Source organism: Mixophyes fleayi, chromosome 1 (genome assembly GCF_038048845.1).
Source record: "Mixophyes fleayi isolate aMixFle1 chromosome 1, aMixFle1.hap1, whole genome shotgun sequence".
Lineage (NCBI taxonomy): Eukaryota > Metazoa > Chordata > Amphibia > Anura > Limnodynastidae > Mixophyes > Mixophyes fleayi.
In genome coordinates this window covers 147,439,396-147,511,484 of record NC_134402.1, presented here as the reverse complement: position 1 = coordinate 147,511,484, position 72,089 = coordinate 147,439,396, and the positions used below count along the sequence as shown (strand labels likewise).

The 72,089-nt window shown below is 37.8% G+C and overlaps 1 protein-coding gene across 1 annotated transcript; it reads left to right on the top strand.

The window, feature by feature from the left end:
* Positions 1-27,623: 27,623 nt before the first annotated feature.
* Positions 27,624-65,618, top strand: LOC142139298 (uromodulin-like). Its single transcript, XM_075196819.1, has 11 exons — positions 27,624-27,764; positions 31,510-31,629; positions 37,421-37,595; positions 38,712-38,849; positions 45,980-46,795; positions 48,410-48,514; positions 49,684-49,892; positions 54,285-54,391; positions 55,564-55,809; positions 56,064-56,226; positions 65,568-65,618. The coding sequence occupies exons 1-11, from the start codon at positions 27,624-27,626 to the stop codon at positions 65,616-65,618; spliced, it is 2,271 nt and encodes a 756-aa protein (XP_075052920.1).
* The last annotated feature ends 6,471 nt before the right edge of the window (positions 65,619-72,089 follow it).

Below are 72,089 nucleotides of genomic sequence, written 5' to 3'. Positions count from 1 at the left end.
CAAAGTTCATAAAACACTCGCCAATGTGCAGGCGGCTGCCAATTTCCAATGCCAGATGGTAATTCTGGAATAATTCTGAAAATAAAAAGGAATAGGGCGCCAAAATAGTGTAATATTGTTAAGGTAATAACAAATTTATATAAATTTATGTGTGCCACAAATGGATCAAAGGCTCAAGGCCATAGTCCATACAGATCTCAATCTCATAGCACCTTAGGAGATAGGATAGAAAATGTGCAAAACAAGGAAAGGAGTTAAAACGGAGACCTTTGCTCTTACACCATGCACCGATCCCATATGTGAATAAGCGTACCAGAAATAAAATCTTTAGAGCTTATCTGAAGTAGTTCTGCAGTCCTCATATATTCAGTGTCACTTGTAGACATGGAACATCAGAAAAAAGGACCATATAGTGTAGTATTTTAAGTGCACAATTTATTGCACACAACAACAATATGTATTGCACTCACTTGGTGTAAAAAGGGATAGGCTTATCTGTATTGCTGCATATGGAGTCCTGGCCAAAGTGGATCCCAGATGAAAATGCACCAGTCAATTCACAATATATTGGAAATGCTCCAAATAAGAAATCCCAAATGTAAAGCACATCAGCTCGTTTCATCTGTCAAAAACCCAGACTTCATCAGGAGAACATGAATACAAGGCTTCTCAATGATCGCATCTTTATATAGAGCGCCCGCCATTTTGCGCATGCGCATTACCGATCTTTCACACATGCGCATAGAGACCAAATTCTACATGTGTGGGAGAGTGATTATATAAAATTCAACTATACATAATCCACATAAAACATATATAAAAAACAGCTATACATAATTCACATAAAACATATATCGCCTGAAAACCTATAAAGTACATATCATAATTCAATAATGGCTAATCATAAAATAACATAACGAATAAATATAATAAAACTATATCAAAATTATATAAAACTAATGCATGCAAAATGTTATAAAAAAGGAGCTATTTCATATCCTTCATTCAAACCTGGAGTTAAGGTGGCCAACTCATATATCCAGAACATCTTGTGCTGTGATAGCCTTTTTTAAAAATCCCCTCCTCTTGGGCCTAATTCTACATGTAACGCCCCCTAGTGGCGTGTTAGTAAAACCCTGCAGCTCAGTGAATACAGGAGGGGTCACTTAGAGGGCAAGCTAGAAGTTTATGAAAAGTTACATAAACTGGTTACCATGGGGATAACCCAGCCCAGTCTGTGAGACTAGGGGAGAAGAAGGAGGGGCTGTCAGAGAGGGGGAAAAGAGAGACACAGGAGAGAGAGAGAGGAGACAGGAGGGAAGAGATGTAGCTGGGGACCTGGTAGAGTGGGGTGGAAGCTCCAGGATCCCCCAGCATTGCCTGGAAGTCTGAGCATGGTGACTGTGCCAGGGCAAGGAATGTGTGCCCTGGATGAAGGGGAGAACTCAATGTCACTATAGAGAACCCAAGAGAGAGGGGGACACTTTGCATGGAAGAGACCCTGGAATGAGGGTTGCTACAAGAGGCATGGTAGCTGTATTGTCACACCCTGAGGCTGAGAGAACACAGAGTGAAGTGTCAGAACCCACAGGAGACATCATCCCGCAGAGGAGGAGTGAGCTGCAGTTGAGAGGTACACAGAGTGTGTCAGAGCTGCATGGAAAAGAAGCTGCCTGCCTGTTAGCATCCATGTGAGTGCCCTGCAGAGGAAGGTGATCTGCAGTGACGTATGGAGTGTAAGAGACATATGAGTTATGTTATATAACATCTGGATAACATTAAGAATTGTGCAGGAGGAGTAATAAGATATTTGCAACCATATTCGTATTGCTCATTAAGAACTGTGCTGGAGAGTGAGGAGCTGTATATATATTTCTTTATTGCTGCAACCATTATGATTATCGTGCTGGAGGAAGAGGAGTGTAAATAAAGAGTTCAGTTTGTGATAGAGATGGTCTGGTGCCCAAATTATTGTGACTTTTATTACACTGCATTACAAAGTGACATCACCTGTGTTCCACTAACTACAGAGAAACACCTGCATGTGCAGGGACCCCCTGATCATTTACACCCATGCCCATCAGCTTGCCAGGGCTTGAGAAGGAGGTGCACTGTGTACCCATTGCACACCACACTACACACAGTGACAGGGGGTTACATACATGCCCTTTAGCCAAAAATTTCAAGAATTGGGGATCAGCTTGATGTTTTTCCATAAAGTGTCAAGAAACTGAGTGGCTCATCACTTTATGTTTGACATTCCTTATATGTTCTTGAAAGCGTATTTTTAGTGGTCTTTTTGTGTTCCCCACATATTTTACGCCACATGTGCATTCCAAAAGGTATATTACAGAAGTTGACATACAATTCATAAGGCCTTTAATAGAGGACATCCTACTGTTATTAGAATTTTGGAATGTCTTATTTATAGGTGCAGTGTGTTTACATGCATTACAAGGATTACATCTTACACTACCCTTTATATCAAGGAAAGTAGAACATTTGACCTTAACTGTCTTAAACATACTAGGAGCCGGAATATCCTTTAAAATATGACACTTTTTAAAAATAAAACTTGGTTTTTCTGGGAGAATGCCATTCAAAACAGGGTCCCTTCTCAGAATTCCCCAATGTTTTTGAAATGACCGATCTGATATTATTCTCTCCACTATTATATGTAGTGATAAACGAAATATCACTACTCTTAGACTCATTTTTTGTATTAGTTAAAAGGTCTTGTCTGATTAGTTTATCTGTTTTTTTCCATGGCCTCTGTAAGTAAATCCTGAGGATATCCCCTTTTTCGAAATCTCTCTGCATAGATGGTCAACTGTTCTTTACAGTGTCAACCTCGCTGCAATTTCTCATAATATGATGGAATTGAGAGAAAGAAATATTGGTCTTCCATTTGTTCACATGTGAACTTTTATAATGTAAATAACTATTAGTGTCCACAGTCTTAATAAAATTCTGAGATACTACTCTATCCTCTTTACCTATAAAAATCAGGTCCAAATACTCCACTTGCACTGGATCATGTTTCATTGTAAACTTTAGATTATACTCATTTGTGTCAATGCAGACCATGAATTGCATGATAGATTCAGTATTACTTTTCCATATTTAAATAATGTCATCTATATATCTTTTAAATAACATTATATTATCTGAAAATGGTCTTGGGTTATATATATATATATATATATATATACATAAATATATATATATATACATATATATATATATATATATATATATATATATATATATATCTTCCCATGAAAATATTTGCGAAACTGGGCGCAAAAACTGCCCATCGCAGATCCACATAATTGAGGGTAAAACCTCTCTAAAAATTTGAAATAATTGTGGGTTAGGATGAACCTAATCAGATCACATATGAAGTCTTTATGTGTACAAGACAAAGTATCATCAGACTCCAAGAAATATCGCACTGCCTCAATGCCATTTTCAAGTTCAATGCATGCATAAAGTGATTGTACATCCATTGTTACCCATATGAAATCATTACTCCATCGAAAGTTGTTAAAAATGTTGTAATACTTTTGTCGTATCCTTTATATATGATCTCAGACTAACAACATATTTTCTTAAAAAAACATCTATATATTCCGAAATATGGGAAGTTAGTGAATCAATACCTGCTATGATTGGTTTTCCCGGCAGATTATTCAAGCTTTTATGAATTTTTGGAAGGAAATACAATATTGGTATTATTGGGTTATTAACTATCAAAAATTGAAATTCATCTTTTATAATTAAACCCTCATGGAGGACTCAAATTAGAATTTCCCTCAATGAATGTACAAATTGGCCAGTGGGATCTCCACTCAGAAGGGTATATGATATTGTATCACTTAATACTCTCTCAGCTTCCTTGATATAATCCCCTCTATTCTGTACTACAATTCCCCCACCCTTGTCCGCCTGTTTGATCACTATTTCTGTATTGGCTTAAAGATCTTTAAGAGCTCTTTTTTCTTTCGCATTCAAATTACTGGATGTGTGAATATTTAATTTGTGCTCACAAAAGTCATCGGTAACTAACTCCTGGAATATTTCAATATATCTACTTTTCGATTCCAATGGATAATATCGCAAAATGCCTTTTCAATGTCAGCTTTCTTACAAATTTATTGAAAACTATGTGTAGTTGAAATTTGTTGGGTCTTTGAGTAAGAGCAAATGAAAGCCCTTTGCTTAATATCGATATTTCTGGCTCTGTTAGTACATATTTAGATGGGTTAAAAATACCTTCTTGTTTAGGTGTGTCAATATTATTTACATCATTTACAGATGTCTTCTCTTTAGGACCCTTGAGGCCTCACCGTTTACCTCTTCGTCTGCATGTCTGCGCTTGAGGGAAGAAGGTAGCCTTATATTCTCTTGAAAGGGATGTTTTATTCTTTCCTTGAATGTCAAATCTTGAGATAAAAAATCCTGACTTCCACTGTCTACTCCCTCTAACACTGAAAATCTATTTCTATTCAATATTGTCCCAAAATGCAAGCATTTCTTATCCCCACTCCTGGGGGTTTGTGATTGCTTAGGTTTTTTATATGGAATGGTATGCCAGGATTCATTTGTTCTTACAGACTTATCTGAGTTTTGGTATTTTTTAGATATATATTTATGGATCCTCTTCCAATTTTTAATGTTATTTATTTCATAGTCATATTTATCTCGAATAAATGTTCTTTCTTTAATCTTGATGACCTCTGACTCTACTCGGTCACATTTTTTTTTTTATACCAATTCATTCCCTATAAAGTTTTTCTTTATCTTTAAAGGGCTCTAAGGCCTTCTCTTTCTCTTGGATTTCATTCTCTACATTGTTGAAAATTTTCTTTTTTTCTCGAATGATAAGTTTAATAAGGCTTTTAGAGTATTCATAAAAAATATTATCCCATTCTTTAATAAAATTAGGATCATTAGTACCAAAAGATGGAGACTTATTTATTCATAGACCTCTTGGTACCCGATTCACTTTTATGTAACTTTCTAAGCTCCTAATGTCCCACCATATTTTTGTCTCTTTAATGAGAACTTTTTCCAAATCCCAGAATCATCCAGCTATCATCATTTTCAAAAATCCTATGGCAGAATTCCGATCTCTGATTCACTCTATTACCTGATTTCCACATTTCAAATATATTATTACAGTAAAATAGAGTATGCAGGCTATAACTCTAGACACCAAAAAACAAATGTACATATAGAAATCAAGATATAAGTTGGCACGTAACTCTATATTGATGAATGTCCAAATAGTCCAAAGTGTATAAAACACTTGCCAATGTGCAGGCGGCTGCCAATTTCCAATGGCAGATGGTAATTCTGGAATTATTCTGAAAAGAAATAAAAAGGATTAGGGCACCAAAATAGTGTAATATTGTGAAGGTAATAACAATATCAATTTACATGTGCCACAAATGGATCAAAGGCTCGAGCGCCATAGTCCATACAGATCCCAATCTCATAGCACCTTAGGAGATAGGATAGAAAATGTGCAAAACAAGGAAAAGAGTTAAAACGGAGACCTTTGTGCTAACACCATGCACCAATCCCATATGTGAATAAGCGTACCAGAAGTAAATGCCTACAAGTGACACTGAACATACGATAACTGAAGAACTACTTCAAATAAGCTATAAAGATTTTATTTCTGGTACGCTTATTCACATATGGGATTGGTGCATGGTGTTAGCACACAGGTCTCCATTTTAACTCCTTTCCTTGCTTTGCACATTTTTTTATCCTATCTCTTAACGTGCTATGTGATTGGGATCTGTATGGACTATGGCGCTTGAGCCTTTGAATCATTTGTGGCACATATAAATTGATATAACAAGATCAATATCAACAATATGTATAAACTACCTACCAAATGTGGCTCAAGGAAAGACAAACAGTAAACCAAAGACAGGGTCATGGATGTCCAAGGCTCATCGAAGCTTATGGGGAGTGAAGGTTAGCCCATCTGATTCAAATTGTAGCACAAATTGCTGAAAAAGTTAATGCTGGCTACGATAGAAAAATGTCGGAACACAAAGTGCATTGCAGCTTTCTGTGTATGGGGCTGTATAGCAGTAGACCTGTCAGAGTGTTCATGCTGACTCTATCCACTGCAGAAAGTGCCTGCAATGGGTACGCGAGTGCCACAACTGGACCATGGAGCAAGCAATGGAAGAAAGTGGCCTGGTCTAACGAATAATATTTTCTTTAATGTAATGTGAACTGCCTGGGGAAGAGATGTCACCAGGATGCACTATGGGAAGAAGGCAAGCTGTCAGAGGCAGTGTGATGCTCTGGGCAAGGCTCTGCAGGGAAACCTTGGGTATTGGAATTGATGTGGATATTACTTTGACAATTACCCCCTACCTAAAAATTGTTGCAACCCAAGTACACTTCTTCATGGTAATGGTATTCCCTGATAGCTGGGGCCTCTTTCAGCAGAATAATGTAGTTTGAGGAACATGAAAAGAGTTTAAGGTGTTGACTTGCCCTCTAAATTCCCAAGATCTCAATCCGATCAAGCATCTTTGGAAGGTACTAGAAAAATAAGTCAGAGCCATGGAGGCCCCACCTCACAACTTACAGGACTTAAAGGATCTGCTGCTAATGTCTTAGTGTCAGATACCAGAGGACACATTCAGAGGTTATGTGGAGTCCATCCTTCGATGGGTCAGAGCTGTTTTGGCAGCATGAGAGGGACCTACACTATATTAGATTGTGTATACAGTCATGACCAAAAAAGTATTGGTTTTCACAAAGTTTGCTGCTTCAGTGTTTTTATAACTTTTTGTTGCTATGGTATACTGAAGTAAAACTAACAGCATTCCATAAGTGTCAAAGGCTTGTATTTACAATTACATAAAATTTATGCAAAGAGTCAATATTTGCAGTGTCGACCCTACTTTTTGAAGACCTCTGCAATTCTCCCTGGCATGCTGTCAATCAACTTCTGGTCCACATACTGACTGATGGCCTCCCATTGTGGCCTAATCAATGTTTGGAGTTTGTCAGAATTTGTGAGTTTTTGTTTGTCCACCCGCCTCTTGAGGATTGAAAACAAGTTCTCAATGGGATTGAGGTCTGGGAAGTTTCCTTTCCATGGACCTAAAATTTCGATGTTTTGATCTCCAAGCCACTTAGTTATCACATTTGCCTTATGGCAGGGTGCTCCATCATACTGGAAAAGGCATTGTTCGTCATCAAACGTCTCTTGGATGGTTGAGAGAAGTTGCCCTTGGAGCAAGTTTTGGTACCATTCTTTATTCATGGCTGTGTTCCTAGGCAAAATTGTGAGTGAGCCCACACACTTGGCTGAGAAGTAACCCCACGGATGAATGGTCTCAGGATGTTTTACTGTTGGCATGACACAGGACTGATAGTAGCACTCACATTTCCTTCTCAAGATAGGCGTTTTTCCACTTGCTCCAAACAATCTGCAAGAGAATTTATCAGAGAAAATGATTTTACCTTATTCCTTAGCAGTCCAATCCCTGTACCTTTTGCAGAATATCAGTCGGTCCCTGATGTTTTTCCTGGAGATGTTTGTCCTCATCAACACTCTCACCTGTGTTAACGATAGAATCACTGACCTGAAGGCAGCTCGTCCTTTTGTGGCAAGGCTGAAATGCAGTGGAAATGTTGTGTTTGGGATAAAGTTCATTGTCATGGCAAAGAGGGACTTTAAAAAAGGGACTCTGAAATTAATTGCAATTCATCTGATGGCTCTTCATGACATTCTCGAGTATATGCAAATTGTCATCATAAAAACCATGGCACAATTAATATTTGTGTCATTCTCAAAACTCTTGGTCATGACTGTATATACATACAGTAATATTATTATCATAATTATTATTAACCTTTATTTATAGATCGCAACATGATGTCTGCAGTGCTGTACAGAGGACAAACAACAAGACAGTACATGGCATAACAATACAAGACAGTAAACAAGTAACAATTCAACTCTCACCACAGCTACTGGAGTGCAAGTGTATAAGAGCAGGCGTGAGTGCAACTAGCAGGTTTAGAGCCACTGAAAGAGGTGCATATACATATATATACATTAAAACACACATACACACACATCTTACTGAAGAACAAAAGAAAACACTTACTGACGCTTAACAGGCTATGGTTCAAAAAATCACCAATTCCTAGGGGTCTGCATTTCCCCTTAAAAACAAGCATCAATGTAAAAAATAAAGTACAACAGTGATTTAAGGACCACCAAACAGAAAAGTGAACTGCGGATAAATCAAACTATTTGTTAGCACAAGTACATATAAAACATCAGCTTTTTATCTAATAAAAACAGATTCTATTCAACATAAGATATATACACCTGGATGCATAAATAGATATCACTTCCTAGTCAAGATAATGGTGTGTTGTTATATATCTGTCAACTATATATAAACAATAGTATAGCTAAATATAAACTAGCTGATTTAGAGCCACTTAAAGAGGTGTGTATACATATATGTACATAAAAACACACATACATACACATATCTCACTGAAAAAGCATGTGTAGTGCTATACATTTTAAACAATAACGTGTTAAATGATGAATAAAATCACTAATTACGATTGTGTCCTACTTCCTGATAATCTGAACTGAGCACAAAGGCCCTAATTAATGGTCAGACATAAGTCTGTTTACATAGTGTATTTTGCTTGAAATAGACTTGAGAGGCAGTACTTAGGCTATGTTCAGTAAGTGTGTTTCACTGCAGATGCAAGCTATTCAAGGCTTGTGTTTTTCGTAGGTATGCTCATTTTCAGTCGTATCACTTGCACCCATTACAGAGCTGGTGTAAATGCAGAGTGATAGTGATGACTGACATGGCATAATCTTTGACATACATGCCAACTCTCCCGGAAAGTCCGGGAGTCTCCCGAAATTCGGGTCAGTCTCGGGCGAGATGGCATTTCTCCCGCATCCCGATCTCAAACGACGCGATTCTCGGTGAATCACGCCATTTTGGAGGGCGGGAGGGGGTGGGGCGAGGCCAATAGCGTCATTTTGGCCCCGCCCCCACCCCCCACGACGGAAATTTCGTTTTCGGGATGGAGGGGCAAAATGATGCGATTGGCCTCGTCCCGCCCCCTCCCGCCCTCCAGTCACGCCCCCTCGGAGTTGGCAGGTATGATCTTTGATTTAAAAGCTACACGTATATGTGCCACTAGCTAGCACAGAATAACTGTATGCAGCTAAGATAGATTATAAAACTGCACAGTATGCATTAAAGGCATATTTATTTATATAATCAATATAAAAAGAATATATATATATATATATATATATATATATATATATACATATATATATTCTGAAGTAAAAAAATTATATTTATATAAATAATTACATTGATACAGTTGTTTTTTATGGTGAAAAAATGTATGCGTTTTGATGTGGCCTTTAATTGTTCATACACTTATGCATATATTGCAGTCTGTTCTGTGTCTACATACGGCAAGTACCGTGTCGGCAGACTACTCATTTTAAAAATGCAAAGGCATTAATCAATCTGTGTAATACTGACTACCGTGACCTTATTCTGAATCATACAACAAATTTTTTGGTCAATGGCGTTTTAAGTACTCCAGCTGAAGAGGGTGACCACATGAAAATGCAATGGCACTATCCGCAATAAATAAACAGGGGAAGACTTTAATAGAAATAATAATGTTTATTGCATACCTTTTAAAGAGTGAATAACCACTTTCAGTGTTCTGCTATCTTCCACACTACAGTGCTACAATACAGTCATTCACGTTTTAAAGTATACAGTACACATTCACCCTATTGAAAGTCGCTTTTACTTTGTATCTTGTCTTTTGTTAATGTTGATCCTGGCCTCAAGGAGTTCCTGGTGGGTTCTCTCTTAAATTTTGCAACAAATCAATTATTTCCCTTTCCATTGCAGATTGCTATTTCATCAGCCACAGAAGCATTTATGTGTCTTGCAGTGGTGCCGGAAAAGGTACAAGTTAAAATATCACTTTATATTTCTAAACATTTGAACAGACAGAGCAAAATATTTTTGGTTATACTACTATTATACTACTATTATTCCTTTAAAGTGCAACAGTCAGCTCACAGTGGAGGCCAATTACGAATCATAAAATTGCCAAGGTGTAGAGTAAAAATTCCTTTTGTGGTGCCCTTATTTGCACATGTGCTTCTAGATGCTTGATAGTACATGGGTTTGCAGAGCAGGATAGCAGCATTCGAGGAGGAGCAGACCTTTGAACAATGTGATAGGAAGTAGGGCATATTGAGTGCATTACCTTTTAAGTATGGAGTAAGCCTAAGATTATTAATGGAAATAGAGGGCTTATTTTTCAGTGTTCCATGTTGTGCAGAAGGACACATAGCCAGTTTGATACTGTAAAAGAACTTGGACTTGACACCACCTCAGAACTGGTGAAGATTGGGTTCTTTCCTATACTTTATATTGAACGTATTTGCAATTGGAGCACTGTGGTAGAGAAGCACATTTATAAGCGCACTTTGCTTAATGTAAAAAAAAAGTCTTCAAAACACACACATATTTCCCATGTAATAAAGGTAGTCCTAGAATCCCCTCACTCTTATGACCTATTTAAGCCATAAGTGAGGATAAAATGAAAAGTGTTTTACAAGTAAAACAGAAAAGATTTATTTAATGATAGGATGGTTCTAAAGGAGTAGCAGGTTTCATTTTGATGTTACTCTTGCACAGTGCACCCTTTGAGATTGTTCAACCTCCCCACAAATCTAAGCTCACTACTAATCAGTGAAGGTGTTTTTTACGAGAGCAGAAAGTAGACTTGCATTTGAAATGTGGTTGTTGCACCTTTTTACACTGATGAAAAAAACAGGTGTTATGCAGTGCAAAGATGTTACTCCGTGAACAAAATAATAAAAATACTTTATTTTATTCCATGAGATCACTAAAGAGTGTGGATTATCATAAGTAGTATAAATACCGTTACTAGTAATGGGAATGACAGGCAAATATAACGTCTATGTTGTTATTATTATAGTTATTTTTTATTATCTTAATTAAAAAGACTAGTTTGCAATGGATGTGCTGATCTGTATCAACAAAGCTCTTTGATATTTAAATGATGTTTTACTACTATTTGTCATAGCTAGCAGTTTAATGTAATTTGCTTTGTTCAAATAACTCAAAATTATCCTATATCCCTAGTGCTCCCGTCATTGACCTACGTTGTAGACACAACAGCTTCTATGTCTCTATCAATACTGCAAGAGGCCACCAGGATGCTTATCAACCGTCTTACTACTTCATCTGACAACGTAACACGACAGTATACGTTGATGGAATTTAATGATCCAAGTATGGAATTTTTAAATTGATTAAAATACCTTATGATATGGACCTTTGTAGAATTAATCCAAAAACGAAGTCTCTTCAGAATATGTTCTTTATTTATGTATGCGCAATACAGACCATTCAATTCAAATAGAATAATGGTAATTTCACAATACCTTTGCAAGCCTTTTATTTCTTAAAACCACAAACTAATACGTAGATAAAAAGCATCATATAAGACCTTTGACCAATAATATCTCTCCACACATCAGGAACCATCAATATCTTCCCCTCGCCCCCACCCCCCCCAGATATAGGCATTAATCCAAGTTAATCTTGCCACATCTTATCATGCGCTAACTTCAATGTCTCATTATACCACAACTTCCCTATTTCCTATTAATGGAGGGCACATTTCCTTTAGATATGTTATTTCAGCAATATTTTGTAGACATACCCTGAGCAATATGTCTATACAAGAATAAAACAGCTTAATTTGCAATATATGTTATGCACGTAGTTTTCTTAACTCTTAACTTAAGTTAATTTTATAAATAGCTCTTTATTCAACTTCCATTTTGTGTCAATTGACTATCCATATCATTCCTCTCTCTGTTGCTAATAGCAACACACTATGACAATTTACACAAATCATATGATCCTCTCTATGATGCTAAGGGAGGATATTGGAATCAAATAACAAAGGAAAAGGTAAATGAAGTTGTGACAGGTTAATCGCCAATACTTGCCGTATCGGATATAGGGAAACCTACCTAGGATCAAAGGTGTCTTACAATTTTGACTATATCATTCATATGATATCCAATTTTCTTACTATTCCCTTCTACATGGTTTAACGAACATCAATACTATTATATAGTAAATCATGTTCTCCCCTTATAGTAATTATTCGTCCATAATCATTTCTCTCCTCTACTATCTGCATCCTTAAATATTCTCCTCCTCCACTTTCAACAGATTCCTCCTTAACCTGCACCACTTTCCTTATTCCTGAACAGCATACAGGAAAACACTTAATACAAACATATACTACCGCAATAACCAACAATCCTATCACCACATACTGTAAGATTCCACTTATCATTGCATAAAATCCTTTACCAAACCAACAAAAGGGACTCCATCCTTCTTGTACAAACTCTTTCAGACTGCTCTGTAATTTCTGAATTTTAATCAAATGATTGTGTACCTCGGCCTTATTGTCTTTTATGTATGTGCAACAATCTTGTCTTACTATGTCACCCGTAATTATACCTTGTAGGCAGAGCCGGATTTAGACCACATGGGGCCCTAGGCAAGATACTGGTTTGGGGCCCCCTTCCTGAAAAAATCCATAGCACGATAGTTTTTAGCATAACATATACCCCTATTCAGGGGCTGGCTGTAAGACTTTAGCCCGGGCTGGCAAGCACATAGCACTGGCCCATAAGTAGCGGCGTATTTTTAAAGGGTGGTCTCACCTCCAGCCCTGGGAGGGCCCTCTTGGGACTGCTGGGCCCTAGGCAATTGCCTAGGTTGCCTAATGGTAAATCCGGCCCTGCTTGTAGGGAATTTAGTCACAAATTTTGATCGAGAACACTTAGTATTCCCCACTTCCTGACCTGCTATCGGGATGTCTGTTACTGCCTCTGCTGTATATTTGTCCTTTATCCTACAGCCTATTACTTCTGATCCCTTCTGCTCCATAAATTGCACAATTCCAATCCATTTTATCTATGTCTTGTTCTGTGAGAAAATTAGCTACTAAAGGTATACCTGATGTAGCACTTACTGGCAAATGTGTACATACCCAACAATCACTTTCACTTAATCTCAATGCTATCTTGCTATGCATTTTCAACACTGAATTTGACATTTCTACCTCTTCAATTCTTATATGCATTTCTCTTTTCTTTACCCCATGACCATTGTTTTCTTTACGCCATTTGACACATCTTTCCTCCTGGGCTGGTATGCAGTACTTACAAATACACATCTCAATTGGGGACAGATCATAACAATCTTTTCTTTTATACCTTCCCATCAATGATTGTTCTGGAACTTCCTCCCCTCCCTCAATGGTTGTATTATCTGCCTGTCGGTTACGTGCTTATAGCAATTACAGCCCAAACACATATGGCTATCAACATCTTCTTCTCTGTGTTTTTCCTCCCAGCCAGGTTGTTAGATGGCTGTTTTCACAATTTTTATCTTCGCAAAGCTCGTCCTTAGGTTGTTCCAACCAATTTATCAGAGTCTCTGCTGTTGGTGAGTGCTACGATTTTATTATGATCGTAGTAAAATATATCAATATCACTCACTTGTAGATAGAATTACTTGCTGGCTGCTCCTTCGTCGTGCAAGATGCACAAGTCTTCCAACAGATATTCTGTAGCCTTAGTACTTTTAGAAGAATTTACCTTCTTACAATGAGAGGCGTGAATCCATGCAGACTTCTCCTTTACTTTGAAAACAAATAAGGTCCTTCCCATCGGTCAGTCAACGAGCCAGATCTTAGGAAGCTTCTGTCATTACTTCTTCACCAGGTCGAAGGTCATGACAAGCCTTGTCCGTTGGTATTGGCTGTGTGCCTGTCACAGAAGCTTGAATCTCTTTTATCTGTTTGCTAAGTGAAATCAAATAGTTCATAGTTAAGTCATTTGCAACACTTAGTTCATGTGTGGGAGAAACAACAACATTGGGCAATCTTCCAAATAAGATCTCATATGGGGAAATGTTCAAATGTCCTCTGGGTGTTACTCTAATGGAATGTAGCACTATGGACAGATCCTCAGGTTGTTATCAATTCTTTTACTGCTTCTGCATGAGCAATGGGTGAACCCGTTGCAGTTAAAAAATCTCTTTGTTTCCAAATTTCCCAAAAGCATGACAAACGCCAAATGCATATAGTCTGTATATACATTAACACTTTTTTTTTCTGCAATGTTGATATGCTTAAATTAATGCTTTTAGTTCAGCCAGCTGCGCAGAGTGAGGTTTTGGAAGTGGTGCTAAGAATATAGTTTGTACATCATCAACTACTGCATAACCTGACTGGACTGTGCCTGTCTCAGTCTGTTTGTGACAACTGCCATCCACATACAAGGTTAAATCAGGATTATGAAGAGGAACTTCACTTAAATCAAGTCTTGGCAGTGTCTGCTCATCAACATGTCTCAAACAATCATGATCATTAGTGCTGACATTATTTTCCCACTCCTCTCTCTGAAACTCTCCAGTTTCATTTATGGGCATTAAAGAAGCAGAATTTAACACCTTACATCTTATCAGTTCTATATTTGAGGCAATATTAAGGCCAACTCCCACTTTGTGAGTCGAGCACAGGTTACATGTCTGGTTTTCTCACAGTTTAATAGCATAGCTACTGCATGAGGGACATAAACCTTCAGGGGACACCCCAAAACAATGTCTGCTGATTTTTCCACCATAACTGCTGCAGCTGCAATAGCTTTTAAAAAAGTAAGCTATGGTCTGGGATCTACATTGTATAAGCGGCATTTGTGACACAGGTGTGGCTTTTAGTAGTCATTGTGTCCCCTCTTCCTCAGTTAACTCATCCTGACGAGACTTACTCTGAGGATATATTTTCCTTTCTAGTGTTTACTTATGTTTGTTTTGGCTTTGGACTCACACAACCCAAAACATAGCATTCCTCTACTCATTGAGAGTTGGATATATATTAAATCTGGATTACCTAAAGGGTCTCTCTCTGTAGCTGGCGAATTTCTGTAAATAACAAACTTTTTGCAGAGATTAACATTTGTTCATTAGGGATTACAATAACTGTCATTAATTTACATTTTTCTCTCTGTAGCTTAACTATGTGTTCCATATCATAAAAAAAATGCTTTCCTCAAAGAGCAGTGGCTAATCTTACAAACAGGGGATGTCAGGGTGACGTGACCTGGGTGCATGCTCAAAGCCACTCCTATCTCATCATCACTTAGCACCGCCCCCTTGAATGACTCCGATATCACTTCCTGAATCATTCCATAATACACTCACAAAAGGTTCCAGACAGTCAGCCATTTTTAAAGCAAAATTGTCTCTCTCACAAATCAGAGTATTCTCATTAGACACCTCACATTCTGTCTGCAAATCACTCAGCATTTTCGCAACAGAATATCCCAATCACCAAACATTCACACATATTTTCAGAATCTGTGATTTCCCTAACAAGCCTCGCTCACAAACGGGAATTTATCTTGCAACATTTCTTTATGGGCATGCTAAACCCCTCCAATTTCTGAGAAACATTCATCAGCGTCATTTTCACATAGACTAAACTGCTTATAATATCTGCATGTAAAAACTCACTTCCACCTTACTCTATTTCACAGAGATAATTATTTTTCTCTACTTCAAAAACAGGAAATGTTTTCTCCTGACACTTATTAAACATTCTTCCTCCCTCACTTATAGAGGAAGAAAAATTAAATGCTATCTTCTAGCCTACAGTTGTGGAACTACAAGTCCCAGCAGTAAACAAATAATATGCTTCATTGTCTTGTTACAACTCCGGAAACATTTAAATTACTCTTGAAATATTAACACAAACTGAAGAACCTTTTTATCAGTTTTACATACATCGTCAGATAACCAAAACCACAATCCCTCTTTCTTTCTTCACACACTGAAGTCTTTTACACAGAATAAGGGGGTAGTGGTTGTGGTCTTGGTTATCTGACGATGTATGTAAAACTGATAAAAAGGTTCTTCAGTTTGTGTCAATATTTCCTATTAATGGAGGGCACATTTCCTTTAGATATGTTATTTCAGCAATATTTTGTAGACATACCCTGAGCAATATGTCTAAACAAGAATAAAACAGCTTAATTTGCAATATTTGTTATGCACGTAGTTTTCTTAACTCTTAACTTAACTTAATTTTATAAACAGCTCTTTATTCAACTTCCATTTTGTGTCATTTGATTATCCATATCACCTTACATGTGCAGATTTTCTTTTAAGGTTAGTTAATTAAGTTAATTAATTGATCTAAGTCAAAGAGAATGTTTTACCAAAATTGCTGAAAGGTTCAAATTTGCACAACAACTATAACAACCAGACAGCAATTAGCTCCTGTGAACAACTGATAATATTCTGACTAGGGATGAGCGGGCTCGGATTGTGCTAATCCGAGCCCACCCGAACATTGCGGATCCGAACGGGATCCGAGTACTGTTCGGATATTTCCGGCGGGCAAAAAAATGAAAACGAGGTTCTGATGTCCACGTCTCGCGCCGGATCTCGCAAGACTCGGATTGCATAAATTCCCCGCTTGCGGCCGCCATCTTCATTCGGGCTGAGATCAGGGAAGAGGGAGGTTGTAGATAGTGTAGTGGTGCTCCTGTGTCCAGTGGTTAGTTAGTTAGTTAGTTAGTTTCTCCTGTGCTCTGTCCTGTTGAGTGGTGCTTTTGTCCTGTGCTCTGTGCTGATGAGTCCAGTGGTGCTTTGGCCAGTGCTCTGTCCTGCTGGGTCCAGTGGTGCTTTTGTCCTGTGCTCTGTCCTGCTGAGTCCAGTGGTGCTTTGGCCATTGCTCTGTCCTGCTGAGTCCAGTGGTGCTTTTGTCCTGTGCTTTGTTCTGCTAAGTCCATAGTTATTTTAAAAATATTAAAAAATCATAAAAAAAATTACAAAAAAAAAAAATAAATTATACAAAAATATATATAAAAAAATTATTTAAAAAGTATTAAAAAAATTCTAGAGCAATATATTGTTGCAGTCCAGAAATATTAGTACTGCAATACCTACGTTCACTGTTGTTGCAGTCCAGAAATATTAGTACTGCTAAATTAAAATACGTTCATTGTTGTTGCAGTCCAGAAATATTAGTACTGCTACATTTACCTACGTTCACTGTTGTTGCAGTCCAGAAATATTAGTACTGCTCAATTTACCTATGTTCACTGTTGTTGCAGTCCAGAAATATTAGTACTGCTCAATTAAAATACGTTCACTCTTCTTGCAGTCCAGAAATATTAGTATCAGATATAAAACTACGTTCAATGTTACTGCCAAATAAAAAAAGAATGAAAATGCCCTGTCATCAACAAAAACAAGAGGTAGTGACGCGCTAGAACTCCACCCTCTATATGCTGCAGAGGATGGAGGAGCAGCAAAAGGCCATTCAAGCCTGCAGTGCACTGCAGTGCCACTACTAGATGGCCCACGTGTTTGTGCCGCCCACTTGTGTCGCTTAGCTTAGACATCCAGCTACCTCGGTGCAACCATTTGGCCTAAAATCAATATTGTGAGGTGTGAGGTGTTCAGAATAGACTGGAAATTAGTGGAAATGATTGTTATTGAATGTTATTGAGGTTAATAATAGCGTAGGAGTGAAAAACAAACAAAAAAATCAGAACCAAAACCTTTCGTCAGGTGTTTTGGCAAAACATATCAGAACCCCAAAAATCAAGCTAATCAGAACCCAAAACCCAAAACCCAAAACCCCAAAAGTGGCCGGTGCACACCCCTAATTCTGACTAAATAGAGCTGTCAGACATTCAAGGAAATATTGCACAATTCTTTATATTCTAGAACTTAAATATTCATATGTGATGGCCCAGGGTTGATGGTATGGACACAAGTGTTTAGGATAAGGTGGTTGGTATCTTTGGGTAGTGTGGACCTACGGGCTCTTCTTTCTCTGATTCTCATCGTTTGCACTTACTTTGTATCTGAACTAGATTCTATCACAGAACCTTGCTCTTCCTCTTGTGATTTGGATAGCAATAGCTTGATATTTCAACCAGACCTTTAACTGCCTTGAGACTTTGGATTTAACTTGTTGGATACTTGAGATTTATATATATATATATATATATATATATATATATATATATATATATATATATAAATATCAAAATAAAACCTGTTCACAACAGAACTACCTGGCTTTTGGGTTCTGTTTGTGATCCAATAGGACCCACACTACTGCAGAGAGGCAAGATTTTCCTGAGCAGTACACAGACAAGGGGACAACTGAGTGTCACCATAAATGGCATTCAAATATACAATTCACAGCACTAAACTACATGCAGTTATAAACAAAGTGAAGTAGGTACAATAGGCATTCACAATAACATCAGCAATGCAAATATACAGAAATGTATATACGTACAAAGGCACTCACGGATATCCACAAACAGGATGTTAATATTTTTCTTGCAAATTATGCATGTACATATACAATAGAACAACTAATATGGTGTAGTATGTTTATATAAAATTGATGTCCTCCACCATAATCAATAGGCATTAAAGTTCCCAAGAGAACAGTGAGGACATTTTTCAACTTATGTGCTTACAGGATAAATTCTTGATTACTTGCATTGTATATTGGCACAAGACTCGTACTCTGCTCCAATATGATCATCAATGGAAACTCTACTCTCACCATAATATATGGAAAAAGGATATAGAACTTTCTAGTTCATTACCACTTAAATGGAAAAAATGTATTTATGTGTATATATATAAATAAATATATATATATATATATATATATATATATATATATATATATATATATTAATAAAACATGAATAAAAACATAAATAAAATCCCTTAATGTAGAGGGAATACCCGTACCAAAAGTCCAGGGGGTAAATGTATTAACATGCGGGTTCTTCAACACCCGCGAGTTCAGCGTCTTCGGCGATTAAATTTAAAGCAGCGCTGCATTGTAAAGGGAAACTTTTTCCTTTACAATGCAGCGGCGCTTTAAATGTAATCGCTGAAGACGCTGAACTCGCGGGTGTTGAAGAACCCGCATGTTAATACATTTACCCCCAGGTCTCACTAGCATGTAAGGAATACAATAAAGATGTTACAGCGACTCCTCCTCCCACTTGTGAAACTGGCTGGAGAACGAGTCCCAATGAATATGCCGACACGTTTCTACTCCTTACTAGAGTCCTTTTCAAGACAAAGATAACTCCATACACACAAGTGCTGTTTTTATATCCAGATAATCCAATTGATACAGTACTACACATGCCTCTGTCGAAACCAGAAATACGTATACCGGGAGTCCGTATGTCAAAGCTTCCGGTATATGTATTTACGGTTTCGACAGAGTCATGTGTAGTACTGTAAGCAAGGAGAATCTTGGAACAGGTTAGAGGTCGGTGCAGGCAGCAAACAGAGGAATCCAGGAAACAGGCAAAGGTCAAAGAGGAATAAACGTAGTAGCAGAGTCCAATAATCAAGCAAAGGGTCACAACGGGGTAACAATCTAAGGACAGAGAAAATATCAAACAGCAGGTCAGCAATCTGCATAGCACACTAACGCTATTCTTTGATGGGTCAATTAGAAAAGAGAAAGCACAGGCTGTCAATCAGCCTCAGAAGGTTGTTAATTGATTAATAAAAAGGACTGACATTGGTCAACTAAATTTTACCCTGGAACATGTATACATTGAAGTAGGAAATGATTTATATTAACTACACACGAACCTGGATGCTTAGTCACGCCGGGATGCGACGCTTTCTGCAGAGAGCATCCCGACCATTGTCCTGGCAACGGTCAGGATGGAAGAGGAGATGAAGCTGGAGCAGAGAGTCATGGGGGGTGAGGCACCGCCGGGGCCCTTGACAGTACCCCCCCTTGAGGAGTGGTCAAGGAACCCTGACACCCTGGTTTCCCGGAGAAGCATCTGAAAAACTGCCTGATAATTCAGTTAGCATGTAGATGTCTTTGGGAAACCCTTCCAATGCACAAGAAAGTGGGTTTGTCCTTGGACTTTTTTGTAATCCAGAATCCTCTCCACAAGGAACTCTTAATGACCATCTATGTCGAGAGGGCGAGGAAACAGCTGAATTAAGAAGGGAGCAATGGAAGGTGTTAGCAATTCTTAAAGAACAAGGGAGTCTTAGCCTGAAGGCAATAGGATTAACCTTTTTAATAATGGTAAAAGGTCCAATGAACCTAGATCTGAATTTCTAATAGGGATACCTTAGCTTGAGGATCCAGGTGGAAAGCCAAACTTCATCCCCAACTTTAAAGGAGCAAGGTCTACGATGCCAATCCGACAGAAACTTGGATCGGAATCAAGCCTGGAGCAAGACAGAGTGGACCTTCTTCCAGATGGCTCTAAATCATGAGGCCATAGAACGGATTCCAGGCAGACCAGTAGGATTAATGGAGCAGAGAGTTAGCTTTAGGATGGAAACCGAAATTGCAGAAGAATGGAGACAGACGAGTTGAAGAATGACAGGAATTGTTATAGGTAAACTCATGCCACGTGTTATGAACTTGATTCCTATGAACTTGCCCTTAGAATTGCACTCATTCAAGATTGCCTGGATTGTCTCATGAAGATTCCATCTTGCATCTCTGTTATAAACTTGCCCTTACAATAGCCATTATCCAAGATGACCGGGACTGTCCCATAAAGACTCCATCTTGGATCTCATTTCCTGTTCGGGCCTAGAAAAGGCACTTTCCATTTTGAAGCCTTTTGCTTGAGTATTGTGTTTGTATCTGCACTAGATGCTTCCACAGAACCTTGCTCCCTCTTGTGATTTGGATTGCAATAGCTTGTTACTTCAACCAGACCTTTATCTGCCTTGAGACTTTGGATTTCACTTTTTGGATACCTGAGATTTATATATATATATATATATATATATATATATATATATCAAAATAAATTCTGTTTGCTACAGAACTACCTGGCTCTTAGGTTTTGTTTGTGATACCAGAAGTGTGACACCACGGAAGTAAAGATGATCAATTATCATGGAATTTGGATATATACAAACAAAGGATTTGTTCCAGTGACTGGTTTACCCTTTTCTTCTGTCCATTGGATCGTGGATGGTAAGCAGATGACAAAGTAACCCTAATCTCCAACAAGTTACACAAGGATCTCCAAAAGTGGGCAATGAATTGAGAACCACGGTCAGGGACGATATCTTCAGGAAGGAAGTGGAGACGAAAAACATGTTGGACGAATAGTGAAGCCAGTGTTTGGTCATTAGGTTGCTTATTGCTTAGAGATCCCTTGATGTCTGGCAAGTCTGTTTTCATGGCATTCATACAAACAATCTATTCAGAAGAAGCAATTCTTTGAAATTTGCAGCGTGTGACCCCAAGGTCATGAGTCATTCTGATGTGAATTGATGAAGAAGGAATAATGGGCAGAGGATCAGCAGGCGGAGCGTGGCAGGAAACAAAGCTTTGAGAGAGAGCTTCGGCTTTAATGTTCTTAGAACCAGGTTTGTAGGAGATAATGAATCTGAAATGAGTGAAATACAATGCACAGCGTGCCTGCCTGGAAATCATACTCTTAGCAGACTCAATGAATAACAAATTCTTGTGATCTGTAATGACAAAATAGTATACACTGCCCCTTCCAACCAGTGTCGCTATTCTTTGAATGCCCATTTTCCAGAAGTTCACAGTTACCCAAATCATATTTAACTTCGGCAGAAGAGAATTTCCGAGAGAAATAGACACATGGATGCATTTGGCGATCCCGATGATCCTTTTGAGACAGAACAGTGCCCGCACCCACATCGGAGGCATCCACTTCAACCACGAAAGGCAACTTAGGGTTAGGGTGTCTCAGGATGGAAGCGCAGACAAAAGCTGACTTCAGGGCCTCAAAAGAAACTATCGCACTAGGAGTCCAGTTGGCCGTATCTGCTCCTTTGCAAGTTAGAGCATGACCAGAGCTACTAAGTTTGAGAAGGTATGGATAAATCTACGGTAGTAGTTCGTTAAGCCCAGAAATCTTTGGATGGCCTTCAGATTGGTTGGGCACACTCAATCTAAGATTGCTTGAACTTTGCTAGGATCCATTGAGAGAGATGATATACCCTCAAATTCGCACATCTCTAATTTAGCGAAAAGTTGATGTTTTCGGAGCTTCAAAAGGACTTGTTTAACATGGAGGCGGTTGAGATCCAAAGATGGTGAATAGATTAGGATGTCATCCAGATATGCCACTACAAAGCAACCTAAGAATTCTCAAAGGACATCATTGACTAGGTCCTGGAAGACCGCGGGAGCGTTGCATAAACCAAAGGGTATGACTAAATACTCATAATGGCCTGAGTGAGTATTGAAAGCAGTATTCCATTCATCACTATCTCTAATAAGTACGAAGTTATGTGCTCCATGTAAGTCTATCTTGATAAACACAGAGGCACCCCTGAGTTGGTCATAAAGAACTGATATGAGTGGAAGTGGGTAAGTGTTTTTATAGTAATTTTACTTAACCCACAGAAATGCAGGGTCGAAGAGTTCCATCCTTCTTGGAAACAAAGAAGAATCCGACTCCTACAGGAGATTTAGAGGGCAGCACGGTGGCTAAGTGGTTCGCACTTCTGTCTCATAGTGCTGGGGTCATGAGTTCAATTCCTGACCATGGCCTTATCTGTGTGGAGTTTGTATGTTCTCCCCGTGTTTGCTTGGGTTTCCTCCGGGTGCTCCAGTTTCCTACCACACTCCAAAAAAATACTAGTAGGTTAATTGGCTGCTATCAAAGTTGACCCTAGTCTCTCTCTCCCTCTCTCTCTGTCTGTCTGTCTGTCTGTGTGTGTGTATGTATGTTAGGGAATTTAGACTGTAAGTTCCAATGGGGCAGGGACTGATATTAATTCAGTGCTGCGGAATCAGTGGCACTATATAAATAAATGGTGATTATGATGATGATGAGGGCCTTATAAAGCCCTTTTGAAGATTCTCTTTAATATATTCCTCCATGGCTTCAGTCTCTGGTATCGAGAGAGAATATAATCTTCCCTTGGGCAATTTGGAACCAAGAATTAAATATTTAGCGCAATAATCATTTTGATGAGGTGCTAAATTGTCAGCTATTTTTTTTTTTTTTAAATACATCCCGGAAGTCTTGGTATACAATGGTAGTTGATCCGGTAGAGACTCAATCATCTGGATCGGTAGAGACAAGCAAGATACATTGAAGTAATTAACTGCGCACGCGCCCAGCTGCTACGTCACGCCGGGACTCAGCGCTATCTGCAGAGAGCGTCCCAACCGTTGTCCTGGCAACGGTCGGGACGGAAGAAGAAATGACGTCCTGGTTGTCATGGTGATGACAAGGTTGCAGCTGAAGATGGAGCAGAGTCGCTGCAGGTGAGGACACTGCCGCTGCTCGTGATATCAGTGTAATATATATATATATATATATATATATATATATATTAATATTAAACTCTGTCTATCAATAAAGGTCGCGCCTTACCAACCAATCTAATAGTACTATTCAGCATTGAAAAGTTGGGGTCCCTTTATGCACAAATGGAGGGTGATCTATATAAATGATGCCGTTTCTTTCTGTCAAAGTTGCTTGTGTTACAGTAACATTAACATGCAATCAACCAGGTGGACACATGGACCAAGTACTGAGCTGGTTAAGCAGGGGTTAATACGTTTTGTCTTTAGATTACTTCATACTTGCCTACTTAAAATCTGTACTTCGGGAGATCCCGGAATAAAGGTCATGTGACAGAGGGTAGGAAGGGACGTGACGATAGATATATGAATAGCGGGAATTTCTGCATTTTATAGGAACCGGGAGGTTTGCCTACCGTTCCCAGAGTCCAGAAGGACTCCCCGAAATTCATGAACCTCCCAGGATTTCCAGGAGAGTAGGAAAGTATGGATTACTTTAAAGCATTGAGTGTGTAGTGTGGACTTTTGCTAGGCAATAACTCATTTGGTCTTGCACTGTGAGTCCATTTGTTTCCATACAGCTTATATTATTCCCAGTCTCTGTTCCTCAGGCTGCCATTTCTCTCTCTCTTGTTTACCATGTCATAAATCTTAGCCAGCTGTCCCAGCTCTATAGTTTCTCTTATCTTATTTTCTCCATTTTCTCTGTCACTTTCTCTACTTTCCCAAGGTAAAAATACTAACTCCTCCTACTTGTAGTTCTTGTCTTTCCTTCCAAAATCCTCACGCAAGCTGGGTACTGTAGTTTTTCACTCCAAATGCCATATTCATGGCTGCCAGCAATCTCCGAACATCTTTAAAGGATATCCCACTTTAATGGGGTGTCACAGATTCACATATGTGTGAACAAACAGTATTATTAGTTAAATTAAAGGGACAATTAGAGGTAGAATTGTCAAGCAATGAGTTGATGATCAGGTGTATGTTTGGGTGGCCCTTTTCTATTTAATAAACATAAACCTGAGTCTTTACCACACAGGTTTGTAAATACACGGCCTGCCTCGACCAAAGGAGATTTTTGAGAACCTCAGAAAGAGTTGTTGTTGCTTATCAGGCTGGAAAATATTACAAATGGTTTAGAATGACTTTGGTCTTCCCCAATCCCCTGTTAAGCAGATAGTGTACAAATGGAGAATATTCAACACCATTGTTACTCTCCTCAAGAGAGGCCGTAAAACAAAACTCATCACAATAGCAAGGTATATAATATTCTGGGAGATCACAAAGAACCCCAGGGAGAGTAACAATTGCTAACAAAGGGTTCACAAACTTCTAGCACCACTGCAGATCTGCAGCCTTATTTTTTGAGTTCGCTTTTATATCCTTTAATTCCTTTAATTTATTCAATGTCACAAATTATGAGCAAAGGTTTGCATGTAAAATATATAAAAGCTTGCTATTAAGGGGCAGTTAATTATGACATAATTTAATTTGAAGAATACTGTTAAATCTGTGACTATTGTTTCAGTAAATTTCTTCAGTAACCATGGCACAGTGGTTTATACATGCTTCTTTACTTGAGAACTGCAGGAAACACTCTACACAGAATGATAGATTTATACACCAACAATATGCAGCACTAAATAGAATGCAGTTTATCCCTTCGTAAGATACTTACACAGCAAACAGGATCTACATACACCACAAATATTATCACCCAAAAGTATATTTTTAATTAACATCACCCTTTCCCTCAAATAGCAAAACTGTGGATGTCCCATGCCAGAAACCCACAAGGGTTGGGTGAACTTCAATGCTTCACTGGGTCTTTTCTTGCCATTGACAACCTGGAACATTTCAAATCCAAGTTCTGTTCTCTTTCTAACAGAGGAGCTGCTAGGACAAAGCTGTGACATGAAAACAGAGCTTTTTTTTACGTCAACACAGAGAGAGGTATCACAAAGAGAGGTACCAGAGTAGCTGCAGAGAGTGAATTCTCCCAAACTGTAAGAGTCTCTTGCATTAGACCCCTACTGTTCTAATAGTTGGCAGAGGGAGGTTGATGACTAAATATGTCGTTTTGTAAAGGAACATCTTTTAAGGATTTGTTAATGCTTGGAAAAAAGTTGCAGTTGGCATAAGTTGAAAATAACACATAAAAAACCCAAAGGTTACATATGTAGACTAGGGGAGTCATTAAGTATGCTTATTTGGACCGTTTTGAAATTCCAGTGAATTTCACTGTTTCGAGGACCTTGAACTTGTTTGCGGTACCAGTTCTATTTAGGTTCTATTTAGATTTAACTACCGGGATTGAATTTGCAGCTACATGTTCACACTTGCAATTAAAACAAAATATACTAAAATAAATTTATAAAGTGTTACATTTCAAGCTTAACTGGCTACATTTTATATTATTATTATTTTTTTTATTCAAATCATTATGGAGTTAGACTTTAAAGGCTGAGCTTCAAAGAGCCAAAAATCAGAGAATGGTCATCACAGATCTTCTTTTAATTTATTAAGTGGTTAAGTCAGGACAAATCAAAGATTTAGCATTGGTCATTGCAGTCCCCATAGACTTCTATGGGGAATGTGATGCAACACAATTTAACAAGCTGTTGAAACCGCCTTTTCAAAAACTAATGCCATCTCCAAATGTCGCTAGCTTACATTTTTAAAGGAGTTCTCAAGACTCCATTAAAATGGAGTACATAGGACTCCATCCCCTCCAGAGGAAGCACTCCTCATCTATCACTGGGTGCCGACTGAATGCACATGCGCAACCTTAACTGCATATGCGCAATAGTCACACAAATGCCAGAGCATCTAATCGCTGGCAGCGTTAGGATGCTGGTGAAGGAGTTTTTAGTTAGTTTAGGAGGGGAGTTCTCCAGGGCGCGCCAATGAGCCCAGGCTTGATAAATTCCAGTGGCAGTACATTTTGTATCGCTGTGGTATGCAACGATACAAAATTATTCTTACTGCCACCCACTAGCCAGCATTGATAAATAGACCCTTAAATATGTAAAAGTGCTGCTACACAATGTTGCCATTAAAGCTTAAATATGTTCAAACCTACTTACATTGCTCACATATTTTAGTCTACCTGAAGTTCAAGTTTTCATCAGAGTTTTCGGAATCTACTCAACAAACTGGTTTTCGTGAACCACCTAGAAAATATTGTTTATATATCCCAAACAGAATGCTTCTATGAATGCTTTGAACAGCATTAGCCAACTACCAGCAAAACATGCAACTGTTTTTGTATATATGAACAAAATTAGCTGTTTAGTATTTTATAAGTGACCACATTATGCTTTTGAGTGGTTAGCTGAATTTATAACATTTTCTTGCAGATAATTCAATCCTTTAATACATTAGGTACAGGTAATTTACAGTAATGAAATGAGAAAACTATTAATCTATTAATTAAGTGCAAGACAATCTGTCCAAACCAGCAGATGAATCAAGGAGACTGATGCTTGATGGTGATAAACTTAAAGTATAAAAATAAACTACTAGATTGTTTACATAAAAGAGCTACTGACAACATTCACAAATATCTTTGTGAAGCTGGTCACGTGCATTTTGATTTTCTTGGGCAATTTTACCAGTTTCAACCAATCTTGCGTAAATTGCCACATATGGGAATATATTTTCAATGGGTTGCTGTGGGGGAGATGATCTCCTTAAAGACAACAGACTTCCTGTCAGTAATTGCACTAAAGGACAGCAGTCAGCCTTTTAAAGTCTCAGTTTACAGAAAAACGGAAAATGACAGCAAAGAATAGAAAAATAGCTTGTACTCAATTGCACAACAAATGTAAATACAACTCAACTTCTATCCAGGTTTGGAAACTTTTACATATATACTTGTGAAAGGTCAACATTTGGAGTTCCACTTTAAAAATCATAGTTAAATATAATCTATTTTACTTGGCAATTATATAAACTTCCAGTGATGATCACAATTATAATTTCTGTTTATGTTAGGTATTGGACCCCTCCGAGCCACTTGCTCCCCTGCAGAATTTGTCAATTACATTAATTACTTTTATCCTAGTGGTGGTGGTGACTGTCCTGAATATTCAATGGCTGGATTGCTAAAAGCACTGGAGAATTCTCCATATGGTACATTCATTGTACTAGCAACTGATGCCTCAGCAAAGGATAGTAATGACACTGACACAGTCAATCGCATATTTTCTCTTATAGATTCTATGCAAGCAAAGGTGAGATATGTACAAGTTCATATATTTATCTGAGAATAAGTATGTGAAAATCTAATTTCTGTTATTTTAGTTACTAGCAAAACTGACCCAGTCAATGTCTAGTTTGAAATTGAACTGGGCATATTCCTACGTATGATATGTAGGTATGTGTTTTACATATATTGTGTGTGTACATGCGTGCTATTGTTTGTTAATATATCCTGTTTCTTTATATGTGTATAATGGTTAGTATATGCAATGCATGTTAGCTTATTTGTACATTGTGTAAATCAGTGCTGCAATGACAGTTCCCACAAAGACTTCAACTGAATTTAACTGCTATTGCTATACATGTTTTCATAGGTTCCAAATATAACACTACAATGCTCACAATCAATACCCCATAGAATCCAAATGGTGATTCCTAGAACTATTTTAACATTAAGCCCTCGCTATACATTCAACAGCTAGTCCAGCACCAATCACTCCACCCACATCAATGATATAGTCTTTTATACTCCTTGACTCCACCCAACTACCTCATGGGTAATAGCTCTTACATTGCAGCTCTTCTAGATTACTACCAAACCTATATTGTCTGAGATTAGCTTACCCAGACACATCTAGTTGCAGACCTCTGCTTGCAACCTGCAACACATTTTTATATATTACTGGGTTTGCTTGCAATTATGTGCATATTTATATATTCATGTTGGAGCTGTAAAGTATGTTTACAATATGTAAATTTCAAGTTTAAAAAATTGATGATTTTTTTATTCATGATACCTTTATACATGTGTGTATTTATGTACATGTACAGTATACAAGTATACTGTATACATACTTATAGTATACATATATACTTGTATATATGTGTTTGTATGCAACTATGGTGTATGTGTACTAAACTGCGGGTTCGAAAAGTGGAGATTCTAGTTATTACTTATTTAGTACATTCTACAAATGACAGCTAAAATCTGATTGGTTGCTATAGCCAACATCTCCACTTTTTCAAATCAGCAGTTTAGTAAACATACCCTTATGTCTCAGTACTGTTGTGTATACACAGATCTGCCACAACATTAAAACCACTGACAATTGAAGTGAATACCATTATCTTGTTACAATGGCACCTGTCAAGGGCTGAGATATATTAGACAGCAAGTGAATAGTCAGTTCTTGAAGTTGATGTGTTGAAAACAGGAAAAATGTCTGAGTACATGCAGCAGACACGAGGATCACAAAGTTACTGCATATATAGACAGAAATGGAAGCCAAATAGACATGGAGGTCATATGTCACAGGCAAAGAGGTAACAGAACAGACAGACACAGGGGTCACTGTACATACAGTCATACAAGGTCACAGAGTAAACAGAAAAACATGGAGTACAAGTGAACAGACAGTCATGGGATGCACAGCAAATAGGCAGACAGGGGATTTACATACAAACAGTAATGAGGTGAATAGCAAGTAAAAAAATAATAAGCCCGCACACGTATTCACATTTGTAAATCTCACAGCCTGCAATTTTTATTTTTAAGAATATAAATTTTCTCATTCATCTTCTTCACCACAAAAAGAAAGATAATAGTTAAAAAAGTAATACAATTTTAAAAACTTAAAATATTGTCATTAATAAGTAGTCACTCCCTTGGCCAATATTTAGTTAAATCACCTATGACAGTTATTACCCCCAGTAGACTTTGCAGATAAGATGTTTACCTATTTCTCCTTGCCTACTTGGTCAAGCTTAGTTGAGGCGCTGTAATGGTAGGAAGTTTTTCACAGATTTTAGATGAGACTATAGTCAGGAATTAGTTGCAGCACTTTGTAAACTCTTTGTTGGCAATGAAAGGGTTTTTCAATCAGGGCTTTTTCCTTGTAAATGTTCCCATAAGGACCCTTTTGGTGGAACGGTATGGAGATTGTTGAAGCAAGTACATCACAGTTTTTTTCCATGCAGTCGCTGACATCTTTAGCTTGTTCGATGTCACAGTGCCATATTGTCACCTCACAGAAACTTCTCTGATAATTAGATTGATGATGCAGCCTGCTCTAGGCAGTGTTGCTGTTGTTTCATATGTCATCTGCTTCTGCTCAATGGACAGCACTGAGCACCAATGGAAATTCAATCTCTATGCAATGGTCTTAACAGAGAGACAGTTGAGGGTGAAAGACATAAAGGTGTGTGTGACTGGAACAGACTGGATCTTTAAATTAATAGCAATCATCTTTAATAAATAGGTCCCCAGCCCACAACTAGCCCAGTCTTTCATTTATTTGCCTTCATATTTAATACAGAGGCCCCACATTAGTTGTTCCAACAGTATATTAATAATTGTATTACTTTATTAATCAACCCCACATGAAATTAATATCTCACTTATTTAATAAATACACCCCAATTTACAACTTATTAACTTAATTATTAGCCTCCATCAGCCACTTGTTTACGCAAATAGCCCCAATATTACAGTAATAGTCCCCACTAAATTACAAAAATATCCAACCAAAACCACACTTACCTGCCTGCAAGCAATAACTGAGAGGCAGTTCCAAAACGGCAGGTGGTTGCTCCATCCAACCCCACTATAATCTATTTAAACACAGACACCATATGAGGAATCACAAATATACCTATACATGGGATTTACAAGGAGTCACAATTTCAGGCAATGAGTTCATACATGTGGTTATATATAAATGGTGATGATGATGAGCAGCATAGAGACACAGGCATGAAATGAGCACATTTTGTATTGTTAATACAGTGTGCAATTTTCTGTTTTCAGCAATGTTTCACTTGCTGCATTTAAAAATATTTATAGAGCTTAATATGATAACTTCTTGTCTAGAAATTTGATTTAACTTTTCTAAAAAAAATGTGCCACTAGCAAAAAAGAACCCCACATTAATATAATGTAATTATTAGAGATGGGCGGGCTTGGTTTCCCAAAAACCTAGGCCATCCGAACGTAGGGGTTCCGAGTACCGAGCCGAGTTGTGACATTGTCGGATCTCGTGAGTTTTGGAATCAATAAATACTGCCCTCCACGGCGATCTAGCGCCATTTGAGAGAGGGACAGAGAAGGAGTAGGGCAGAGTATAGAGCAGTTGGGCAGGCATAGTGATAGAAGAGAAAGAGCAGGGTGGTAGCAGTGTTAGAGAAAGCTCTGTTGCTGAATTTGTCATTGCTGAAATACAAATATAAATATTCAAGTCCTTGCAAGCATTTTTTCTTAATTCGCACTACTAAGTGTACGGTCTAATATTCACCCAAATAGAAGAGCTGCTTTGGTCATTTGGTCATTGCTGAAATAGTAATCTACAAGTTATTGCAGGCTTTTTTTCTTAATTTGCACTAATAAGTGTACGGTGTTATCAAAATGGATTCACAGCAGTACACAGAAGAGCAGGAGCAGCAAGTAGCTGCTGCCGCCAGTCCTTAGTAAGGTTAATAATAATGTAGGTACAAAATAATACCAAAAATATGTGATTTTACCCCAAAAAATTCAATTTTGTAAAAAATAGCTAAACAAAACCAAAACTAAAACACGCAAGAACGGTTTTGGCAAAACCAAAACCAAAACCAAAGCCCGAAGGTAATCCAGATTCAAAACCAAAACCAAAACCAAAACCAAAACACGGGGGGCAGGGAGCATCTCTAGTAATTATGGACATTCAGGTAGTAATATTACTAAACAAACTATTGATGAAATATAGCGTTTCAGTTAAACATGTCTGTATGACTTATCTTTCACAGGTCTTTGTTTTGGGTGCTAACCCATGCGGCAGTGCATATGATTATGATTTCCAGGTTTACAAAGATATTGCTTCTCATAGCTATGGCCATGTTTTTCAAAATGTCTATCCAAGTACAAAAGTAAGTAACAGTATTTCTTTAAATATTCATTTGTTGGCAGACAAGTGTGTACCAACACAATTTCTCTCCACCACCAGCAGAAGTAAATATATATATAAAGTAATAAATAAATAAGAAGCGTAAAGAAAAATACAAGCGCTAACAGTAAGTTAAAGAACTAAATATAAAAAGGGCAGCCAATTCTGTCTATGTAAGCACAACTTTGTATAATCCTTTAACAAATATGGCCCTATGTGAACACCCCCATCCAATCATATGAGCAATGTATGTTGTGAGTGAGCTAATAAATAGTAGCAAATGTTTGTCTAAAACAGAAGTGCCTGGCAGCAGTATGAATCGACAGCTTCAGGTGGTTATCAATAAAAAATAAATGTGAATCTTATGGCCCTGAGGATGATTATTAATACCTTTCCAAAATGTTAGCAATTTTGTTTTATGCTTATTTGTTATTCTTCTTGATGAGCTCCTTAAGATATTGGTTCATGCTGCCACCCAAAACTTCTGTTTTTCACAAAGAAGTTTTGCCCTGGAAGCTTGTTCACTCTAATGGTAGTATTTCTCTATATTTTGATGGAATAAATGGTATAGAATATAAATGTGATAGATAAAATGTAAAGAAGGCTTATCTGCCACTCTTAGTAGACTTCTCTCATTATAGGATCTGTATATTTCTGCCCACTTTTGTTGCCATTGAATTTATGAATTATGTTAATGGAAATAGAACCCCCGAGTATAGTATTTAAAGGTTTATTTGTCAGAGATTAGAATAAAAAATACGTACAAAAGTACATACATTCATAAACTCTTAGCTGTCCCACAGTTCCAGATAAAACTATCACAGTTCTCCTTTTGCTATAGTTCCTGTTGCCCCTGTGCGAAGTTGATGGATCGGGTCAGTTTGAAACCACGGCAGAGGCAGATGTAAAAGTCCTCGGATTAGCCAACCGATTCTGAAAACAATTTGTTTAATGGGCTTCTTAAGGGGTTGTGTATAACTTCACATCTCATAAATATACTTGAAATCCACTAAATAAGCAATTAAAATATTCAGAAGCTAATAACACAGATCAAGAAACAGACATTATTGAAAGTATTATACACAGAATAAGTAAAATATTCAAATACGTAACATGTAGATGTTTAATTGAGACCCTTAGTCCCAAGTGTTCCTGCTTCATTTAGAAAGTTCATATTTAATTAGCACATATTATATTATTATTGTCAGATTATAAACCATATATTTAAACTGTTCACTAATCAGAGTGCATTATCTATAAATCTTTTATATATAATTTATTTATTTCTCATAAGTAAATGATAGATGAACATGATGTCTCATACCAATCTGCAGTCCAAAGAATAAGCCATATCAATTCAGATTTAAAAAGAGTTTATTTCATTCTTACAATTATATTAATTGCATCCTAATGTATCATGGAAAGTTGTGTGTGGAGCTGGCATAGGCATAGTAGCACAGTACAAATCACAGTTAATACAATAAATGGGATTCAAACCAACCATCTGTCTGGTGAAGTAAACCATTACTTTTCCTCCTGGATAGCATATTTCTATGCAGTATTTAATAGCATCACTTTACACAATGGCCCAGAGCTGACACTCTTTCATCCTGAGGTTATCACTATACTTGTCACTGTTTCAGTGACAGTCGTATCAGGGTCTGTTCTCTGGCCCTGTTCTTATCTGAGTATAGGGAACATTTTCCCATTCTGGCATCTCACTCACTTTGTACCTCTTATAGACATCAAGAGCTAGATTTACTAAGCTGCGGGTTTGAAAAAGTGGAGATGTTGCCTATGGCAACCAATCAGATTCTAGCTGGCATTCATTTAGTACATTCTACAAAATGACAGCTAAAATCTGATTGGTCGCTATGGGCAACACCTCCACTTTTTAAAACCCGCAGCTTAGTAAATCTAGCCCCAAGGCTTTTTCACTCTCGACTCACAAGCTGGTCAGACTAACAATACCTTGTTTGAATGCGCATCAAACATCTCACTACTGTTGTCAGCAGTTACATCAATTAATAAATCTTCAAAACATCACTCATTACAGTGGAGTCTCCCTCTCAGCAGACACTCTTAAAGTATTAACCCAAAACCAGACTTCAGGCTGAAGGCCCATTGTGGTTTTAGCTAAAATGCAAAGGAGTTCCTCCTTCCTGGTCAACAGAGAAAACACTTAAATGCTACTGTCCTGCCACTGCATACTAACCGACCTCAGATGTGATCCCATTCATGCCACATCACTCAGGAGTGTCATACATGTGCAAGTATCCAAAGAAAATATACATATAAAGCAATGCACATTTACATACGTAACCAGGCTGTCTTATGCAGAACAGCCAGGAGCAGAGGTCAGCAATACCAAAGAGTCTGAGCTAGGAGGAGAAACAGGAAGGCGTAATAAAGCTGACAGGAAGAGGTGCTGGGAGCCCAAGATGTGTATCACAGCAGTAGAGTATGAAGAGAGGCCAGATACGAGAGTCTGCAGAAAAGACAAAGTGTGCAAAATAAGAGAAAGACGTCAGAGCTATCAAAAGAGATGCTGGGTGTAGTTTTGCACAAAAAAAGTCTTGTAGCCAGATCCGTGCAGAGAATCAGCTATCAAGCGGCCTGAGGAAGATTACGCAAGCAAAGTGAGCCTATGTGCAGAGAGGAAGACTCCTTATATTAGCAAATTGCATGTGAGCAGAGAAGAACAGTTAGCAAAATCAAGCTTGCAGTTAGGCCATGACCCAAAAGTGGCTGAGACCTTCACCTGCATCCAGAAGGAAAGAGATAAAAATAACACACCAAACACTGTGACACCATTATTGTTGCATTAAGAAAAGAACACCTTACCTCTACTTTCACAAGTTAGTCTTTATGTTTGCATGTACATATTTCAGAGACTATGTTACCTGTCAGAGGTATAGGGCCTGATTCATCAAGGCAGGCATTATGAGCACAACCTTCTTTTAGTATTATACACATGTATTTAGGCTTTGCATACTCCCAAATTCATCAAGGCACAGATCTCAAGATACGTGTGCTTTTAGAATCAGGGGCATGTCTGCTGTGCTGTACTACACAAGACGTTGCAGGATACATCCAATACCTATGTGGGTTATAAATTCACAAAAGAATGCACAAGAAAAAAAAATATTGAATTAAAGTCACCTGTTATTAACTTAGGGATTAATGGAAAAATAGATTTCTATTTATTTATTTCTATCCCCTATGAAATACATTTATTAGAGTATTTTTGATGTCTACTGAGCATGCATTCGAGACTGTCAACACTACTAATCAGGACTTAGACTAGCCCTTTAGCTGGAGCATTCATATGGTAGAAAAACAAGAAACTTTTAGATGCCCAGAGCTGGATTCGAACATGACTGCTTGCGCTTGAGTTTAGCACGCCCCTACTGTAAATTCACTATGGCAAAACACCCATTCCCCACCCTGTTCTCTCCTTGAAATCGAAGGCTGTAGTAAGTATCCTTTGCATTGGAAGACAGGGCTGCGTTCACTGACGTATTTCCTGGTTATGGGCATGCGCAGAATGATTTTGCAGATGCTCAAAATCGGCAGATACATGCCTTGACGAATCAGGCCCATAGAGACATTTTACATATCAGAGATCTAATGCAAGTTACCAATGTTTCTACAAGTGCACCAACATTAACTAGTAAATTTTACAAACCATTTAATGTTGACAGTACTGGGAGAATTGTGTTAAATAATTGTTGATTTATTATTTTTACACTGTATGTGAGTGCGTTGTAGGAGAGTTTGGGTACCAGTAAATGCACATGTGGCGACCAACTTGTTTATTGCTATTCACTGTAATGTTGCCTTTGAATATTATCTCATCCATTCTCCCATTTATTCCATCCAGAATCTCCCCAGATTTACATCTGCATTACCCATTTACTACTGGATTCAGTCACAGTCTGCATTCCACCATACTGTATTGAAGATTTAGATGGAGGCACTGAAGAGAGAGAGAGAGAGAACATTTCCCCACCCCTTTCAGAGTGCTAGGGAAAGGGGTGTTACACATATATACATTGTATATGGATAATTCCAGAAATAAGGAACTAACAAATATGAACATATTTGCATGCATATACACTATTATGCATATGCTAAGAAATAGACACACTTGGCATGCATTGCCAAAAAATCGGGATGTTCCCTAACCCCAGTGTTTTGGTTTTGGTTTTGAATCTATATTAACTTCGTGTTTTGGTTTTGGCAAAACCGCCCTCACATGTTTTGGTTTTGGTTTTGGATCTGTATTTTTTGCCAAAAAATGCTATAAAATGCTAAAATCACATAATTTGGCTTTTTTGTTCCTACGTTATTATTAACCTTAATAACATGAATTTAGAAGTAATGTCCAGTCAATTTTGTCCACCACACAGGTCACAATATTATTTTCATCCAGTTTAAGTCTGCAGCCAGCTTGCTAGTTACTAACTGACAGATCAAATACACAGCTGTTTATAGCACATGTAAACATAAAACAATTCCACACAGCAGTGGCAGAAATGAAAAGTGGTGCAAGATAGAACTGTCTTCCCACCCACCCTTATGTTGGATTGACATAATATGAATGATGGGCAGCAGACTAGAGGTTATACAGTCGACAATATAATGACACTGACAGTATTAATAGGACAACAATTGAAATGGAGACAGTATTTATTAGGTTGATAATTCAAATGTAGACAGTATCATCCTTAACTCTAACCCTGTCCCTATCTCTAGACCTGTCCCTATCCCTATCCCCAGACCTGTCCCTATCCCTATCCCTGTCAATCCCTGGTAATGGCATTAGAGACTGGAAAATGACAAGAACGCTGCTACCCCTTCTGTTTCTGTGTGAACAATGGCACTGGGGACTGGAGACTGAGAAGAACACTGCTATCCCTATTTCTGTGTGAGCAATGGCAATTAGCAATGTCACTGGAGACTGGAGAGTGACAAGAATGTTGCTACCCCACTTGTTTCTATGTAAGCAATGGCACTGAGCAATGTCACTGGAGACTGGAGAGTTAAAAGAACACTGCTACCTCTGTTTCTGTGTGAGCAATGGCACTTAGCAATGTCACTGGAGACTGGAGAGTGACAAGAACATTGCTACACCTTCTGTTTCTGTGTGAGCAATGGCCCTGAGCAATGGCACTGGAGACTGACAAGAACACTGCTACCCCTCCTGTGTCTGTCTGAGCAATGGTGCTGGATCACTGGTGGAAAGAGGTACCTATGGAATCCAAAACCCGCGACATCCGACGACGGAATTCAGTTCTGAGGATGCGGGAAAGTACTGAGCCGGATCGACTTGATAATCGGATTTGTGATGTTCGGGGGGGACTCGGTTTTTAGAAAACCGAGCCTGCCTATCCCTACCAAATAATGACTGTTATTCAGACGCATTTTAAATACATTCAAGTATTGATAAGAACGTGTTTTGGTAGAGATGTGTAGTACAGATATCCTTACACCACAAATATTTACATTTATCAAACTCTCTAAATGAGGCGCAGAGTATCAATTTCGAAAAGAGATCAGTTTTTAGTTCAGTTAGCTCTCTGTTTATTAATGCGCCAGTGGAGAATTCCAAAGACTGTTAAAACACACTCATGTGCGTACAAATATTAATTTGAGCCTTATTGATATGTTCTAGAGGAATGGTCAACTTTATACGAATAAAAATATATATAAAATGTTCTTTGAATTAATTTTCAATATTTAATTTTGTTATCAAAATTGTTTTGTTCTAGGTAGCGGATTTGCTCAACTTCTTCCTCCAGATTCCACTTAATAGCACAACCCGTTTGTTCTCTGTTGATGGCGACAGTTACTATTATGCTAATTTCTCAATATCAACATATTTTACTTCATTAATAATATCTACAGCTTGTTCAAGCTGCTTAGTCACCATTCACAATCCATCTGGTAAGAATACATTGTCATATAATTACGTATTGGTAATATAGTTGTGTAGATGCTGCACAGTTGTATCACACCTTCAGTCATACACCACATTGTAGGAATGATTGACTCACAAAGGCTGGCTGATGTTGCATATTGTATCAACCACTTTTTTTTCCCTCAAAGGTTGCATGCAGGTTTCATACAATGCTTCTTAATTTATGGTTAATCCACACATTTGGAGTCTAACATATAAAGGTTATTATTGTTGTTGTTTTTTCTTTTTGTTAAATAAATTTACAACCTCTTCTGATGACCCCTAAAGAGTTAGCTGACCATTTTTCCAATGCAAGAAAATTATTTAAATAACTCCAAACTGCAAATAGATAGAAATTCACTTTTCAGATTTCAATGTATTTGTTGGTACTAATATAGGGTCACGCAATAGTATTAATACCTTCACCAGGGTCATATTTAGAGTTCCTTCCGCTCCTGGTATTGTGAGTGAATACACTCTAAATTAGTGATTATGCACCATTATGCAACATAATCATGCCCCTTTACCAACTCTATTTACCATTTTTTTTAATGGGGAAATCAGTGGTTAGTTAAGACCAAACATCAAAAAAGAAAACTAAAAGTAAAAGTAAAAATAAATTAAATAAATAAATCAGCATAAAATAATTTCCATGTTGTCAGAGGCTGCTAAAAGTTTCTGCCTAGTTTACCAAAATAGTAAATATAGTCATGACCCCAGTTAACAACCATTTCACATATCTCAATATACACATTATCACAGCACACTGAACATATTGTACAATCCCAGTCCTTTTTTTGTTATGCTATTGACCCAGTCATTAGTGAGTGAAAGATAAAATGCAATGTAACCTGAGTTATTGCCACTAGGTTCAAGTTAGTTTAATTGATAATAATAATCAAATATTTTTTATTGAGGCATGCTAACAATTAACAATTAACAATAACTACCTTTACACTTGGTGCCTTATATTGCTATTATGATTCAGCCATATTTATTACACTAAAGAGCCTGTTTTTTTTCGCTACTTTTTAGTTATACAGCGGTATGTATACACATATGGACATTTACAGTGACATTGTTAAAACCTTCTGCTTTTATAGGTGTTCAGGCAAATACCAGTATTATCTTGTCAGAATCTTGGGGTTCATTATTTTATGTGGAAAATCCTGACACTGGACGTTGGACACTCAATGTATATGCAGGAAGTTCTTATTCTTTGCGCATTCTTGGTTTTCAAGGTATTTGACAACAGATACATTAACTTAAGAATAATTGATGTGACACAATATAGTTACAATTGTAGCAAAAAATATTGGCATTTTTTTCTAATATTGGGAGACGAAACAAGAAATGCAGCGCTATGAAACACATTTAGGTCCCGAAGATTCAATCAAAAAATAATCACTCACAGTAACCAATTAATAAAATTACAATATGTATTTATAGTCATAAAGCATGCATCACTTAAATTGAATTCATAAGGATAACAACCCTGTTTTGTTGTAACCATTACCACAAACAATCTTTGACTGTATTCATAGCTGAATTTATAACTAGAGAACATATTTATTTGGATTAATATTCTGTGGGCCCACAGTTACGGTAATTATCGATCTCCAAAGAAGATAGTGTAACCTTGCTCTATATTGTTTATTGAAAAATAGTGGTTCAATTAATTAAATCCACAAAAAGGATTAATGTGACCACACAGGAATATAGATCTCACTAATGGCAGATAGCAACAGTCTCCATTTTCTAATATAGGAGATGTTATTTGCTACTATACATAGAATTTATTCTGCCTGGAATCAAGCTCTACACCTCATTTAGGGAAAAGATGAATTAATGAGTTTATCCAAACAGCTTTCTCAATTCAAAAAGTGAGAAGGGTCTACTTTACTAATAACGACAGGTCCCGGATCAGCAAATATAGCAGCTGGGACCTCTCTGAGCAGCCAGCCAGCAGCTCTTATCTGTCGGACTGGTAAATTCACTCGGATCCTGATGCGCTGTGTCTTAGTTGGAGGAGATGTACTTTGTCCAATATGGAACGTGTCTCTCAAGTTCCATCACTTGAATGAAATATCCTGATCTCTGTGCAGATCCTAAGAGGATGAACAACAAAAGGGTATCAGCTATAGATGAAAAGTCTGCTTGTCAAATTAGTGTGGCAACAAGCCCACGGACTGTGAGCTTTATACATGTACAAACTGTGTTCAGTCAATGGAAAAGTTTGTATCAATAGACAGTCTTTAAGTGTCAAATATAAATCCCAATGGAGTACGAACATATAAACCAATTTCCACAGGGTTTTTAGACCACAGCATAAGTTTCACGCGTTTCTTTACATAAAGTAAATTCTTCAGAGAGAAATCTGTGCTACTTACATGCTCCCTGGGTCTTATTTATATTATAGACACAATAATTCATTACCATATCAGCTGTAACAATGTTAATTAGTGTTTATAATTATTGGTAAGCTGTGAGAGAGAATCACATATAAAAAGTTACACATTAGCCTCTAATGGGCTTAAAATTACTATTGTTTCTATATGCATATCAATTTTTATAAAAAAATATATATAAAGAAATCTTTATAAAAAAAAAACAAATGCTCATACAATTTAAGGGTGAAAAGAAAATACATATAATGAGCAAACATGATATACAAATTTAGTGATGTTAACCAACACCATATTTAGTATTTAATAAAACAAATTATCCACACATAATATAAACAGAATATAAAAATATTTTAATTGCAACTCAATTGCATTTGTTTCTAATAATGCACAATTTCTATCCAAGAATTGTTGACATTAAAATAAATATTTTGTTATCCACATTTCTATTTCTTTGGTTTGCAGTAGAATAAAACAGAAAAAGCAGAAGCATTTACTAAGTCATCAGTTAGTCCCCTCAGATACACTTAAATGGGACTGACAAAATTATTCGCACCTTTTAGAGATAGTTAGAAATAGTTAGATTTCAAGAAGAAGAGTCGCCTTCATTTTGTAAGTGAAATAAACTGCGGTGAGGATCAGGTGCCTGCAATATAAAAATCATTCATTATACAAGCTTCAATAGAGAAAAAGACTCACTCTCCTATTGTTGTCACCATGTGTACTGCACCTTTATGTTCCCATTTCCACCATATTGTCACGAAAGCCAGATAGTTGGAATGGTCTTGATCTCTGCTTAAATGACAGCTGCTACCCCCAAAGAGGTGTGGAGTCTAACGGAGGAGAGGTATTCACCAGGGATTCCCTCAAGGGAATATGGCCTTAGCTGCTCTCCACCGGTCCTCAAGGGGGCACAGAGCAGATAATACAGAGAACCACAAAGTAACTGTAAGGTAGAATGTAATGTAACCTTAGGTGTATGGAATTCCAGAACAGGACGGGTGCTGTGCGATTATCAGCAGTATAGCCACGAATGATGATAATAGGATAGGCTGAGCAGGAAGTACAGTCACAGGTCTAAACAACGGAATAAGCTGAACAAATATAGCTTTGAAGCAATGCACTGCGGTGAGCAGAAATACTGAGATCCACACAGGTGTTATAACTCTGGAACAGGACCGATGGTGAGCGATGCTCTGCAGTGAGACCACAGGTCTTGACTGTGGAGTAAGCTGAACAGGTAATCTGTGAAGCAGTAAACTGTGGAGAGCAAAAGCACTGAGATCCACACAGGTGTTAAAACTCTGGAACAGGACTGATGCTGCAGCCGTTGAACGAACGGCCTAACTCGCAAAGACAGGAACAAAGATAAGTATGAGCACGGACAGGAGTCAGAAGATATGCTTCCTATCAGGTAGGAGACCTGATGAACTGACACCCATAGAAAGGAGGAGGACCCTTATAAAGGGAACTGGCTCCTATCACTTTGGTTTTAAAAGGTTCCCACGGTTGCGCATGTGCAGAATGCTTGGCAAGATGGCGTCCGAGGATAGAGGAACGCTAGCCTGTACAACAGATAGGAGTAACCAGGGGAAACCCATGTATACAAGGCTCAGAATGGAACTAAACCGGTGAGATGCGTGATACATATGTAATGTTATTAGGAAATTTAAGGCCCATGGCAATGTATCCAATCTCCCTCGACGTGGCTACATGAGAAAACGTCATCAAAGATTGCAGTACAGGATTGTTTGAATGGTGGAGAAAGCAACTCAATCTACTACCAAACAGTTTCAAGCTGACCTTCAGACACAAGGTATGACAGTTTAAACTTACACCATCCATCATCAACTCAGTGAAAATTGATTTATATGGTAGGAGACCCAGCAGGAGCCCACTTCAGAAAGCGACATATGTAAGCTCACTGGAGATTCCCAAACACACCTGAATAAGCCAAATTCCTTCTGAATGTCCTGTGGACAGATGAGACCAATTTAAAGCTTTTTGGCAAAGCACATCATTCTTATGTTTACGGAAAACAGAGTGAATCTTTCAGAGAAGATAACACATCCTACAGGCCACTACGGAGCAGGTTCACTGATGTCTTGCAGATGCTATGCTGCATCTGGCACTGAGTGTCTTGAATGTTTGCACGACATCATGAAATCTGAAGATTACCATACCATTTTGTAACGCAGTGTTGAACCCAGTCTCAAAAAGGTGGATCTCCATCAAAGGTCATAACAATGACCCCAAACACACTTCAAAAATCATCCAGGAATGGTTCAAGTAAAGACATTGGATTGTTCCGAAGTGGCCGGCAATGACTGCAAACCTAAATGCCATAGAACACCTGTGGAGAAATCTGAAAACAGCAGTCAGGAGAAGGCACACTTCATATCTGAGAAAACTGGAGCAGATTGCACAGCAACAGTGGACCAAACTGCCAGTAGATATATGCATATATCTCATTCATGGCTATTGGAACCATTCAACTGCAGTTATTTTTAGCAAATATTAAGTTTAGAATACTATCTATTTTTTTCCTTTTCTGATTTAAAAGTATATACAGGGGTAGATTTACTAAAACTTCTAAAAAGAGAAGTGTTGTCCATAGCAACCACTCAAAATTTAGCTATCATTCATCTAGTACTTTCTCGAACATCTGACAGCACTGGAGGAGAAACAGGTAAGCAAAAAGTGTAATGTTGGGCATACTGGTGAAAAGAGGGGCATATGTGAAAAGCTGATAGGCAGAGGATGGCATGGGAGAGAAAGTTGGTGAGCAGAGGGGTATGTGAGGCAAAAGCTAATAGGCAAAGTGGCATGTGTGAGAAAAACTAGTGGGCAGAGTGGTATGTGCAAAAAAACATGGTGGGTAGGCAGGAATGTGTGAGAAGAACTGGTGTTCAGGCTGGTATATGAGAGAAAAGCTGGTGGGCAGAGGGGCATGTAAGGACAAAGCTGTTAGGCAGGGTGGCATGTCTGAGGAAAGCTGTTATATATGGTGGCATGTGTAAGAAAAGCTGGTAGGCAGAGTAGCATATGTGAGAAAAATAAGAGAGCAAGGCGGCATGTGTGAAAAAAGCTGATGGGCAGAGTGGCATGTGTGAGAAAAACTCATGGTCAGGGTGGTGAGAGAAAAATTGGTGGGCAGAACAGCATATGAAGCGCGTAAGGGCAAAGCTTGTGAGCAGCAGGGGGCATGTCTGAGAAAAGCTCGTAGTCAGGGTGGCATGTATAAGAAAAGTTGATAGGCAGGGTGGCATGTGTATGTGAAACTGGTGAGAATGGTGGTATATATGAGAAATGCTAGTGAACAGAGTGGCATTTGGGAGAAAAATGGTGGGCAGGAGGGCATGTAAAAAAAGCTGGTAGTGAGGGAGACATGTCAGTGAGTACTAGCTGTGTGAGTCATTGGTGTTTGACCTTTTCATAGCGATCAATGTATATACGTAAGAAATTAGAGTGTCTATTGCCAATTTGCTGCAACAAGTTTTTTTGGCTATATTTCATATTTTTTCTGCTTTTCATCAGACATCAGTGCACCTGGACTACAGCCGTACCAGTCAGCCAAGGAAAGAGTTATTATTTTCATTTTACAAAAGTTAAGCGTGTGATAGGCTAGGAAGTGGGTATTTGGGGAGGAGGGGCAGCATGCTTAAACTTTGTTTAGGGCATATAGAAACCTTCTTCTCAGTGTGAAGTCCAACAGAGCGATCCAATTTCTTTTGGGGAGGTAATTCTTCAGCCTTTTGTTTACTAAAGACAACAGAGTAGGAGACATACCGTGGTTGAAAAAAAACATTTAGATTTTGTGGAACACAAGTCTGAGGTGTACATGGAGTCACCGTTTGAGAGACATCGATGGTAATACCAAGGAAACAAGAATGCAACCTTGCCGGAATGCCATTCGAGAAATGGGGAGTGAAGATGCAACCAAGTGAGGCCTAAAACTAGAGGATTTGGAATAACACAAAAATAGAGAGAGAGAACATGCTCCACATGGGGAAAAACAGGTGTCTGAAAATTGGGTGCCAGTCTATTGAGAGCTTGCCACAACAGGTTCCTCTCTCGAACCTGCTCCCTTAAGGAAATATCCACCTTATTATACATGGCAATTATCCAAAGTAGATGGAAATTCCCGGGACTTAATTTGTATTTAATTCTGTCAGACAATATCTGCTAAAAAGTGTCTGTTGAAGTTTCATTATTCCATTTACGTTCAGATGCCAGTAATTGGAGTCACAAAATACTGGAATGCAGAAGAACATTTTCTGGAATGTATCCAAAAATGCAGATTGATTATTCAGGAATGGCAAACTTCTTTTCCATAAGGGTGAAACCCACGCTAAGGGTTGTTCAGACAATAGGTAAATTGCAAACACCACCTTCGCCTTCTCAGAGTAGGAGTTCCCAGGAAGTAACTCAAAATGAATGGTGCATTCATTTATAAAGCCTCTACAGGATTTGGGATCTCCATTGTACTTGGGTGGATAAGGCATGGGAAGCTAGGATTGAACAAGTAGTGTTGCTGGAAACCCTGGGAAAACTGTAGATAGTGTATGTGCACCTAAAGAAAACTGAAGGGCATCCAGATGATGGAGCGGCCCAGCAAAAATTGGATTAGTTTATCCTGATTTGAATGTTGCTTTTCCACCCTCTACATTGGCTGCTGCATTCAATCAAGTTTGCCAGTGGAATCCATGGCCAAAGTATATTGTCACGTACTTGGACCAAAAATAATTCTTGGATTCTTAGTGTCTAGCAAGAATAGCGCTGGCAGAATGGAGATGATGAATCTCACAGAGACCCTGGTGTTAACGAGAAACCCACACATGAATATATGGGCTTTGTGTAGTGATTCCACATGCCACTGCCATCAGATCTACCTCTTGGATTGGCAAACAGGTTCTAGCAAACTGGTGATAAGAGAGCATGGAGCACAGTCAGATATCCACAGAATGGTCAAACAATCAAAGGTCTAAACACAGGAGAGCACAGAAGGAGAATGGTTTGACTAGAAGAGGTCTGCAACAAAGGAAGGGTCAAACACTAACAGAATACTCAATCAAGTATAAAGCCTTATAATCTGGCACTGAAAGATGCTCAGAGTGTACTTTAAATGCAGTTGTTTGATGTTTGAAATTGGTGCCTTATGATGTCAATGGCCCACTGACTGCAATTCTGGAGAATAGATGAGAAGGAGAGAAATTCACATTATGCATCAGCACAGCAGCACCTGATTGGGTGAGCGACACTGTTCCATTGTTTTACCAGCTCCTCGCCTTACATCATCATCATCAGGGGCTGGCCGTCAAATTTTACTCTGGGGGAACAAGATCCGACCCAGCAGCTTATTAGGATCCTTTTAAAGATCATTGTAAAGAGAAAAAAAATACAGGTTGCCCACTGACCTGGCCCAAGTAAACCCAATATAGGACCTGCCAGGGGGGCAGATGCTGCCCCTACTGCCGCTGGTCATCGGTATGGTTGTTTCTCATAACAATATATCTGTATATAGCATATGGGATATACAATAGGTCTATATAATAATGGTTTACATGGGGTGATGCATACTGATAGCCTTACAGATAGTACAGAGAGGACTCTCCTTGTGAGATTGTATAATCTAGAAAAAAAGTGGCTAAAGACACAAGGAAAGAGAAAGAGGTTGGAAGAGATCAGTGTATTTAGAATGTACAGCATCCAATTTAAGGTTCTCTTGTCTTGACCCCAAAACAGAATCCAACTATTTTTACAATTAGTTCACCAAATTGGTAGCTGTACTATCTATGTGTTTTATATAAGAAAAGATAAACTATTCAAATTATCTTAATTTGTTTTTGTGATGATTAGACATGTTTTTAATTTCATTCAGTCATATAGACCAAGTCATTACTTTTTTTTAGAAATTCAAGTCTGACCTAATATTTCTAAGTATCAATATGCTTTATTTGTTGCAGCAATTTGCTCAACATGTGACATCAAATCTACATGCAAAAAAGACCTACTTTCCTATAGATGTGTCTGCAATGAGGGCTTCAGTGGTGATGGATATTCATGTTATGATATTAATGAATGTGACTTCAACTACAACTGGACAAACCCTTGCAGTAATGGTTATTGCATCAATACTTATGGCTCATACAACTGTGTTTGTTCATCTGGTTACATACTAGAAAATAAAACATGTGTAGATGTGGATGAGTGTTCAAGAACTGAACTAAACAGCTGCCATCCTTTAGCCACTTGTTACAATTACAACGGATCCTATTCATGTTCTTGCCCAGCTGGTTATTTGGGGAATGGATATTACTGTGAGGTAGTCAATTGCTCAAAAGATGTATGTGGATTCGATATAGAATGCACTACATATAACGGATCCCTTTCCTGCCTTGATCCGTGCTACACCTACACCACCCTGAATGAGCCTTCCAGAAGTACATCATACTTTGTCTACTACTATTATAACTACTATTATTACTATTATGGAAGCAATGACTATTACCTTAATGGATGGTTCCGTTTTGTGGGCAGTGGAGGAATTCGCATGCCAGAATTTTGCCCCTCAACAGGTAGTTGCTTCACAAGGTACCCCCTGTGGCTTAATGGGGCACATCCTGAACCCACAAATGGAATTGTAAATCGAACAGTTTGTGCTTTGTATAGTGGATATTGCTGCTACTGGACATCAATTGTACAGATTAAAGCTTGCCCAGGAGGATATCATGTTTATAAGTTCAATGGAAATCCAACAAATTATTCCAGATACTGTACAGGTAAGTGAATAAAGTCAGAAACATTTATAATGGATAAGAAGAATACGAACTAGTGCAAAACTAAGTTTTTATCTTTGACTAGTCATAATAGCATATTTCATTAAGATGTCTATTTCATGACATATGATGTCTCATCCATATCAGTATGAGAAAAATAACAAGATAGTTCACAGTTGCATATCCCCGGACACTTGGGGCTAGATTTACTAAACTGTGGGTTTGAAGAAGTGGAGATGTTGCCTTTAGCAACCAATGAGATTCTAGCTTTAGTTTTGCAGACTGCACTAAATAAATGATGGCTAAAATATGATTGGTTGCTATAGGCAACATCTCCACTTTTTTAAACCCGCCATTTAGTAAATATACCCCTTGGTCAGGTGAACCAGTCTGCTACTACTACTCCCAGACACTATCGCTTAGCAGTTTAGAATAACTTAGCTACCATGGCAATTTTATTTGCAAATTGTTGCAATAGGAAGTGTTCTTTCCCCGAGATAAGCAGCTAGAGAAGGCCATCCCTATCGCCACTTTTCAATAAATAGGCCCCTATATCTGGCTTTGGATATTGATGTTTGTAAATATTTGATAAAGAGGCTTCTGCACACCCAAATCTCCAGGCTATGCCTGGTAGTGATATTTGATACAATTCCTGGCCCCACTATCTCTACAAACAGCATTCAAATGTGAGCAATGTGGAAGTTGCAGAGATACATCTTCAGATAGGTAGGCATGGGTTCTTGCATGCAATAGCTGAATCAGGTATCCCATGGATCTAGTACCAAAGTATTGCTTATAGATCCATGCTAACATGGATACATTGTCTAATACTAACTCAATTTTAGTTACTGTTATATTCAGTTTGACATAATATAAGTAAAGCCTATAGTTTAAAAACAGTGAAAAAATAAATATAAACAAAACACCCCTATTTCTGAAGCAATAACTTCTTCAGATCTTAAGTAAAGGCTCTTATATATATGGCAGAGTTTGATAAGTAAGAATCAGTTTAATCCCATGGGACTGCTCTAACATTGCTCCATGTAACCATGGGAAAAATATGTTTTGTTGATTTTTGTTTTCCCTATCTAATGCCTGTAAAATAAAAAAATATAGTGATCTCAATGTGTTACCAAAAGTAGCATTATAATATAGTCATTCCTCCAAACCAAAAGATTTGGTCCATCTACGTCCCTTTCGCTTATTTTCCAACTAATTATAATAATTTTAGTCTGTCAAAAAAAATGCACAAAAAAGGCAGTAACATTTCTAACAATTGATTGGCAAACAGGAAATACTTCACCATAATACACATTTGTGTTCTTTTATGTATATGCTTTATTTTTTAATGACTTTTTCAAACCAGTTTTCATGTACTCACACTACATGGCATCTGTTTAAAAAAAATGATCACGCCTAGACTGTGCACAAGTGAAACAGTTTAATTTATTGTTACATTTTCATTCCATTATCTTCTTACGACTACTTTATAATTTGGTCTTTGTCAGTTGCCCATTTAACCAGTCAAAAATGAGTAACAATTTTAATATTTTATTCAGTTATGTGTCTATGTAGTTATTTTTTAATTAAGCATAATGAAGCAATATTTCCTTTCAGATCCTACCACATTTGCAGATTCTTGCCTATGTGCCGATGATGAAGAATGTAAGCTAGTCGGTGGACGATACGGCTGCTACTGCAAATATACTACTGACATTTCTGGTACATTCAATTGACTATCTGTGAAGAACACAAAACATAGCAAAATGTCTTACAACACTTTGCTAAAATCAGTATTCAAGTAAAGGCTATTGAAGTTGCTGATAGAAAGGATAGTGATATCTTGCGACTTGTAATGGTAGTAGCATCAAGATGATAGAAAAATACAAAGAAGTTCACTACCATGCATCATTGTTTTTCAATATGTCTGTGTTTCTTTGTTTGATTATAATTAATCTTAGACATAAGCATGGACTGTAGTATAGAGCATCGATAAGTGATAACAAGCTAAGTTTTGTAATATTACCATTTTTTTATTTGATTTAATTTTCCAAAGGACAAAAAGGTTGAATATTTATCATAGACTACACCCTGGCTGTTCATGTTACATGTTGCTAAAAGGTAGCAATAGTCACGTCTTCACACATGTCAGACATTAACCTGGGGGTAAATTTATCAAGCTGCTGGTTTGAAAATGTGGAGATGTTGCTATAGCAACCAATCAGATTCTGGCTGTCATTTTGTACAATGTACTAAATAAGTGATAACTAGAATCTGATTGGTTGCTATAGGCAACATCTCCATTTTTCAAACCCGCAGTTTAGTAAATATAACCCCTGGTCATCTTACAGTGTTACGTGATGCAGCAGTGACACAATCCATGATGTTGAAGTAGCAATTAAGCATTGATTTGTTTAGAGCTGAGCTGAAGGAGTACTATAGTTTTGTAGATACAAAATTTGCTTTGTGGTTTGGTGTTTTTAAGAAAGTTCTTTCATAGCTGTTTGTTGCTGTGGAGCGCTGGGTGGATTTTGTGTGGAGTCACCTAGGTTTTTTTTTATGGTTTGAGGCTTTTTCTTTCCTGGCCTGGTGTAGACCGAGTATAGTTGGTTTAGACTGTATTACTGTTCCTCTGGTCTGGGCGTGGTTTCCAGAGTGGCGAGTCATATAGGCACATTTATTTTTTATTTGCTTTATTTTTTCAACTTGTGCTTTCAGCAAACCCAGTGTCATTTTATTGTACAAAAACCCCATAAAAATGTAATAGTATGTATTTTGCTCTCAGTATTCCTGAGTGTTAGAAACAAAGAATGCTATAAATTCTTATTGTAGATAAAAAAGACAGGAGGAACACGATTTTAAAAAAACCTCATAACATTGCCTTTTTGCAGCCTTACAAGATATACGTCCCGAGATATCATGTGGTTATCCGGAAATAAAGGCTTCCTTTCTGAAGTGTAACCTACAAAAATTCAATTTAAGCACCACAAACATACACCTGAGAGACAAAAGCTGCATAGGATTTCCAGATTTTAACATGACAAATATCATATCTGTGGTATCCATCTTGAAAAAGGAAGTATGTGGAAATGAGATTTTGGTAAGTGTTTCCAATTGTTTTTAATTAACCTAAAATTTTTTCATGCTTGAATGCTACTATGTTCAGAACCAGATTTATATTCTGTGCTCCTCTAGGGCTCTTTTTTGTGCCATCACACCTGCACCTGCTGCTATCACTGTGATCTGTTATGACCCCAACCCTAACTGTGACCCTGCATAAAGTAAATCAATGTGAATTTTTTATGACTTTTTTAGTGGAGCTCATGTTAAGTTGAATACACATTGCATTGTTTGCATATAGTACACTTTTTGTTTTTTCTTGTGCACAAGCTCACAAAGTACCAATTTCTGAAACTAGTGGTTAGTGTTGCATGCTTACAAGGAAAAAAGCATATTATGCGCATACATGCCCACTTTTAAGAAGTCATGTGACTTGGGGCAGGAGGAGGGCATGGTGACATTTCACGTCACCATAGCCCTGCCCCCACTCTAAAAAGCCGAAATTTGCGGCATTGAATGGAGGGGGTGGAGCTTAATGACACTATTAAGCCCTGCCCCCTCCATTCACTGCCGTTAGTTTCGCCAAATTTCTGGAGTTTTGCCTACTCTTCCGGGATGTCCGGGAGTCTGGGAGGACTCCCTGAAATTCTGGAGTCTCCCGGGAATTCCGGGAGAGTAGGCAGGTATGATTATGCGTCAATTACACAATTTGCATTCAACTTAACATGAGCCCCTGTGTTCACAATCCAGAAATCCTGTGTCATCTTGAGTTATCCACCACTTGTCTTCTTCACTGTTACCAGGGTGGCTCACTTCTATTCCAGGGTGTGGGACCCTGCTCCTGTACATGCCCACAGATTCCCACACTGTGTACTTCGAGCAGACAAGAGACTAGTTTATATGCAGCTGTGCAATCACTGACCAGTCAATATTAAAACTCCTGCAAGTGTTTTAGACATAACTTAAAAATGCAATCCGATTTTGAATGTCAAGATATGACCTCATGTCTACCAAACCAAGACATCTCAGGATAACATTATGAAAAAAACCAAAAACCTGTTATTTCATGATCTAATGAGAGGCCTAGAGTTCAGATTTAATAGTTGCACTAATGTTAGAACTGTGTAGAGATGTGTCTACTAGGTGAAGGTAGAACTTATCATTTTCTCATTATTTTCTTATTGTTTTATATTAGTTTTTTTATTAAATCTGATCACATTGAACGATGAACTCAGTTCTACAACACATTCTTTGAAACAAGGGTTATCTTGTCTTCCTAGCAGGGGGCTGAGATATAAGTTTCAGGACAGCTGCTATCCAGATTTCATTGTTACTGGAAGTCCTGGTTGTTTTATTTCTAAATCCAATATATTGTCTTATATTTATGATCATAAAAAATGATAAAAGTCTTTGCTAATAAATGAAAGAATATAATTCAAAGCTGGTTAGATTGTCATTAATGTATGCATACATGTTGCTAATACATAGGTTTTGTTAAAGGATTGGTTTCAATTAGTAGATTGTTAGTATTGGTCAAAACATTTCGGACTTGCCTTATTTGATGTTAAACATACAAAACTCCATTAACTCCCCAGTATACTTTAGTTGAGAAGATTCCACAGATTCAGAGAGGGTTAGCCGTAGACGCACTCGGTTATTAATAAGTTGCATTAACTTTAATTAAAGCAAAAATTAAACCTGTGGGATCGAGTCTCTCATACACAACATCCAATAGTTTTCCAAACCTTAAAAGTATGCACGAAGCCAGCATCCATTTCCCATCAGAATATATCCAAATTCGGAAGTCTATCAATGTGCTAAGTTCTCCACCCCCCCAAATATGGTGGTTTCATCACAGGAAGTGCTTCGCAAAAACTCAGGCACTATTTACAGTTACCCCAATCAATCACATAGCCACTTTCTCAGCAATGCAAATAAGCATCCCAGTCCTCATAGCAACCCATAATCTCTCCCATAATCTTAATTGTTGTTACGAACAGAGCACATAGTTAAACAACCCGCCAGCATACTATAACATCTTTATATGGACATAATTGAAGTGTGCCGCATACGAATCAGATACCTATATATAATTACATCCTATTGTTACATTCACTTTTCATTTGAATATCTTCTATTCATATAAAACAAATCATCTGTCAAGAGAGGCAGAATTAATCAAAACAAATCCATCACTGTCCACCGTAACAGTTTAATATGTAATATTCTTAACTTTAAAGACAACTTCATTAATCACTAATTCAAATATAATTTATAAACAGCTACTGTTCAAAATATGTATTTCTTAGAACATCTTGATCTAATCTCTATTCAAAATTCCTTAACCATACCAGCCCACATAAATAACAGCCCTCTAAAAAGATTGCATCTAGTATATTGTACAAATGTTTATTATAAGACTTATTACTGTCTACAGTGGTATATCTAGAGCAACATGAACATACCAGGGAAAGGCTGACTAGTGCAGTAGCAATATAATATGTCTTGCCTGGTCCACATCTTCTTAGGTGCTCAATAATTAGCCACCTGGCCAACTGTTTTCATTTTTGCAAGCTGTAAAACTGCTGGCATGTCATCATTGTATTCTGACAAAGAAGCTATTATTTTTCTGGATATATTTTTTGTAACCTGTGCTTTATTCCCTGTCCACTGAACCTTGCTACCTGTCCTGATCTTTTTCCTGTTTATCAACTTCATCCACTGCTTGCCTGCATGATATTGCCTTAAGTGGTTCTAACTTGGCTTATCTGACTACTCTCCCATTGTGTTGTCCTTTAGCTGAAATCGTAGTGGTCACCAACTATAGTGGTGTTTGCAAGACCTGTGTGCTACTGAATACCCATATATACATCGATTTCTTAGAGAAAGGAGATGTAGGGCGGCAGAAGAGAAAAACACGACTGGCCTGGCTATAGTTATTATTATTATTATTATTATTATTATTATTATTATTATTATTATTATTAATCTTTATTTATACGGTGCCACATGAGGTCCACAGAACTGTACAGAGAGCAAACAACAAGTCAGTACATGGTATAACAGTACAGTACAGTATACAAATAACACTGCAACTCAGAAAACAGGTCCTGAAAGCCTGGGGAAAAAAGTTATAGCTTTTGATCAACATTTTGATCACAAAGAAAAACAAAATCATCTCTCCTCACTTCCTCCCAGTTCCAGCATATATGGAAGCCAAATTCATGATGGACACAGTTAGCTGTTTTGTAGATGGGTAGAGGAAAGCTGGAAGTTAGTATTATCTATTCTGTGGTTCCGAGTGCCTGCTTTCCGACCTTAGGACTTCAACCTAAATGTAATGCAACAAACTTTGGAAATGTTCTCATTAGTAATTTTCCTTTCATTGTACAGATAAACGAAACACATGTTTTCTACAAAAACACAATTTACTTATCCATGGACTCATCACTTGGTGGAGAGGATATTCTCAGTATAGATTATTCCTGTGTATACTCTCTGGACAAACTCAAATCTATTGACACTGCACTGAATCCCTTATCAAGGTAGCTATGTAACAGTTTGTATGTAGTATAAATAATTAATAATTAATATTATTATATATGTATTAAACTGTGTTTGTGAGAAAAGACTTAACTTAGTTATCTCATATTTTGTTTCTGTAGTGTAAATAATGCATGCTCATTTTGTCTCCCCTTTTACAGCACTGCAGTATATAAAATAGATTTAAATAACTTAAAATAAATAGCAATAAATTCCTGCTTATGAATAGCACTTTATGAGATTTATGTGAGAAATACAAAGCTGCGATAACTTGGTATATTTGTATCTATCCTCTTGTGTTTTATGTATCCCAGTATCCCACTGGGATAGATACTTCGCATTGTAACTTTTGTCTTAAATAAAGTCATCCCATCAGTAGTTCTGGTTGATCAAACATGACCTAAACCAAAAAGAATTCTCTGAAAGTTTACATTTCTGTCTTCAATGTACATGAACCAAGTAAGTACCAATGTGTAACTATGCAATATGTGTTTAAGAAGTTATATATTATTTGTACAAGAAGAAAGGTTGTGAAGGTGAATGTATAAGAAAATGTATTAAAAGGAGAACTTGCGAGTAGAATATCGCGTATTTAATACTATACCTGAAATGTAGAAAATAAGACACTGATGGAGGTCAGTGAATGGGAGCTAGAACCAGGAGACAATCCTATGCAGGGAATTACATGACTTTATAACATTAGCAATAGAGTGAAATGCCTCACATTTTATCCAGTAAGACAGCACTTGCTCTGTAATAGATAACTTCCTGTTTAGTATGCCACTGCTTCCTCTTTCTGACACCCACATCCTCTGGCACACAAATTCATGCACAGATGCACAGAGAGACACATATGTATATTGTACTTGCATACTTACTTACCTCCCAGATTGCAGGTCCAAAGGGCAAGTGCAGGGGGTATGACAACATGATCAATAACATTCACCCACTGACGTGCATTTTCATTGTGGGGGAGGGCCTTCATCAGGATGCCTGGTGAGGCCTGATAATGCGAATTAGCATCAAGACCCCGCCTCACCCTCTACAAGAAGATCAAACAGAAATTCTGGAGTTTTCCAGACATTCCGGGTGCATAGACACACAACTACATATGTATAAACACACAGAAACACACACATACATATATAAACAAATACACAGAGGTACTCTCAGGCATAAATGCTTACACGCACAGAAACATATAACTCTATACACACCATTGAACCCCAATTCATTATTATGTCACCTACTGTTTGTAATAATATTGCCACAAAGTCTACAAAGCCCTACATATTACATCAACTCACTCACTCACTCCCTGCACTAAATCATCTGCACACACCACTCAACACATTAGACTGTGTTACTAACTCTCTGAGGTAATTTCACTACACAGTTAGACAGACACATATCACACTACATCTTACATCCTGTTTGCACATGCCAAAACACTGTTGGTCATCTACAAACCTACATATGACTCTTTTATCTGTATTGCCACAAACACCATGCAGCATCTCTTTGTCAATACCAATATTCTAAGCCTCCTTCTGACCAGCTGCACCATTGATTGTAACGTTCACATTACTCCCACCATTATGTTCACATCTAAAACCACCTTCCACCACCAAATTGCTTTAGTTTCTGAATTTTCTCTATGTTAACTGACTTCAACTCACTTTGTCTTTTATGTTCTGTTTACGTTCTCCTGTGGTCTGTTCCCTAAAAAGTATGGTATGCATTTTTACAATATGATAAGATTTTGATCATGGGGCAGCACAGTGGCCTAGTGGTTAGCACTTCTGCCTCACAGCACTGGGTCATGAGTTCGATTCCCAACCATGGCCTTATCTGTGTGGAGTTTGTATGTTCTCCTTGTGTTTGCGTGGGTTTCCTCCGGGTGCTCCGGTTTCTTCCCACACTCCAAAAACATACTGGTAGGTTAATTGGCTGCTATCAAAATTGACCCTAGTATCTCCCTCTCTGTCTGTCTCCCTCTCTGTCTGTGTATGAGTGTGTGTCTATAGTAGGGAATTTTGACTGTAAGCTCCAATGGGGCAGGGACTGATGTGAATGAGTTCTCTGTACAGCGCTGCGGAATTAGTGGCGCTATATAAATAAATGATGATGATGATGAAGTGAAATAATTACATTATTTATTATTACAGTGTGGTTAATATCACAATCAATAGCTCAGGACAGCTATTGGCAAGTATCGCTCTCTATCAAGACTCAAGTTATAAGACACCCTATGAGGGCCCAGAGATTCTACTGACATCTGAAACTGTTTTGTACGTTGGAATAATTCTACAATCAGTAGCTAGTGATCAATATTCTGTGCTGATGAAAAACTGCTATGCTACAAGTTCAATGAATTCATCTTCCTCAACAAAATATGATATCATAAAAGACAGGTATGTAATTCACAGAAAAGTCTGATTTATTTTATGGAGACTAAGATGAAATTACATAAATGGATAGAAACTAGAGTTAATTTGTGCTTTTACATTTCTAATAAGTGTTGTTTAGTTTACAATATCTTTCTTATTCATAATTCTCCACTGAAATAATGTAAAGTGTTGTTGTGACCAATGTCAATATCATGTCTAATCCTACTCAAATTCCAAATCAAGAATACTGCCTCCTGATTGACTCTGCTGCTTTACAGCTGCCCCAGCAATCTGGACTCCACTATTAATGTGATTGAAAATGGAAACTCTCAGAACGGACGGTTCTCAGTTCAGCTCTTCGGATACGTCAAGGATTCAAATGTCGTTTATTTGCACTGTGAAATCCATATTTGTGAAAACGCAACTGAGATATGCACACCTGTGAGTATATACCAAATAAAATACATTTAGTAATACAGTCATGGCCAAAAGTTTTGAGAATTACACAAATATTGGTTTTAACAAAGTTTGCTGCTTGAGTGCTTTTATATATTTTTTTCAGATGTTGCTATAGTATACTGAAATAAAATTACAAGCCTTTCATAAGTGTCCAATCCCTGTACCTTTTGCAGAATATCATTTAGTCCCTGATATTTTTCCTGGAGAGAAGTGGCTTATTTTCTGGCCATCTTGACACCAGGCCATCATCCAAAATTCTGTGCCTCACTGTGCATGCAGATACACTCACACTTGCCTGCTGCCATTCCAGAGTAAGCTCTGCACTGGTGGAAGTGGGCTCACTCACAATTTTGCCTAAGAACACAGCCATGAATAAAGAATGGTACCAAAACTTCCTCCAGCAGCAACTTCTCCCAAGCATCCAAGAACAGTTTGGTGACAAACAATGCCTTTTCCAGCATGATGGAGCACCTAGCTATAAGGCAAAAGTGATAACTAAGTGCCTCAGAGATCAAAACATTGAAAATTTGGGTCCATGGTCAGGACACTCCCCAGACCGTAATCCCATTAAGAACTTGTGGTCAATCCTCAAGAGGTGGGTGGACAAACAAAAACCCCCAAATTCTGATAAACTCCAAGTATTGATTAGGCAAGAATGGGAGGCTATCAGTCAGTATGTGGCCCAGAAGTTAATTGACAGCATGTCAGGGTGAATTGCAGAGGTCTATAAAAAGAAGGGTCAACACTGCAAATATTGACTCTTTTTATAAACTAAATGTAATTGTCAAAAAAAGCTTTTGACATTTATGAACTGCTTGTAGTTTTACTTCAGTATGCCATAGCAAGTAGAGATGCTCGGGCTCAGTTCTCCAAGAACCAAGCCAACTCGAACTTTGCCGATCCGTGTACCGAGTCGAGCCGGCTCAATACTTTTGAGTGCCCTCGGAAGTGAAAACGAGCCAAAACGTGAATGTTGCATCATCAGCGAGTTTTGGATTCTATAATTACCGCCCTCCACAGATATCCAGCGCCATCCATTTCACAGAGAGACACAGAAGGGGTAGCAGGGTTGTTGACAGTTTCCAGTGCAGTTGGGCAGCGTCATTAAAGAAAGAGAAAGAAGAGGGGTGTCAGTGCTCTTGGCAGTCTCCAGTGACATTGTATGACATAGCTCACACAGAAACAGAAGAGGTGGCAGTATTCAGTGCTGAAAGACAAATTATAGGGCTGGCAGTGTAATTAAAAGTCTCCAGTGACATTCTACTGTGCCATAGCTCAGCCATAAACAGGAGAAGTGGCAGTGTTCAGTGCTAAAAGCAAAAATTTAATAATAGGGTTAGCAGTGTTTTTAAAAGTCTTCAGTGACATTCTACTGTGCCATAGCTCATACAGACACAGGATTGGTGGAAGCATCCTTGTCATTCTCCAGTCACATTGCTCTGTGCCATTGTTCATACAGAAAAAGGAGGGGTAGCAGTGTTCTTGTCACTCTTCAGTCACATTGTTCTTGTCACTCTCCAGTGTCATTCATGATGATACTAATACTTCTACATCATGTGCTAAAGCCCATGTTAAAGTGCATAGTGGTTTTAAGTCGGGGACACAAAAATGTAAAAAAGCACCTTTTACCTTGGTAAAGAAAAAAATACCTGTAATCCAGGCAAAGTTAAGTGCTGAAAAAAATAAAATTGCCAATAAGCCATTCTACACATGCAGTGGCAAGGAAAGAATCAGGCCTTTACCTTTCTCTATGCGTGCCAGTTCTGCAACTCTCGGTGAGCCATCTTCTTGTAAGGTCAGTCATGTTGATACAAGACCTTATCATTCTGACTCAAAAAGTGGTGCCCAAATACATTTATGTGTAAAAACTAAGCTGTAAGAAAACAGTAAGGCAGTCGACAATTCAGGTTTCAACAGTATTATTAGGTCGCCAATTCACATGGTGCACAGTATGATTAGGTAGACTATTCAAATGTGGACTGTATTATTATAGGGCTAGAGATATAGTCAAGGGCAGGTCTAAGGACAGGGATAAGGAGAGGTCTAGGGATACTGACAGGTCTAGGGATAGGGATAGGCATAGGCATAGGGACAGGTCTAGGGATAGGGATAGAGACAGGTCTAAGAATAGGGATAGGGACAGGTCTAGGGACAGGGACAGGGTTAGAGTAAGGGATAATACTGTCTACATTTGAATTGTCGACCTAATAAATACTGTCTACATTGCAATTGATGCCCTAATAATACTGTTGATGTCATTATATTGTCGACTATATAACCTCGTCTACTCTGCTGCCCATCAATCATATTATGTCAAACCAGTATAAGGGTGGATGGGAGTTCCGAAGGAGAATTTCATCTTGCACCACTTTTCTTTTCTGCTGCTGCTGTGTGGCAATGTTTCCTAAATGTGCCATGAACTGCCGTGTGTTTGTGCCAGGCTGCTCTCTGCAGTCTTAGAGTTCATTGACAGGACTATTAGCTTAGCTGTCTTAAGCCCATTGTTAGCTTGTTTTGTGGGGGTCAAAAAAAACCAAGCACTTCAGCCACTAAAGTGGCACTCCTTGTCGCTGGAGTGCTTGCTTTGTTAAACTGTACATGTCCTTTTCAATATCTTACATAAGGGTGGGTGGGAAGGTCCAAGGACTATTCCATCTTGCACCACTTTTCTTTTTTTTTCTGCCATTGCTGTGTGGTGTATGTGGTGTTTCTGCCACTGCTGTATGTTTCCTAAATGTGCTATGAACTGCCGTGTGTTGGTGATGTTGCTCTGTTGCTTAGCATCCAGCCAGCTAGCTGCAGTCTTTGCCTGAAAGTGTATGAAAATAATATTGTGACCTGTGAGGTGGTCAAAATTGACTGGAAATGACTGGAAATTAGTGTTATTGAGGTTAATAATAATAGGAACAAAAAGGAGAAAAATTATGTGATTTTACCATATTTTAGCAATTTTTTTAAAAAAAAATACAGATCCAAAGCCAAAACCAAAACACGCAAGGGCGGTTTTGCCAAATCCAAAACTAAAACCAAAACACGAAGTTAATCCAGATCCAAAACCAAAATACGGGGGTCAGTGACATCTCTAAAAGCAACATCTGACAAAAAGGTCTAAAAACACTGGAGCAGCAAACTGAAAACCAATACTTGTGTCATTCTCAAAACTTTTGGCCATGACTGTACATTGTAAGAACAAGGTGGGCTATGCCTCTCAAGCAGTGGTTAATGTTGCTATTTTAGATCTGTTTCTGTCAATACAATCATCTTTAGTTAGTTGCCACAATTAGGATCCACGCTGCAGCTAAACGGCTGCTTTTCATAGTTTTATTGCAGTGTTAAGAAACATAGAAAAATAAAAAGTAGGTTATTTTACCCACACGTATGATTAGAAATGAAGGCAAATCACATTTCTATTTTTCCAAAATGTGTTAAATTAAACAAAGCTTCCTAAAGTTTGTCTGTTAATTTTTTTTTTACAGTACTTAGTTTTGATTAAATTGGGCATAGTGACAGAGTAGTTAGTATTGCTGCCTCACCATTGTTTCATCCATGGGCTTTAGTCGGGGTGCTCAAGAGCTTTCCATGCTTTCCAAGCGTTAACTCCCACTGTCCAGACAATATGAAACAAAAGCGACGCTCAGACAGAACTTAGATAATCCCCAAATAGTTTTGTTTGGTCATCTGCCTGGCTACCTCTAGACCCACTGGAATCTTCCTCAGTAAGGATTCCGGAGTATGTGCAGCCCGGAAGAAAACCACCACCACTTGGAACTGGCACAAAATAGCTGAAAATCGATCAGACATATTTGGAACTTTATAAACACACAAAAAAGAACACCGCTCTGTAGATTGATAAATCCCCAAAATATAAAACTCACATAAAATTTTCAAATTTATGCATGAAAAAGAAAGGTCTCTATGTTAAAAACATATATTTAATTAACATACAAAAAGCATATAAAGAAACATTACCAAACACATAATACAATTTACGTATATGGAATGTATTATATAAAATATGAACTATGAAAAGCTTCAGACTGAGGTCCAGCACTATGAGTTCAAATATATCGAACACAGTCCGTTAGGAACCTTAACAAAAAGGTAATCTCCTGAGGAATCCCAATATTGCACTCATTTAGGGAAAATTATATTCTCACTTGACGCTTGTTTGTGCTCAATAATAGATCCCACTTGTAGAGTTCAAAGGAGAAAAATAAGTTTCTTAGTGTTGCTATCCAGATCAAGATATTGAAACCTTATCCTTCCTTTCTTTTCCCTAATAGGGCAACCATGAAAAGTCCTGATACTATGAAAGGCAAAAAACTTCTTACCGATATCAAGTAGAAGCCTACCCTCCAGAGCAGGGGTCAGGGAACTTTTTTACCTTTTACCCCCAAATATATTTAGATACGCCGACATTACCCCCTTGATTTGAAAGTAAGGAAATCATATATTATTAATTATTGGAATTCAAAATTTTATTAAATCTATTCAAAATTTCTTTGAAAGCTTCAACTTCAAAACTTCAGGTTTTGGAGAAATGATGTTGCTTCATTTTTGATACGAGAGCATCAATATTGGGGCATTTTAATGTCAGAACAATTTGGATACAGTCTTCAGCGTCGAATCGATTTCTCCGCTTTGTTTTTATGTTCGTTAGAGTGGAAAATCCTTGTTGGCAAAGGTAGCAACTTTTTGACTGCCTCATCATGTGCAATTTTGATGCCTTTGCAGCTGTTGACATCCAAAAATATGACAGATCTGCTTTGTTTTCAAATGCAATACGTGCTTCATTATTGCATCGTAGCTCAAGAAGTGTCTCTGCCAACCCTTGAGGCTCTTCTGGTACAACAGCAATTTCACATTTAAAGGGGTCGACAATCCAACTGACAGCATTAGAATCGGCAGCATTACCCCAGGAATTTCATTTTTACCCCACTTGGGGTAATTTACCCCTGTTCCCTGACCACTGCTCCAGAGGGATATAGAGCTATACATTAATACACCATGATCGCAGGCATGTCACCTGTACAATAACCACGGTGACCACTAGTTAGTGTGCTTGGCTTACAAGTGTATATAATGAAATGTCATATGCACAAGAGAGAATAATGGTATGACAGTGTTAACAAATGTGAACATACCCTAACTGTACTCGGCCTACGCTTGCCTTCCCCTGCCCCTCACTGTTCAACCTCACCAGGCATAAAGAAACACAAGACAATGATACACACATAATAAACAATTTATATAGGGACATAGTGCACATGCACAGTACAGAACTGTGTATCTTCATATAAAAAAGACATACGTTCAACTCTAGGTGGCCACCAATTAAACCTCTTCTTGTGCAGCAATAAAACACTGACACATATGGGGTATGAGAAACAAAATAATTATGTGTAATTAAATATTTTCTACTAGACCCATATCTTACATTTTAAGCTGGCTTTTTAAACTAAACCTCAAATTTGTATAAATAAATGTTGATAAGAAGAGAGGGATTTACCCCATTTTTCTGAATACTCAAACATTGCCAAATGTTCTTTCAGTCTTGCACTGGAATGAGGTCTCTCCCTGCTGACAATGGAGCTACAAATGCAATTTTGTCTCTGGGGCCTATAAAAAAACAAGGTATGTTTACTTATTTTTAATTCTCTTTTTTTTAAAACACAAATTAATTAATAAAAATAAAAATGGCATTCTTCAAATCATGACAACTTTTTAACATAATTTCCATAAGGTGAATTTGTAGTACTATACATGTGTTACTACATTATAACATGTTTATTGAGTTTGGTTATTATGGGAGTTTTCGTATTTAAGGGGTAATTTGACCCAAATCCAGAAATGCAACAAAAAATACATAAATAATTCAAAAAGTCTCACTTACCTGTACTGCAGTTTACATGATTCGTGGAGTTTAGATACATGGGATAATTCTTTAAATATTCATTTTTGAAGAATAGTAACTTGTCAACGAAATGGGAAAAGAAAAATAAATGAGAATTGCATTGAATATACTTAGTGGAATTATATAGTACAGCTTGTCAGTGCTAAAAAGTAGGCAATGTGTTGGGGACCGATATTTCCACAGATAAATCATTAAAAGATGTTTGTGGAAGGTGTTCCTGGAAATTAGAGGAGGTGGCTTTATAAATAAATAAATAGTTAAAGAGTTGTTCAAGCGAAACATAACAATAGGGCACCTACACGTCCTAAATTATACTTTACTCAAAATGTTAAATAGTTTCTGCGCAAAAATAAGTTATTTTATAAATGGTATTAAGGTGGGTCATTATAATAAATTAAATTAATTTACCAATAATGGCAGTTTATAGAAAAATATATACTATAATTAAATGCATGTATGTGAAAAAAATCTCGAAACATTTGGAATGTATATTCTTCGACTTTATTTAGTTATTTAACTATCTGCCTTCCAACACTTTCATCCATGGCATAATGGTTTCATGTTATTTGAACAGAATCAGATAAAATTAAACATTTCGCCAGGATAGCAATAGACTTCTCCTATCCTACCATCTCCCAGCTTCAATAACTGAAATGGATTTATGTCATTTAACTGTAATTAGAGAATAACTAGGATGAACAGGTGTTGATCATTGTGTAAGGTACGTGTCATATTGTTAGATAGACATTATACTATTTACAATGCCTGAACATAATATGATAGTATCACAGTTTTCACAGGTGTGTAGAACTACATGTTGTATAAACAATATGGTTGTATTTTTATCATATTCATTGTGGGTTATACCAATTGTTGCCTGAAGCAGCACCATACGATTTAAATAATTGATTGTTTCCTCTGATTTTTTTTTCTGAAATATAGAACATAGAATGTTGGGAGGAGATAAAGGACTACTGGCATATGTAGTATATATATATATATATATATATATATATATATATATATTTGGCTGGTGAATATCTGGGGCTTTCTGTCTTGTATGCTTTAAAACTCCAGAATGTTTTTGTGTGAAGGAGCTTCCCAAAGAGTGTGTTCAGCTTTAGGAAAAGCTGGTAAGGGTCCCTGGGAAGAAATGGAGAAAAGAGGGTGGGCTTCATTTATAAGGTCCATTTAAGGTTTTCCATCTAGCTAGCAAATTGCTGGTGATCAGTAGTTGCACCTGTAAGGTACTGGTAAAAAACAACTAAGCAGTTTCCTCACTTTCTCTCAGACCTGGGGAGGAGGTTGGATGCCTACTGAGAGACTCTGCAAATGGTGACCAGAAAGTTCTGTATTTTGTACTTATGCGCTACCCAAGGTCCTTCACAGGAGAGAGGGTGTTCCTATGTGTTAAGTAATATGCCGGACAGGCTAGAACTGTTGTTTCTGTTTGTTTATTTTTATGCCCGGAGAACCTAGCTGAGGCTAGTTAAACCAAAACATTGGACTGGTGTGATTTATCTGGCTGAAGTGTGTGAAGTGCTGCTGTCTAACTTCAGGAGACGGTACCCCTAACCCGATCTTATGACTATATATATATATATATATATATATATATATATATATATATACTGTATATCTATGCACACCGATTAGCTGCAGCATTAAAATCACTGACAAGTGAAGTGAATAACTTTGTTTATCTCGCTATGACACCTGTCGAGGGATGCAATATATTAGACAGCAGGTAGACAGTCAGTTCTTGAAGTTGATGTGTTGGATGCAGAAAAAATAGGCAAGCGTAAGGATCTCAGTGACTTTGAAAGACCTAATTGTAACAATTTGACGACTGGGACAGGGCATCTCCAAAATGACAGGTCTTGTGGATATGCAGTGGTTATTGATGTGCGTGGAGATCAAAAGTTAGCCCATCTGGTCCAATCCCTCAAAAGAGCTACTATAGCAAAAATTGCTGAAAAAGGTAATGCTAGCTATGAAAAAAAGGTCTCAGAACACACAGTGTATTGCAGCTTGTTGTGCATGGCGCTACATAGCGACAGACTGGTCAGAGTACCCTATGCTGAACCCTGTCCACTGTCAAAAACACCTACAATGGGCACATGGGCACAGGATCTGGACATTGGAGCAATGGGAAAAGGTGGCCTGGTCTGATGAATCACATTTTCTTTTACATCATGTGGACAGTCAGGTGCATGTGCGTTGTTTACCTGAGGAACAGATGGCACCAGGATGCATTATGGGAAGAAAGCAAGCCAGCGGATGCAATGTGATGCTCTGGGCAATGTTCTTTTGAGAAACCTTGGGTCCTGGCGTTTATATGTTGTTACGGTGACATGTACCACCTACCTAAACATTGTTGCAGACCAGGTCCACTCCTTCATGGCAATGGTATCCTTACAGCAGGATAATGTGCCTGTAACACACCAAAAATTGTTCATGAATGGTTTGAGGAACATGACAAAGAGTATAAAGTGTTGACTTGACCTCCAAATTTCCCAGATCCCAATCCGATCTAGCATCTGTAGGATGTGTTAGAAAAACATGACAAAGCCATGGATAACCCCACTTCGCAACTTACAGGACTTAAAGGATCTGCTGCTCTAACGCCTCGGTGCCAGAAACCGGAGGACATCGTCAGTGGTCTTGGGGAGTCCATGCCTCGATTGGGTCAGAGCTGTTTAAGTGGCACGAAGGGACATACACAATATTAGACAGGTGGTTTTAATATTGTATTGGATTAGTGTATATAAATATATAAATATATATCTATCTATATATATATATATATATATATATATATATATATGTATTTACAAACACAGTGATCCATGTGGTGGGTGCCTGGGGGCCCTGGACCCCAGGCCCTGCCTGTTTAGGGGGAGGAGTCACCAACCTGGTGTGGTCAACCTCCCATCAGTGGATATGGAAGGGGCCCTAAGAAGTTGCTGTACCATGGCCCGAAATTCCTCTTGACGGCCCTAAGTGTATACGGTGGTATGCCATACTGCCACTTCTCCAACTGCCTTTATTGTAAAGCTTTTAAATTTCATTCACTTACTTGTTAAATTTTTCATACTACCACTTCTAAATTTCCATACCACCAATGTATTTCTACATTGACCACTGTAGATAAAATAACTTTTCCAATTATGCTACTTAAATTTCTTTTCTGTTGTAAGTTGTACAACAATGGTTTGAAAATTGTTTTTTCAGCAAAATACTATGTTCTAGTGTTATGCCTAAACTTTCTACCTAGCCATTTGAAACACTGTCCTTTTAGTCTGCAATTTAATTTGTGCAGAACAATTCTTATCACCTGAACCACATTGTTACCTTTTATGTACTTAAGTATTAAGTGTTTTCATTATGCTACTCTTACTCTTCTCAGTTTAACATAGGACGCTCCTTGGAATCTTCATGTACAGGGGTGTTCCAGTAATGAGGAAACATGTGGCAACCTCCATAGGCAGCAACATGTACTAAAGTTATTTTAAAATATTCCCATATTCTTTATTCAAATGTATAGATGTCAGAATCCTGAGATGTTCTCTCAGCTCCTTAGGCAGCTAGGTAATACGGACAGAACCTAAGCTTTTTCCTCAGCTGCTCGATTGCCAGTGCAATCCATGAACAGTCTGGTAGTCATGCTGTATATTAACATTATCGCACAGCACCAATTCACCCCAAGGTGGTGATAGTTGCAGCCATGCTATGTATTCTTGAGCTGGGTACCTATTCTGTTTAATTTCTGGTTTGACCTCTGCTTGGATAGTGACAATACCTGTTAGCCACCTGCCCTGACCTCTGCCTAGATACTGAGCTTGTCTGCCGTTACCTGTCCTGAACTCAGCCTGACTTATACCTTACTATGCCTGTCCCGTCTAACAACCAAGTTGGGTCAGAACTTGTATAAGTTCCTACTACCACGTTTTAAGTTCTGGGGGAAAATGAGTACCGGTGAACATATCGCGCTCTACAGGTAAGAGGGCTGCTATAGGTGAAAGCCAGTTCTAGGGGACTCATTCTTGCCTCCAATGTCTGGCATCACAATACATTAGTTGTATGGACCATCTTGATATATCTGATAATGCTTAGAAATGATTTTATTTCTATTGTAAAGTTCATACAACTCATATATAAAGGTTTATAGTGTTTGTGTAAGACATGAGAGGGGCATTAGTTGCCGCCAAAGGCTTAAAAGTATCTAGTCCTACCCCAGCATCATTGTGTAGCCCTTATTTGGAATGTCTCTAAATCAAATCACTCAAATCTTCTTCAGTTGTTCTGTGGGGATGTGGTGTTGACCACTAGACCTTATAACAAACTCTGAGCACACATACACAGACTTGCTGCTGAAACATCACAGTGTGTGTGTATTAATTGCCAGTTAAAATAATCAAGAGTGGTAGTAGTTATAAGTTGATACTATATTACCAGTTGATGCAAACAACCAATAATTGTCAATAAATAAATAGGTTAGAATAAAAAACAACAAGGTTTGGGTAACCAGTATTACAGCTACCTGTACACAAATTTTCAAATAGATAAAGAGTGTGGCGAAAACAATATGAAGTACACTTTCCATGCATGCACAGTACTATTTCATGCAAGATACACTACGCAAGCTTTTGTTTTTCCAACTCTGCATCCAACCCAATGTCTTTCAAGTCCTTCTGCTGTAGTTCAAATACATATTCACTAGACATTTTATTGAGGCTCCCTTTCCGTCCCATGCGTTTAATGCTAAATTTTACAATATAGTTACCTCAAATACAGGGATATCAAATATGTGTACTTTATAATAGATCTGACATTGCTATGGGTCCATGGACAAATGTATGTATTTTAGTTTCAAATATACACTATTTTTACTTTCATGATTTCCTGCTTCTGCATGTGAGTACAATTTATCCATATGGATGTCAAGAAATGGATAAGCTAAGGGTGAATCTTGATATGCTTGGGTCAGTGCGTGTCTTTGTGTGTCCCAATATTTTGGGAATATTGTAAGGTATGTATAGTACACACCAGCAGGTACATTGTTTTCTCTAAATACATTGTATTTGTATTTGCAGTTGAAGTTCCCACCATAGCAAAAGTCCAAACTGAGAATGGTGAGTACTTGATTTACTATGCTCCAGTCACGACAGTAAGCATACAACTTAAACATACATATCTGGAACTGGTGTTCATTTTACTACTGGTGTCCACTAATCTTAAAGCGGTTTTCCAGCCAAAATATACTTTTTCATGATGCCTCTGTACATTATACTATTCAAAAATATGCATTTTGGTCGAAAAATGCTTTTGGAAACCATTGTTTAAGAGATTTAAGCCATTCTGAAATGTCCTTCTTAAGCTTCTAATATTCAGAATATTCTACCTTTGAATTCCAAAAGCAATTTTAGATTTGAGGTTAAATGCCATTGGAGAGCCAATACATTTGACATGCTTTTCTGGGCTAATTTATTTTATCTCAACAAATACACAACAATTTGGTAGGCTCATCCCACTTATTCTGTTGCAAGAATGATTGCTGCTTGCACTTGAATCATTCTACACCTGAAGAAAAGGGGGGAAACCTCAGCACACATTGTGCATTTTGTGATGTTCACTTCTTGAGGTAAAATAAACTAGCTCTGATGAGCATATAAAATGTATCTCTCATAGGTTTTAAGTCATTAAGGAAAGTAAGACAAAAAATGGAGTAAATGTTCTCCGGGACAAACCCTATTACAATGCAAGGGGTTCAAATTAGTTTATTATTTTGCACATAAGTTAAATACTGGCTGTTTTTTCATGTAGGACACAAATGCTTGATAGCTTTATTTTTACACTGAAATTTAAAGTTGATCTAGGGTGTGCTAACCCAACTATAAATCTGCATCACATTGTAAAATTACCTCCCCCTCTAATGCACCATGGTTGTTCCCAGGTGCAAAGTTACTCCATTTGTATGCTTTGCTCTCCTTAATGACTTAGGCCCATAGTCTGAGACAAAAACAGTTTGGGAGTTTGAATAAACAGACAAGTTGCGTTGTGTGAGAGCAACATAGAATATACAGAAGGGGAAGCTGCACAATTAATGTCAGGTGCTTGAAAAGGTAGTATTTGTTTGAGAGTATCGTCATCCCTATTGGGAGCAAACAGAGGCCTTAAACCAGTTACATTGTAAATATTTTAAAGGCAGCTTTATGATTATCAATCTCATGCACCTACCAATAGTTTAAATGGAAAAATAAGATTTGTACATTTTTTTCTGTGGCAACATCCAGCACTGTCCCAGAAAATATAATAGCTCAAGAATAACTGATAGGCTTGTTCTTCCTCAAATGTTAGGACCCCCTCTTGCATAGAACCCTTTATAAAACACACCTATCATACTCAAAAATTGGTTGGTGACCCATTGCAGTCTCAAGATTGGGGTTGCTCAGCAAATCAAGGTCATGACTTCAAATTCACAGGCTTAATTACCAGTGCAAAACTAGCAGTAGGAATACCCACTCATGGTTTGAAAGTGGAAAACCTGTATTCAACTAGAACACTGCAAGTAGGTTAGCCTATGGTGGAGGTTATACAGCAATTTAGACTGTAGCTGCATAAGTGGGAGGTACAGTGCTGAACAGTGTAGAAAACAGAGCATACATAAATCAGAAACATACAAGGTGCACAAAATAAGTGGTAAAAGGGCAGAACTGAGACAGAAGGAATAAGTGTTATTCAGAATGAAGATTTGGACAAAAGCAAAAGTGTACAAGTGGGGGTAGTATAGTTTGGAGTAGGATAGGCTCTAGTAAATAGGTGAGTTATCAGAGAGCATTTAAAGATTTGAAGGCCAGGTATAGTCTGATCAGACATGGTAGAGCATTCCATAGATGTGTAGCAGTATGGGAGAAGTCGTATAGGCCAGACGGAAAGTGATTATAGAGAGGAGGTGAGGTGCAGCTGAGAAACAAATCTAAGAGGATGTAAGGGAGAGTATTTTAGCATGAGAGCTGAGATGTATGAAGGGGTGGTGTTTTTAAATGATGGTGAGTAATTAGATTCTGGAAAATATGGCGTGCCAGTGTAGGAATTTTCAGAGTGACATGAAATGATGAGAGAGGAATATTAGTTTTGCCTGTATATACCTATATACTCTGAATCCACTTACACACACAGTTTTATAATTTGTTGCCTTCACTTTATAACTTTTGAAATATTCACCATCACACTCTATTATACACCTTTCTAGACATTTCTATTCTCAGGTATCTTTTTCTATTTGCAAATACATAAACATTTCTAGCACTTCTAAACCCAACCAAAAGTTCCCTTTTATCTGCTAGATCCCCTCTTACCCAATCACTCCCAAATACTATATCTTCCCCTCTAATGTATATATATATTTATTTTGCCAACTATATGCTCACATGTTTCAATACTTTTTGATAAACATTGCCTCTTATCAGTGGTGTATCACTAAACTGCAATTACTGTCCACACCAACTGGAGAGTCAAAGGTAGCCTATACTTGCATATTCCCCAACGGATGGAGGATGGGGAATACAGTGGACATAGCATTCAAACTCTCCTGGTCCCAACGGAGGACATATAGGTGCCCTTCTTCATCCTATGCCGAGAACACCCAGGGGGTATGTATGACCCTCTGGATTACACTGAGAGCTATTACATTCTCCTGTCTTCTATTTACAGGGGAATAGGTATGAACCTCAGCTTCAGGATGTGAGCTATCTATTTTACCCAAACCCCTATCACCACAAGCAGGGGGAAGGTTGGGCCCATTACTTTTTCCCATCACCACTATCTTCAGGGGGAAGGGGAACTACCACCCAAGTTCATGGGAGGTTTTATTATTAGCATAGCCCCAAAGGCATGGAGGGGTTAATTTATTTTTTCCAGTTCTAACAGGAATAAATAAATGGTATAGATAAAAAACAGAAGAAGGTGCAGTGTTAAGTACAGAATTATTTATACAAGATAACACAAGTTTGCATATAGTATTTAACTTTCATTTGCCTTTCTCTCTTCTCTTTTAGGAGCACCCTTCATGATGTCTCGAATAGCAACTGTTGTTTTAGTCCTAACTGGGAACTTGCTATTTATTATTATCAGTTAGTAACAGACCTAACAAGTCATTATTATAACTGGAGGTGAAATGCAGTTATATTGATTTAGATTGATTTAATTGCCTCTCTACACAACACATGTATTAATATTACATAGGAAATATTTTTTCATTTAAACTTTAATCTGGTGATTCAATATATAATATGCTATTTATTACCTTTTTGCTATTTTCATAATTACTAATTTTTGCTCCATATGGCCCTGTCATTGTTGATAAACAATTAAATGATTTGTAGCAGAGCTAATAATTCAATAATAAATGTAAACATTAAAACATATCTAACAATGAAAAAAAATATCTTGATGTGTTTTATTCGAAAGATACATAGTAGCGTTTAGTGTGTCCTGTCAATAAATTTCCCCCACATTAAATAACCTGGAGGTGATTTACAACGGTCTGATAAAATGCATACACACATTGTTCTTTATGCACACACTAAGAGCATGCTCAGTTCCTGCACAGCACAACTTTGAAGATGCTGTGGAAAACTGCCTGTAGTACCACAACAACTAGCCACAGAAAGTGAGGCCGCTGTGTGCCGTGTTTTCAGCTGTCTTATTACAGTAATGGGTGAATGATTAGGATATGAGAGTAGGAAGTGTTTTGACTGTATGTAGTGTTTGTGTAGGAGATGTGTATGGGGATTTTATATGTGTTGGGAATAGCTTATATGGAGCTGTTCCTTCATAGTTGGAGAACTGAGAAATGCTCAACATAGATTGCAAGCTATGATCTACACTTACCCACATTGATTTCCTCTGCAGTGATATATGATTTTTCTGTCATGACTTTAGGGAATTTTTCCTATAGTATCGTATGCATGCTCTTAGATCCCACTGGTGGTTATTCATCATAATCCCACATTGTATATTAACGATAACTGTACTTTAACATGGTACACAATCAGGAATTTTACTTGGGGCTCAGGTACCATATTACTTGTATGCAAAATTAGCAAGACCTATTGGTAACACCCTCTATGTTCTTGCCTTTTGTCAGCATCACTGGTATGCATATTTTATTTAGAAACTCATGGACCACGTAGGTTTAAGCGCAGACTTTTAAAGACATAGAAGATGTTCAATATGGATAAAGGCTCCTCCCACTTGATGATAAATGATTTTCCGTGTCTATAGGTGGGTATACCAGACCTATAACACACTCAAATGACACAAAACAGGGACAAAATAATAGTGCAATATGTTCACAACTTAGTAATGATAGTCCCAAAAGAAGTCCCAAAGATAGATCTTCTATATTCATTCACTTTGTGCAGGGAACAGAAACGACACCAAACAAAAATTCTGTGTTGTTCATATCCAACTCCCCCAATGATGTTATGCTTACAAGAATACAAATGGTATTGGGCATCTCGTACATTCAGAAAAACTCTCCTTCACATCCCATCTCAGAGCGAACTCCACCGATTGAGTGATGCAAAAAATAATAATAAAACACAATCTGGTGCATTAACTTTTAAAAAACATGTTTATTGCATAACCAACATGTCATGCTTCACAGATTAAAACATGTATAAAAAGGTAATGTATATATTTGTACCAGATTTTAGCTGTAATCATGCATGTATGATCAAACGTCAATTGTATCAGATGAACATCCAGCAACAGGAACACAAATCAGCTTATTTGTGCATGGGAACTGGGTATTTGTTAACTTTGACTATCACAATAGCTGAATAGGCACTGCTAGGAGAAGTGGCGGTGTGTTGGATGGAACAGCCATTCAGTAGTTATTTCCTGGATTTGGCCTATCAAGCAA

What these genes read in the sequence shown, in the direction of transcription:
- LOC142139298 (XM_075196819.1), top strand. Translation starts at nt 27,624, where the DNA reads ATGGCTGGATTGCTAAAAGCACTGGAGAATTCTCCATATGGTACATTC. An exon ending in GCGCATTCTTGGTTTTCAAG is followed by an intron (nt 38,850 to 45,979) that starts GTATTTGACAAC and finishes TATTTGTTGCAG; the next exon opens with CAATTTGCTCAACATGTGAC. An exon ending in ATATACTACTGACATTTCTG is followed by an intron (nt 48,515 to 49,683) that starts GTACATTCAATT and finishes GCCTTTTTGCAG; the next exon opens with CCTTACAAGATATACGTCCC.